Source organism: Rhinolophus hipposideros (genome assembly GCF_964194185.1).
Source record: "Rhinolophus hipposideros genome assembly, chromosome: 8".
In the NCBI taxonomy this organism is placed as follows: Eukaryota; Metazoa; Chordata; class Mammalia; order Chiroptera; family Rhinolophidae; genus Rhinolophus; species Rhinolophus hipposideros.
In genome coordinates this window covers 17,333,237-17,405,325 of record NC_138054.1, presented here as the reverse complement: position 1 = coordinate 17,405,325, position 72,089 = coordinate 17,333,237, and the positions used below count along the sequence as shown (strand labels likewise).

Here is a 72,089-nt window from a genome sequence, read left to right as displayed (position 1 = left end):
TGACAGAAATTAAATTTCTCACAGTTCTAGAGACTGGAAGTCCTGGATCAAGGTACTGGCTGATTCAACTTGTAGACAGCCACTTTCTCAATATGTCCTCACATGGTAAAGAGGGAGGGAGGGAGAGAGGGAGAGAGAAAGAGAGAGATGAGGGAGGGAGAGAGAGAAGATCTCTTTCTCCACTTATAAGGCCACAATTCTATTGGGTTAGGGCCCCACCTTTGTGACTTTATTTAACCTTAATTATTTCCTAAAAGCTCCATCTCCAAATACAGTCACCTTTGGGGTTAGGGCTTCAACATATTAAATTTAGGAGACACAATTGAGTGCATACCACGCTCACGTAGGACTCTCCTGCTCAGTGCTGGGTCCATGCCAGAGCTCTGTGTTGGTAGCCAAGCACCTGAGAGGATCCAGCTACATGAATATTTGCTGGGCTTCCTGACAGCCCATATGGCTTTGCACTGTCTGCCAAAGCTTGGCTGAATTAATTAGATCAAATCAAAGAAGAGAGCCTAATAGGATATAGTTTTTTTGCTAGTTCTTTCTCTGATAAGATGAAATACTGAATGTAATTAATCAGTCACGGGACATAAATGGGGAAGGGTTTTTTGTTGCTGTTGTTTGTTTTCATTTAGTGTAATTTTGTGAAAGCTTGTGCTGCAAAGGCCATGCCAAAACACTTCACTCACTTGCTTTTAAAAATAAGAATAATGAACAAATCTAAAGAAACAACAGATTCTACTAGGAATACTTTAACATTAGGAGAAGTTGAAAGGCAGGGAGGAGCAAGAAAGACAAAAGAAATAAAGAGAAAAAGAACAATAACAAAAGAGAAGGCTCCAGACAAGTCTGGAAGAAGGGGGAGTAAAGTGCAGTCTGGAGAAGGAGGAGGAGAGCTGCGAAAAGGAAGAGTAGACACAATATTGAAAAGGAAGAGTAGACACAATATTCAAGAAGAAAATCAGTAATCTAGAATGAAAAGGAATGGCTCAGGAGTCCCTGAGGTTGGCATTTCTTAAAATAAATAGCACTTGTTTCTCTCTGGGGTTGATTTGGGCTGAGGGCCCAAAGATTAATTCATAATCTTTTCTAATTGTAAGGTTGGTTAAATATCATTCACACACAGTTCTTTAGACTAAATCTTGGGGTAGTCTATTCTCAGTGGAAAAACTAGAAGCCCCAAGTGAATGAAATTAGTTTGGGCATTTTAGAACAATGTCAACATGACTGTAGAATGAAATCAAATCAAGGAGGGGAATGTTTTCATGCCTCAGTGTGTGCTTTTTAATTAGTAGGGTAGAGAGTATTGGTTGCCTCCCAACCCCAAACAGCCATTCTCCCTTCTTCTTTGTGAATGGAACAATGGTTTTCTTTGAATGACAAAGTGCCCCATCCTGGGAATAAGAAGCTGTTGGCTTTAACTAGTTTGGGCAATCCTACTCTCCCTTTGTAGTGACTGAAGTAGGGATGAACAGTGAAGAATAAGGCAAAATCTGCTGGTGCGTTTATGGGAAAGATTTTCTACCTGATAAAGGAGAGAGTTCCTTCTCTGGATGCTGTTGTGTGAGAATGACTAACGCCAGTCTGTGACCAGGAGTAGCTTGTCGTGATTACCACAGAAATGCTGCCCAAGGTCCTGATGTTGTTGAACATTAGAACTGTTAAAGTTCAGCCAAGTAAATTTGAGGATGTATTGGCTTTATTAAGTGATTCATGAATCGAGCAGCATCTCTTCTAGCAACTAGAAGGGTGCTCCAAGGTATTGTACAAAATGGAAGGTTTTTATAAGAAGAAGGGTGGAGCAAAGGAGCTATTAACAAAAGAGAAGAAAGGATTATTTGGGGGACATCTTTCCTCTGGGAGAAGAGAACAGGAAGTGTTTTTATTATGTAGATTGCCTCTTCTTTCTATGGGCGATTGTTTGGAGAGGGCCCACAGATTACTAGTGCTTGACCAGAAAATTCCAGACTGGTTGATTAAAATTATGTTTCTGGGAGACATTGAAACTGCAATTAGATCAGGTATTAAATCTAGGTTTGGTATCATGGGCTTTTCTTTAATGTAACAAAGTCTGAAACTCCCTATTTCAAGACTTCTTGTAATGGGAGACAAGTAAATGTCTTATTGCTCAAATCCCCACTAGCCTGCTGTTCTGTCACTTGCAACCAAGCACACTTAACTGAGAACATTAAGTACAAACAAAGCTAAAGGATATTAGTAGGATTTGGTTTAGCTATGAGGTACAAACCCCAACACAGTGGTGGTTTAAAGGAGATAAAAATGTATTTCTCTTCCACATAGGCCTTTGGCAGCAAGCAGTCCATTTGGTATAGTACCCTATGACAGCAGAAGCTCAGCGGCATTCTGGCATCATGGTCAGCCATCCATTACCTCATTTTCAGTCACCTATGGTCCTTGTTGGTTGCTCCAACTCCAGCCACTAAGTCCACTTTTCAACGAACAGGAAAGACTAAAGGACACAGATATATGGCTTATGTCTAAGTCCTCAAGACATAAAGGTCTTCAGATAATAAGCCCAAATAGCTGATCTATGAAAAGATATCTGTGTAATGCATGGAAACAGATTCTTCCTACTTCAGAGGTACCAACAATGTGACGCTTTTGGAGGGTGTTGAGCAGAGGCAGTGCCTGGCTGGCAGAGCTGGCGTCAGCCTTGGTAGGCTGCCGAAGCAGGAGGTGTGATCCCTTCACTTCTGCAAGCAGGAGCATCTGAGAGAGTGTGTGAATAAACATGTTGAAATACCCTGAGGTGGAGGCTGGAGATAGGAGAGGGGAGCAGGGGGCCCTGGGAAGAAGAGAACTGCAGAGAACTTGTGAAATATTTTTATTGTTGTTAGCAGGCTGTTGTGTATTGGTTTGATATGATTCCAAATTCACTTGTTTATGACAAAAATGAAGTTGTTTTTAATAGTGGAGCTGTTATAAGATACAAGCTGTGTCAGGATGTCATCATCTCATCTGTTGTCATTGATACGCAGTAGCTCAGCGGGCTGAGGGCCCCCGCTGGGGGCTTATCAAATAAAACACATGAAGAAGCAAGTATGGTGAGAGGACATTTAGACTATAAATACCGAAAGTTTGTGAGGACTATCTGAGAGCATTCGCTCTGGCCAAGGCTACACTTTGCTGATCTAAATAGCTCTTTGAAGACTTCTGGGGCATTAGCTACCACCGAGGTAAAGACAGCTATTTTTACCAGCAGTGGTGAAAGATGCCAGCGACCCCTTGAAAAAAATCTGCTTGCTTGTCAACAGTGGCGCTCTCCTTCCCTAGCAACAGGCTGTAGCCACAGGGGACTTTCACTTTTACACTGGGAGCTGGACATCAGCTCTCGTTGGCGAAGCCATTTCTCCAGAGTACCAACTCATAGACAGGTACCGTTGGAATTAAATTTAGACTTTATTCCTTTTATCTCCTGCTGCCTGGAACAATAGTGTAATTAATCTGTCATTAGTTTGGAGTATGTTATTTTTTTATTGGCTTATTAAGAGACATTATCCTTTATGCTCTGAGCATATGGAATTATTATAATTCCCTCAGTGAACCTGTGTTAAATAAAATACTGGTGAAAGCAAACTCAGTCTCTCAGCACCATGTTGCCCTCTCCCCCCATTCCACCCCAAAACAAACACACACCTTGTTTTCCCTCCAGGCCCGTGTGAACTGGAAAATGCAAGCTACACAAGTGTGTGTCTGAGTTGTACATGACAAAGACTGAGCCTTGCCAACAGGGCACCAACATAAACAGTGACAGACACAAGCAATGGTGACTCTCCAGTTCCTCCGAGCTCACCCACTTCCAGAAGTAACGCTTTATCCTTGAGTGAGTCCTGACAAGGGCATGACAAAGGCTGAGGTGGCTTCCCCAGTCAATAGGACACAGCTAAGGGGTCAGAGGCCCAGCACCAAGCTCTCTGGAGAGTTACAGTTCCACTCTCCTGAGAACGAATGAGGCAGAGCAGATGGAAACAGATCTCAGTTGGAAGCCAGCCCCTTGACTTCGTAGTTCTTGACCATGTTACTTCACCTCACTCAACTTCAGATTCCTCCCCTGTCTGTGGCAAGATGGAGTTTTCTTTTGTCTTTCCTCTCCTTGATCGTCCCCAATCTAGGGGCTGAATGGGTCTGCAGTCAGGAAGGAAGAAGACCAAGGAATTGTGTGGATAACTGCACAGTCTTGAAGTTTTTCTGTGAACAATGATCATGCTGGCAAAGGGAGGGTTTCTCCTGCAGATGTCCCACAAGGAGGATGCTTTCCTTTGGACCCTCTAAAGGTCTTGCAAGCCCTTTCCAGGACAAACAGGACTGACACTCAGAACACTGAGGATCCCGCAGGGCCCATCCCAGAGGCAACCAACCTGTGTGGAAAAACAAGGGTGGAAAATGCCAAAGGGATCCTGAATGAAGGAGACCAGAGGTAGACCAGAAAGAGAAGAACTGCTCAGATGCCTTCTGAATCCATGAGCTGAGAGGTTCTCAATGGGAAAAGAAAGATGTTACAACACATTCTTGCTGTCTTTTTCCTGGTTTGGATAATGGACTGTTCCTAGATATTCTTAAATGTATTATGACTTTCACTGTGTATTTCAGAATTAAAAACTCCAAAGTATCCAAAGCATTGAGCACAGTGCCTGGCACATAAGTATTCAATACACACGTCAGTGTCTACTCGTATGTTAGAATAGAAGAGACTTTGATTCTTGTCTTAATCCCACCATTGGTGAGCTGTGTGACATTAGCATGGATCTGGGCTTCTGTTTCCTGATTGATAAAATGAGGACTTTGAAGATGATCGCTAAGGTCTGTTTTAGGTCTCATGTCTTTGTGGGGTTGGGGTGCAGGCTAGGAAGATGGCAGCAGAATATGTACAGCCAAGATTAAGGAAGCAGTTTGGACGTGATCTTGGCTGATGGGAATGTGAAGTGGGGAGAGGAAGGACTTAGTTCCTGCTCTGAGGTCCTGCTAAAGGCAACCAAATACTGAACCTGGACACCCCGAGGGGTGAGCCTTTCTTTTTCAGGAAAGAAGTGTGTCTTGTCCTCAAACATTTCCCCCATCTAGGAAATTCTCTCAATGAAAGATTTGTTTTTAGAATCCTCTCTAAAAATAGAAATGTTTTGGGCAAATGATAGTATCATCTATTCTGGTGAGAACTGATTCAATCAAACTGAGTTTCTTTGAATCTTTAACTGATAGGAGCCACATTTAGGAAATGGAGCTTTGATATTGGGATGGGGAAGTGGAAAACACAGATAAGATGTGTGAGGTGAGGGAAAAAGGTGTGTAATAGAAGCGAGATCTGGGTGGGTACTTTGGTATTTGACATGGGGAGGGAAGCTTAAAGGACTGTATTAGTGTCCTGTGGCTGCTGTAACAAATTACCGGTGGCTTAATAACTTGTTGGCTTAAAACAATAGACACGGGTCCAGCCCGGTGGCTCAGGCAGTTGGAGCTCCGTGTTTCTAACTCTGAAGGCTGCCGGTTTGATTCCCACATGGTCCAGTGGGCTCTCAACCACAAGGTTGCCAGTTCGATTCTGCGAGTCCCGCAAGTGATGGTGGGCTGCAACCCCTGCAAGTAGCAACGGCAACTGGACCTGGAGCTGAGCTGCACCCTCCACGACTAAGACTGAAAGGACAACAACTTGACTTGGAAAAAAAAAAGTCCTGGAAGTACACACTGTTCCCCAATAAAGTCCTGTTCCCCTTCCCCAATAAAAAAAATCTTTTAAAAAAGAGAAAAACACCAATAGACACTTATTCTTTCACAGTTCTAGAGGCTAGAAGTCCAAATTCAAAGTGTCACCAGGGCCACAGTCCCTCTGAACACCCTAGGGAAGCATCCTTCCTTACCTCTTCCAGCTTCTGGTGGCTCCTGCCATTCCTTGGCTTGTGGGAGCATCACTCTGGTCTCTGTTTCCACCATCACATGGCCTTCTTCCCTGTGTGTGTCTCTGTGTGTTCTCTCTTCTTATAAGGGCACTTGTCATTGGATTAGGGCCCACGCTAAATCCAGGCTGATTTTATCTTAAGATTCTCAACTAATTACATCTGCAAAGGTGCTATTTCCAAACAAAGTCACCTTCTGAGGTTCTGGTTGAATATGAACTTGGGGTGGGACACCCTTCAACCACTATACAGGCATTACAAGATTGGGAGAGAGGGGAAGGGGGCCTTTTAGGTAGTGCTAGATAGGAGATGGGACAAGCTACAAAGTTAAATGTTTTCTCTAGAACTGTCCTTTCTCCTCTTCTCATGCCAAAAACAAGGCTCAGGGGGGCTGGAGATGGTACCTGCAAATGCCCACCTATAGGGTCAAGCTTCTTCTGTCCCTTAGATCTGCCGTGTAATTGGAGAATGTTCTCTCCTCAGCTTGCCTCCTCCATTTCCCTGCCTTCTCCTCCCTATAGGGACCTGATTCTAAGGAGGCTGGGAAGGCTTCAGAGAGACTGAGCTGTAGAGTATTTAGATGTGACAGCATGGTGTTTGAAGTTTCTGTCCAGGAAGAAATTACTAGTGGCATTCACTCATATAAATGTCTAATTGTCTAAGTGTTCTTTTTAATTATGGACATGATTTGAATGTGATTGGATCCTCTCAACCTCTCCAATGAGTACTATTTTCAATTTAGTCTTTATATTCAAAGGCTTGGGTCTCACCGGCTCATCAGTGCAGCTTCTTTTGGGGCAGCGCACAAGCCTAGGGGCGGAGTGTTGGATTCCTATTAGCATTTTCCACCAGCCAGGCTGAGAGCTCCTGTGCAGAGGTGCTGAATGCTTTCCTTTTATGTAAATGTCTGATCCACAACAGGGCTATCCTCTTACTACTTTCATCCTGCTCAGATCTTACAGAGCCCTTTTAAGGTAGGGACCATTTGGCAGCTCTATCAAAGAAGTTGGCCTTTTTATATCAAGATGTTGCAATTCTGATATAGCCCTGAAATTTCTTCAGACAAATACTTCATATATTTTCAGTTTCATCACACATTAGTCAGGAGTTTTTTTTCTTTGAATGTGATAAAAGATCAACTAAAACTAGCTTAAGCACAAAGCAGGATTTAATAGGATACTGGAGTTTCTTATGTAATCAAAGGAAACCAATAGTCAACAGCAAGAAGGCATGGATGCGGCTCCACTTGAGGAAAAACTGTAATGAGAGACCTGGACATCCTAAGGATCTGGGCTTTGTCTAGGCTTTTCTCTACCTGTTGATCTCATTATCACTACAAATTTTGTGTGACTGGCCCAAATTTTGTTTTGCTGTTCCCACAACTAGAACAAGACTCTCTCTCTCTCTCTCTCTCTCTCTCTCTCTCTCTCTCTCTCTCTCTCTCCCTCTCTCTCTCAGTATGTCACTCTTTCTCTGGTCCTAACGTAATAAAATGCTAGGGAAGGGCCATGATTGGTTCAACTTGGGCAAGGACAACACTCCTGGATCCAAGAGCCCTCAGATATCTGCAAAAGTCACTTCCTGTGGATAGTTTATCAAATTATATTGAGATATTTGACTCTAGCTAAGTCATGTCTTTTATGCAATGCAAATCTTGATGATTTTGATGTGTCTCTTTTTGAAGAAATCAATGCTTTGAATATGGTGTTTGTTTCCTTTGACAGACCTTTCTGTAATAAGTGGAAATATCCATCTGCTATCCCTAGTTTATTAAAATGGGTCCGATTCTGTTTAAAATCCTGTATTAAGTGCTATTGTGTAAAGTGCTATTTAGTATTATGGATAATCTATAGATTTAATAAGCACTGTCATATTGCATCTAGCAACAAAATCTCTGTTCTGTTTTAAATATACATTTCATGTATTAAGGAACGAAAGGTGAGATTTCAGGGGGGGGGAAATTTAATAAAAGCAGCTCTGCTATACCCCCATATTTATAAAAATAAGAGTAAGTATTGGTAGTATGTGTCACCATCCTTCAAAAACACAAGTGTTTGTTGCAACAGAAAAGCAGACCAGTTTCTACCATTAGGCTCAGCTTTGTTGCACTTAATCATCACTTAAAAGAGCAAAATTGTTTCCTTATCCTACGAGTTCCCCATTCCTGGTTCTTTGGGGTAGCGAGCACTTCATTTAAGAATACTTCTTTAGCTGCTCTGAAAGACGAGGACAAAGGCTGGAAGAGTAAGCAGCAAACCTAAACCGCTTGCTGGGATATAATGCAGAGGGTGAGACTTGGAGGTAGAGAGGCTTGGATTCAAATGTAGACTGTGTGGTGCTGACTATTCAACATTTTAAAGTTTTGATTTTCACATTGGTAAAATTGGAATGATATCACACAGGATTGTTTTGAGTATGAAAGAAGACTAGCTCTGAAAAATTCTTGGCACATGATTACTTGGCGAGAGTCCTTTTTGGTCCCAACCATGCTCTGACTTCATTCTTGCTTCTGGGTCATTGAAGTTTCTCTTCTGGCTTCGCTCCGCTCCTCCCAGCACAAAGAGCGTAGAAGGGTGCTCAGGAAGAGCCCCACCTACAGCCATGTTAGCCTTACTTGTAGTGACATCCCTTCCTTTCCCAATCTATTATTTTTTGCAGGAACCCCAGGTCATTTCAGGTTGGCTGACCTCACAAAGGGAGGGCACTCATTTGATATGGAGGGTTCACGTATTACATGTTCTGATTCTCCAGTCGGGGTGAGAATTTTGTCTTGAGCAGAATATTGTTCTCTTTTAAAAACTGACTTGGTAGGTGCTCCCGTTGTCCTTTCTCTCACTTTCCGTGTTTACTTGTGTGCTCATTCCAATACCCCACATTCTTCAGAGAACATTTCTTAGAAGGGGGGAGCAATGTTTGTGTAAAAGCACCAAAACAGATTAGGGGACACTGCTTTGTGAAGTGAGGGGACTGGCTAATCCTACCCATGGGCAGCTTGGTCCCTAGAGGGTGACAGGAAAGAGAATTAACTCTTTAGAAATAGTTCCATATAAACACTCAGGCACCACTATCTTCATCCAAGAAATTGCTATGAATGTCAAGTGCATCATATTTTCTGAGTCAGAATCAGAGACCAGCCAAACTGTAGGCCATGTCAACGGAAGGATGAAATATTACTATAGTTTCCCCTGCTCATTAATTTCCAGTTTTCCTGATGTGACATTTCTCGTAGTGCTGGAAGGAAGCAAACACATCTTTGATCTTCTCTGGCTCTTGGTATCAGGCTCAGTTTTACAACAGCAGAGCTCAACCTCATTCCCATAGTCTATCTATATCAATATAGAGGCCAGAAAGAATCTATAAGGCAGGACCTGTGGCTAGATGAGGATGAACCTCAGATACAATGTGGTGTTTGGGCCTCCTGGACAGTCAAGAATCCTGCCCTTTCCAGAGTAGCTGAAGAAATGGCACTGACCAGCTGCCCCTGGAAATTCTAACTGAGCATCCTGAGAATTGAACAAATGCTAGGGGCAGTCATTCCACCCTGAGTGCCATTTCTGAGCCTGTCCTATCATTTGCTGAAAATTGTACAGTGTATTGTTCTACCTGTGGACTCAACCACTGGGCCCATGGCCAGGGATGGTCCTGTTTCTGTTAAAAGTCAGGAATATTTTCCATTTAATCCTGTCTCAGAAAGCATGCAGATGCTTTAACCCATAAAAATAAATCCAATTCTTTGAGATCTAATGTGTGTTTGGACTTTACATATAGATGATAGGAGCTCTATTTCATTATTGGCTTTAATAGAAAAAGAAGACACTAAATGTCTGTAAGATGATGGCTGTGAATCCATCTCAAAGACTATAATTGTTTTGATAACTGAGGGGAAATGCAGTAGAATTCAATAAAATGATAAGGTACATTTTCAAAATTCTAGAGACAATATTTGAATTGATAGCTATAGATACTGTTCAAGCAGGACTAACTTTGTTTCTCAATTAGCAAAAGGTAAGAAAACAATTTTCAGTTGCTCTAGAGCTGGACCATGAATGAATAGTTACTTCTGCCATAGCCTGAACCTGTTTCTCTAAAGGGATATTAACTGTGGCAAATCCTACAGCTTATGAATTTGTCTAGAGCTCCTCCTAGTGAAAAGACAAGTACTGTTGCAGAAACCTGAAAGAGAGATAGTGTATATACCAGAGACACTAAAAAAAAATGTGTACATATGACTTGTATTCATCTTTTGTTATTGGTATATGTCGTGCGGGGTGTTCGGCGGGGCGGCCTGCGGGGTCTCTGCTCCTGCTCCCCACATAAGAACACAGGACCTGGTGAGGCCAAAAAGGAACACCCACGGAGCCATAGGTAGGGAAGTCATACCACTATGGTCTTACTGGAGGCTGGGTTTACACGATGTGCGAACTGCTGTCCGCTTTGCTGCCAACCGACCAACTCTCCTCGACTCTCCTTACTCTCCTTCAGTCTCCTCCTTCACTCTCCTCGGCTCCCCTCCATAGCCGAGGCAGTTATATCAGTGACCAATGGCTTAATGGCTACAGCTGATGGCCAACCAGCCACAGCTGACAGCCATCCACTATCTGAGCCAGCACCTCTCCACATGAGGCCGAGAGCCTGGAAACTGCTTTCTGGGGCTCTGTCCCCACACTCCACCCCTACAGGTTCTCGCTTCATAATCTACACAACAAGTGTCTTCCGCGAGGGTCCCTGTGCCATATTAGACTATTGACACCTATGGACGAAGAGAAACGGTAGTCTTAGGAACCAATAATGGCAAATCCCTTCTATCTGGGAGGATACACGCTAGCTTTTTGTCCTGGGAAAGGAGGGTCGCTGCCACTGGCACCTTTCCCGGTTTATGGTACCAGACTTTTATGGCAGTGCTTGGGATCCCTTGCATAGTTTCAACATGTAACAGTACAGGGGACTCCATAATAGGCCATAGTGAGAGCACATAGGTTCCCTGCAAAATCATCCCGGTATCGGGACCTCCGTATACTACAGTCACTTGCGGTGGCCACTCAGCCACCACCCCTGGCGTCACTTGCAAATCATGAGTCAAACCGGCCCCCCATGTTAAGGTTAAAAATAGCATTTCTCATACCCATTTCATAGATAATTTGCATGAGTTCTGTATATGAATGCCATTGACTCACAGTGCCTGGCAGTTCGCTAGCCTGTCCCCATACTATGCGTACCACAGCAGTGAGCCACTCCATTAGAGAGTGGTTGCCCTGGTCGTGGGTCAACCCATGGCAGTTCTGTAACCTCTGTCGCAGGGATGGATGCACTGTCACAAAGGCTAGCTTTTCCATCTTGCCTGGGGAGCAGAGAATGTTGTCTGCTCCCTCATCCCATAAACGTAGTAGCCAAGCCGAGACTGGCTCTCCAGGGCACTGTCGGCACCGCCCCCCCCAGCTCCTGCAACTCAGTGGGAGTGTAAGGGGTGTAGGTTGTGAACTCAGTCACAGCTGGGTTGCCGGGCAGCAACGCCCCCGGGGCCCAAAGGTTGCTCACGTTTTACCCTTTGCTTCAAGATTGGCCGGGCTTGGGGGTTGGGAGCTACATTGTCTCCACTGTGGGGCCCCTCTTCTAACAGGCAGACCCGGGCTTCCAGCGCCTCCAACCGGGACACCTCGTCCGGCACCTGGGCCATTTCATTAAGCGCATTTTCCGTGTTAAGACTCAAGGCCCTGAGGAACATCCAGCCCACGCGGCCGGCTGTAGCCTTCTCCTCCTCCGGCAACTGCTCAGTCAGAGCTTGCAGAGCCCTCTCCATGCTGGCCGGAAAGCCATCCATGTCCTCCCACCCCTCCTTGGGGGTCCACCTCCTGAGAACAGTGGCCACCGAGCACCACACACACACTGTGCGGGGGCCACAGGTCCTCCTGCCCAGAGTCAGACTCCATTCCTACCTGGTCGGAATCTTGCTCATCTTGCCAGGTGTCTGAGTGGGTGGAGGCCTCTGCGGAAGATGTCCACCAGCCTCGGAGCTTAAGGCCTCAGCAGATCACCAAAATGAAGGCAACACCGTCCATGGCCAAGAAGGTGGTGTGCCAGCTGGAGGCTTGAGTCTCCCAGGCAGACCGCGCCTCCCGTTCCCGGTGTCGCTTCTCATGGGCCTCCCGAAGCTGGGCTTTCACACGCACAAACCACTCCACCATGCTTTGGTAGGTTTTGGCCAGCATTGTACGCTGCTTACAAAACTGAGCTTTTATACGTGTAAACTGCTCCAGTACATTCCTTAGAGTTTTAGCCGACACCATATCCTACTGACTACGCCATGTGTCGTGCGGGGTGTCCGGAGGGGCGGCCTGCGGGGTCTCTGCTCCTGCTCCCCACATAAGAACACAGGACATGGTGAGGCCAAAAAGGAACACCCACGGAGCCATAGGTAGGGAAGTCATACCACTATGGTCTTACTGGAGGCTGGGTTTACACGATGTGCGAACTGCTGTCCGCTTTGCTGCCAACCGACCAACTCTCCTCGACTCTCCTTACTCTGCTTCAGTCTCCTCCTTCACTCTCCTCGGCTCCCCTCCATAGCCGAGGCAGTTATATCAGTGACCAATGGCTTAATGGCTACAGCTGATGGCCAACCAGCCACAGCTGACAGCCATCCACTATCTGAGCCAGCACCTCTCCACATGAGGCCGAGAGCCTGGAAACTGCTTTCTGGGGCTCTGTTCCCACAGTATATATTGAATATTACAATTTTAATAGTTTTTTTCATTTCTTAAAATGTGTATACATTTCTTGGCACCCTCTGTATTTGTTTAAATTTCTTGTAAAGAGAAATAAAGTGAAAACACTTTTTTGTCTCTAGTTTTTAATGATTTTTCTAACTTGTACACGTATATTTTGCCTCAGCAAACATAGCACAGTGAACGTAACCAACCATTTCTTAGGTAAGTCAGAATCTGATAGTGCTTTGTGGTCTTCCTTTTGAAAAATCAGTTCTCTGTGGCGAGACTCAATATTGTAGGTTAGTAGTGACAGGCTTAGAGATTGTCACAAACCCTCTCAATCTTTGTTCTGTGTGTGTTTTTAATGTCTCAGTTTTTATATAATTTATATCTTAATGGCAAAAACAGAGTGTAGAAAAATTCCATTAAGTGGATGCCACTGGTTGATTGTTATAGGTTATAGGTACTATATTTTGTCATGTATAATGTGCACTTTTATGCCGAAATTTGTGAGGGAAAAATAAGGATGTACATTATACATCGGTAGTACTAGTTCTGTATCTATATAAATGTTTTTAATTCTTTTATTTATGCTTATGAGTTAAAAGCATAACTCTAGAAATCAATAACGATATCTGTATGCAAAGTAATACCCTGGAATAGGAACATTGGCTTTGTTGAATTTATGACGAACTTGCAACAACATAGAGTTCTTAGTTTTTTTCCTATGATGCGTAAATATCATAAATTTGTTACCAGTACATAAAATTTCTTATACCTTGTATCTGTTCTTGTGTTTTGTAACAGTTGTTACATAAAATTTCTTATACCATAATATGTTAAAAACTAAATGCTAAAATTCCATTATAATACAAAAAACAAGTACCTAAAAGTAAACAAATAAAAATATGAATTAGAAAATGAAAATGAAATATTTTCTCCATGAAAGTTTGGGCCAAAAATGTAGGTATGCATTATACACGGGAGCACATTACACATGGTAAATTATGGTAATAACGTGGCATATCTATGTATATATGTGTGTGTACATATATATGTGACTATATACATGTATATAGGCCTATCTATACATATATATGAGGTCGGACAATTAAGTTCACAAACTTGTTGCAATAATGTTGTTAACCTTTTCATGATATCAGAGGGATTATTCATGATGAATTTCTACCAACTGGACAAACAGTTAACCAAGTTTACTATTTGGAAGAGCTGAAAAGGCTGTGTGAAAAAATTAGACGACCGGAACTTTTCACCAACAATTCATGGCTCTTGCATCACGACAATGCACCAGCTCACATGGCACTGTCTGTGAGGGAGTGTTTAGCCAGTATACAAATAATTGTATTGGAACACCCTCCCTATCCACCTGGTCTGGCTCCAAATGACTTCTATCTTTACCAGAAGATGAAGGGAATATTGAAAGGAAGACATTTTGATGACATTCAGGACATCGAGGGTAATACGACGACAGCTCTGATGGCGATTTCAGAAAAAGTTCCAAATTGCTTTGATAGCGCTGGCGTCGGTGCATAGCTTCCCAAGGAGAGTACCTCAAAGGTGACCATAGTGATATTCAGCAATGAAGTATTTAGCACTTTTTCTGGGATGAGTTCATGAACTTAATTGTCAGACCTCATAGGTATGTACACATATCACTCCTGTTTAAAACATTCGGAGTATGTTTTCTCCCCCAAACATCCAATAACGAGTTTTTAGAGGGCAGCAACCACTGCATAGAGACCTTTGTGTCCTCAGTGCCTGGCGTAGTGCTCCTGTGACTGTGGATTTTAAACAGTAGTTCTCAATATTGGTTGTACTATGGAACCCTCAGGAGGCTTTCAAAAACACTGATGTCATGTCCCACCCCCCAGAGATTCTGATTTAACTGGTGTGTAGAATGTGCTGGGTATTGGGAATTTTAAAAGTTCCCCAGATGATTCTAATGTGTAGTCAATTTGAAAATCATTGATTTCAGGAATAAATTCTCCAACTGCTGAAATAGTGGTATCATTTTCATGGGTGGTGGAGAACAGCAAGAAGGAAGTGGGTAACACACAGAGGCTCCTGAGGACTTGCTTGGATCCACATGGCAACATGCATGTCCCCATGCCTGGTGTGAGAGTAGAGTATTAGGGGAATTTTTCTGGCCTTTAATCACAGGTAGTTGAGATCAGTGAAAAGAAGGGTTTGAGGGCATTAGAAAGTTCCAAAAGTAAACCTCACTTCAGCCTTTGATTTATGATCTATCTCATAAACAAACAATTTACAAAAATGTTTATATTCTAGTGTTAAATAAATTATTCTATAATGCTGTTGTAAACTATGATTTCAGTTGGAGTTTTAGAAAAGTCACCTGGGAGACGTCCTCAAAATGGCGGCGTGAGGTGAGCCTGTGTAAAGCTCCCCTGGAATTTACAACTAATCGAACAACAATAACTCCACAAAGGACTCCCTGCACAGCAGACAGGCAAGACAAAGAGGCCCACTACTGAATTCACCTAAAGGTGGGCGGATCGCACCAGCAGGGGAGGATGGAAGGGAGAAGTGCAGACACGGAGCTGCGTGGGCGCAGGACGCAGACATAGCTCAGTGTTCCGGGCTTCCTCCATCCTGGAACTGCCGCTGCTGCAAGAAAGGGAAGAACTCAGACTGCTAGGGCTCCGTTTACGGCCCACAGGGCTGAGGGGACAACAAATAACAAGGCTGAATCCAACACTCACAGCAGAGACCTCGGAGAAAAGACTGAGGGAAGAAGACTGAAAACAGTGGTTTAAGCCCTCACTGCCAAGCAGAGAATGGAAGCCTTAGGCACTGAGACTAGCCGCCCCCTCCCTACCCTCCCAGAGCTCGCTCCGCCCTCACCTGCCCTGTGCTAGAAGCGGAACAGTAGCAGTGTCAGATCAAAAGAACAGAATATTTGCTGTTCTGAGAACTGTGGACCACAGTTCGCAGCCCAGTTGCTTCCAGGAGAAGGGAGGGAGCTGTGGAAGCAGGACCGGCTATGGTGGTGGTCGCCACAATTGCGACAAGATACAAAATCCATTTATGATTAAAACACTTAATAAAATAAGTATAGAAGGAAAATACCTTAACATAGTAAAGGCCATATATGACAAACCCTCAGCTAATCTCATAATTAATGGTGAAAAACTGAAGCCCTTTGCTCAACGTTCAGGAACACAACAGGGCTGTCCCCTATTACCTCTGCTTTTCAACATAGTGTTGGAAGTCCTTGCCAGAGCAATCAGGCAAGAGAAAGAAATAAAAGGCATCCAGATTGGGAATGAAGAAATTAAATTATCACTCTTTGCAGATGACATGATGCTATATATAGAAAACCCTAAAGATTCCACCAAAAAGCTGTTAGAAACAATCAACGTATAGAGTAGTTGCTGGCCATAAAATCAATGTACAAAAGTCCATTGCATTCCTACATACTAACAATGAAATCTCAGAAAAAGAAATACAAAAAATAATTCCTTTTGCAATTGCAGCAAAAAAGAAAAAAATACCTAGGAATAAACTTAACCAAGGATGTGAAAGACCTATATGCTGAAAACTATAAGATATTTTTAAAAGAAATTGAAGAAGACACAAAGAAATGGAAAGACATTCCATGCTCATGGATTGGAAGAATCAACATAGTTAAAATAGCCATATTATCCAAAGCAATATACAGGTTTAATGCAATCCCCATCAAAATCCGAATGGCATTTTTTAAAGAAATAGAACAAAAAAGCATCAGATTTGTTTGGAACCACAAAAGACCCCAAATAGCCAAAGCAATCTTCAGAAAAAAGAACAATACTGGAGGTATCACACTCCCTGACTTTAGCTTGTACTACAGGACTATAATAATCAAACAGCATGGTATTGGCAGAGAAAAAGATTCATAGAACAATGGAATAGAATTGAAAACCCAGAAATAAAAACCACATAAATATGGACAGATAATTTTTGACAAAGAAGCAAAAAACATGCGATGGAGAAAAGACAGCTTCTTCAATAAATGGTGCTGGGAGAATTAGATAGCTACGTGCAAAATAATGAAATGGACTGCTATCTGTCACCATGTAACAAAATTAATTCAAAATGGATCAGAGACTTAAGCATAAGACCTGACACAATAAACTGCATAGAAGAAAACATAGGTACTAAACTTATGGACCTTGGGTTCAAAGAGCATTTTATGAATTTGACTCCTAAAGCAAGAGAAGTAAAAGCTAAAATAAACAAATGGGACTGTATGAAACTGAAAAGCTTCTGCACAGCAAAAGAAACCATCAACAAAATAAAGAGGCAACCAAACGAATGGAGATTTTTGCAAACAGTGCCTCCAATAAGGAGCTAATATCCAAAATATAGAAGGAACTCATGAAACTCAATAACAAAAAAACCAACAACCCTATTGAAAAATGGGCAGACGACCTGAAGAGACATTTCTCCAAAGAGGACATACAAATGGCAAATAGACATATGAAAAAATGCTCAAAATCACTAATCATCAGAGAAATGCAAATAAAAACCACAATGAGATATCACCTCAGCCCAGTCAGAATGGCTTTCATCAACAAGACAAATAGTAACAAGTGTTGGAGAGGCTGTGGAGAAAAAGGAACCCTCGTACACTGTTGGTAGGAATGCAGACTGGTGCAGCCGTTATGGAAGGCAGTGTGGAGGTTCCTCAAAAAATTATGAATAGAATTACCATATGACCCAGCAATCCCTCTCCTGGGTATCTACCCCAAAAATCTGAAAACGTTTATCCATAAAGACACGTGTGCTCCAATGTTCGTTGCAGCTTTGTTTACGGTGGCCAAGAGATGGAAACAAACAAAATGTCCTTTGATAGATGAATGGATAAAGAAGTTGTGGTATATATACACAATGGAATACTATTCGGCGTTAAGGAAAGATGATATAGGAACATTTGTGACAACATGGACGGATCTTGAGAGTATAATGCTAAGCGAAATAAGTCAGACAGAAAAAGCAGAGAACCATATGATTTCACTGATATGTGGTATATAAACCAAAAACAACAAAAGAACAAGACAAACAAATGAGAAACAAAAACTCATAGACACAGACAATAGCTTAGTGGTTACCAGAGGGTAAGTGGGGTGGGAGATGAGGGTAAGGGGGATCAAATGTATGGTGATGGAAGGAGAACTGACTCTGGGTGGTGAACACACAATGGGATTTATAGATGATGTAATACAGAATTGTACACCTGAAATCTATGTAATTGTACTAGCAATTGTCACCCCAATAAATAAATATAATAAAAATAAAAAATAAAAAAGTCACCTGGGTCATGTTCAATTCCAAAAAATTCCTCTCCTAGAGGACTGTTATTCTGACACATTTGCTTTCTGTTGATTGGCCTATGAGTCATTTTCATCAGCCGTTACCATGAGTACAGAAACTCTTTTTGTTTTTAAGTATCTTGTACCTCCTTATAAGAGTCAGATCAATGAAAGGAGAAGCAATTAAATCCAATGAAAGTTTTCCCTTTGCACTGCACAGAGGAGAAATAAGAAACCCATTCCATTCATTTTTTAGGTAATGTATTCCTGAGATCCCTGCCCCCCAAATTGAAATTTCTAGATATTTTAAAATTAAAGAGACTTGCTGACCAGCTTGAAAAGCAGTTTGGGTGTCTGGTTCAATACAGGCAGACCAGAACGTCCAGCTTGAGCAATGCTATGATAAAAATAAACAAATAGGAAAGTGGGTGCACAGAAGGGGATTTGCTACAAAATGAATAAGAATTATCTTGCAAATCCATCTGTGAGAATTCCACAACTTATATGGATATTGGAGCTTTGGAGTCAACTTGAAACAGTTTTGCATGAGAAAGCAAAGCTGTTGCTCAACATGGAGGCCACAATTCATTTTTCTGCTAACGAACCCAGACAGCACTCAGATTGTACAGAAAATGTGCAACAGCCAATCCACAACCAATTAATTAAGACGAGCTAAATAAAGATTAAGTTGTGGTTGAGTACTTGTGATCTATTATTAACTTATTATGAAAAGTTATGAACCTATTATTTAAAATATGATTTAGTCCAAGTTATTTTCTACATTGTGGTCTGAAGGATATAATTAAAGTCAGACTGGATCTAATAGGATTCCTTTTTTTTTTTTTTTTTTAAGGAAAAAAGGAGTTTTGTTGTCTCTTCTAACTGAAAACTCTGAAGGTTTATTTTTTCTAGTATAACTTGACCTGGGGGCTCAAATGATGCCACTAAATTTCAGTCTTTCCTCATCTTTTGGCTTTTATCTACTCTTTGTTGAATTAGAATTTCTTTCCATCAGAGAGGATGGAAATCATTTTAACCAGATGAGCAGCAACCCTCAGAGCGAGGTGATAAAAGATGCCAATTTGGACCTAACGACTATTTATTTATTTAATTATTTATTAATTAATAATTGTCATAAAAAAACACATAGCATAAAATTTACCATCTTAACCATTTTAAGTGTACAATAGTATTAAGTATATTCACAGTGTTGTGCAACAGATCTCTAACTTTTTCATTTTGCAAAACTGAAGCTCTGTACCCTTTGAACAACTCCCCACCTCACCTTCCACCCCGGCTCCTGGCAACTACCATTCTACTTTCAGTTTCTACGAGTTTGACTATTTTGGACACCTCATATAAATGGAATCATACCGCATTTTTCTTTTTTGTGACTGGCTTATGTCACTTAGCATGATCTCTTCAAGGGTCACACACATTGCAGCATGTGTCGGAATCTCTTTTTTTAAGACTGACAAGTCTCTGTGATTTTTATTGTTGTCTTTAGCCTACAGATATACTCAGTGACTCCATCTCATAATAAGAAAAATAAAAAAATAATCATAATTTCCTTTATTTTCTCAGATAAACCCTCACACTTATGATTATCCTCTTTTTACCCATTCTCATAATAAAGCGCTACCTACCCCATACTCAGTCCTTTACTTTTGGGGATCTGGTTTCTATCTCACCCCTCTTCTAAAACTTTTTCCTGGAACAATACTAGAATCCTCTTGAATAATTTCTTTTTTTTAAATAAAGTCTTCTGTAGTAGGATGCACTCATGGGAAATCTACTTCAATTTGTTGGTTTATGTTTTTTTCCAGACTGGGTTCTTTGCTCATCTTTTGTTTATTCTCTTCTTTTCACTTTTTAGTTTAGTTTATAGCCATAGAACATGTGGGGAGCAGACAGAAATTATGCATGCTCTAAATACACAGTGTTGCTCAAATGTCTAATTGCTCTTACATGGTATAATGGATTCTGTTTGACATGTTCCCCATCTTATTTCAAAACCAGTTCACTGTGCCTTTCCACTTTTAAGGCTAGGTATTGCTTTTAGTTCAATTTTCTGTAACTGGTGGTATGAAGAGGGTGAAGGTAGAGGTCAGGTGGCGCTGACATCTGAGTCCAGGGGACATGAGTTCTGAAAGTGTTTTTGAGATTCTATCCAACGTAACAAGGCCCAGTCCACCCTGCAAGGGATATACCCAACTCCCATGAGATTTGGCTCATCACCCAAGTCAACACGATGTCTTGGAAGGTGGGAAGCTTTATGATCTTTTTATCATTTTTCAAGGACCCCAAGGGACAAAAATATTTCTAATCTGGAGGATTTTCCTACAGTTTTTCCCGGGGATGCCAATCCATGCCTTTGATCCACTTCCCCGCAAACTGGAAGGCATTAATGAGAAGGTTCAAGATTGTGTTGACTTATTCATCTTCTTTCCTCAGCAGTGCTTTCGGGGAGGAAAAGGTAGTCAGGAGTCACACCAGATTGTACCAGAATCATTTGTTCCCTCCCTGGTTGCCTCTTTTTTAAAGCATATGACATAAAGTTCTTCCTTTTTTCTTGTTTAATTATGCTTGATAAGCTTTTATTGTTTCCTTTTGGCTTTTGTGTTGTTTTTAATATTTGTTTGTTGCTTTAGTTATTGGGAAGAGATTCTAATAGTTGACTTTGTTTCGCCACCTGTGCCCGGAAGTCCCACAGTATTGTTCTCATCATTAAATATAATGACTTTTCTTCAGTATTTACCCCCCTCCAGGTCTTAAGCATTTTAATACACTAGACTATGTCCTTACTCACTAAGGTTACATGATATGTCCCTTCTGGACCCTAGGATCATTCTTTTTCTGACAACTTTTCACTAAAATGAAGGTGAGGGACTACTTTGCAGTTCTTAGTGCTAGTTGCACATTAGAATCACCTAGGGAGCATTTTTAAAAATATTTCACTCCTAAAAATTCTCATTTATTTTGCTTATAGTTGATCTTGAGCTCAAAAAACAAACAAACAAAAAGAACCCAAACAAAAACAAGATATACTCTCCAGGGGATTTAATGAGAGGCCAGAATTGAGAGCCATGGGTCTGTGGGTAGTGACAGCTCCTCTTAGCTCTGATACTATAAGGCTCTTTTCCACTATAAAGAAGGCAGGTGGTACTTACCAGAAATCCTCCAAAAGTGCAAGTAGTTGAACAACCTTAGCAAGAGAGAAGATTCCATGAACAAAACCCACAAAATTCAAAGAAGACATAAGAAGAGCTAAAGAAGAGGATCCCCAAACAGGATGCTGATTATGTTTGATAAGTTGCGAATGGGACCCGGAAATTATGTTTTAAAAACCACTCAGACAGATTTTAGAACTGGTGCTCCAGATATCCTTTGCTTATCTCCTACCAAGCGTGAAGTTTCAGAAAGGTCTCTCTAATGTATCCTGTCCAGCACAAACTCACGCTCTTGGCTTTTTTTTTTTTTTTTTTTTTTTCAGGGATGAGCTATTTGGAACAATCTACAGAGCTTCAGTCTGTCTTTACCCTACTTTATCTTCCATGCTGTTACTAGAACAGAGGTTCTCCAACTTCCATTTACCATTAAAGATCAGCTGGATACCTGGATACAAGACAGATTCCCAACTCCCAGGACCAGAATTTCTGATTCTGAAGTCAGAATTTGGATTTCTATCAGGTTTCCAGATGAGGCTACAGCTGCTACTCCGGAGCCACATTTCAAGAAGCACTGTACGAGAGTGATTGTCCTAAAACAGATTGATGCATTTGTCCATTGGCTAAAACCCTTCCATGTTTACAGGATAAAGCAGGGACCAACCATTGAACAGGGTACACAGGCATGTCAGCTTTTCTAGCTTTTCCCTCCACTTTGGGTCTGGTTCAGACACACAAAACATTTCCCTGTTCTATCATCACACTATGTTCTTTCACACTTTCAGTTTTTGCATAGACAATTCTCACCCAGAGTCTTTTTCTCCTATTTCTATATTTGGGCGGACTCCCACTCTCTAGTTAAGGTTTTGCTTAAAAATGTCACTTTCTCCATGAAACCATCACAGAACCCTTCAGAAATAGAGTTTCTCTCTCCTCTCCTCTGTCCTCTAACTTAAAATGCATTGCATTTTGATGATCTGTTTGCATATCTCTCTAATGCGTCACAAGCTGTTATAAATTATGCTAAATTTTATTCTCTTTATCCCTGAATTCTTTCTATCCTTAAGAACTAGCACAGTGTCCAGCACAAAATCATGCTAAATTAACACTTGTTGCATGAAAGACTAAATAGTCAAGGGCAAGCAATACAAGCAAAGAGTTGGTTGACATTTTCCCTAAAGCATAAAAGTATTTAAAGTGAAAAGACAGAATCACTCTTTAGATGGGAGTTGGGCATATTAGTTAGTTGGATGTGGAAACTGTTTTCAGGGCTTGACATTAAAAAATATGCAGATTTCTAAAAAGAATTTCCTTAGTCTACCTTTTCCATACCTTTCTCCACCCTCTCCCAAAAAGCCTTAGCATTTTAAATCTAATTGGTACAAAAGAGAGTTTGGGTGTGGTCTCATTCTTCTGAGCAAATAAACTGTAATTATTTTACCTGACAAAAAGCGAGAGAAATGACTTAATAATACCCTTTACATTTGAAATATAGGACATGCTGTAATTGGAAGATGGAGACACAAAGTCTTCTTTTAAAATTAAGATTAATGCAAGTATTTTAAGGCTTACAGACACTTAAGTGACCACAGGAGAAATTTAAAAAATAAATTACAGTCATCCATTCTCAGATTCCTAAAATATTGGCTAGACTGGGAATTGAAGAAGAGAAAAAGAGCTTCCCAGACATGAAAACGTTCATCCAGTATTACAAGAAATGCTAAAGGGACTTCCTTAATAAGAAGAAAAAATAAACAAAGTGTGAATAATAAAATGGCAATAACTACATATCTATCAACAATTACTTTCAATGTAAATGGATTAAATGTTCCAATCAAAAGACATAGGGTGGCTGAATGGATAAGAGAACAGGTTCCCATGTAGATGCTGTCTACAAGAGATTCACTTCAGATCTTAAAGGGATGGGAAAAGATAGTTCATGAAAATGGAAACAAACAAACAAAGCTGGGATAGCAATATTTGTACCAGACAAAATAGACATTAAAACAAAAGCTATAACAAGAGACAAAGAAGGACCCAGTAATTTCACTTCTGGTATTTATCCAAAGAAACCCGAAACACTAATTTGAAAAGACATATGCATCCATATGTTGAATGCAGCATTATTTACAACAGTCAAGATATCAAACCAACCTAAGTGTCTATCAATAGATGAATGGGTAAAGAAGAAGTGGTACTATATATACTATGGACTATTACTCGGTCATAAAAAAGAGTGAAATCTTGCCATCTGCCACAACATGAATGGACCTAAAGGGTATTAAAATAAGTCTGGCAGAGAAAGACAAATACTTCTATGATTTTACTTCTATGTCGAATCTAAAAAACAAAATAAATGAACAAACAAAAACAAACTCATAGATACAAAGAACATTTTAATGGTTACCAGGGGTTTGGGGGATGGGTAAAAAAGGGCAAAGGATTCAGAAGTACACATTAGTAATTACGACATGGTTAGGGAGATGTAGAGTATAGCATAGGGGATGCAGTAAATAATATTGTAATAACTATGTATAGTGTCAGATGGGTACTAGATTTATTGCGGTGATCACTTCATAAGTGATATCAATATCTAATTACTATGTTGTACACCTGAAGCTAAAATAATATTGTATGTCAACTGTAATTGAGAAATAAAAAAATTATTAAAAGCCTGAAAAAAAAAAAAGAAACACCTCTTGACCAAGGACTTATAAATCTGCCCGTGTTTGTACTTCAGAAGGGCAAAGTACTACACATCATGAGTGTTTGGTGGTATTTGTGGGCCGAGAAATATTCTGGGATTCAACCACTAATTTAACGCAGAAAAATCATTCATTTATTCACTCATCCAACAAGTTTTTATTGAGGACCATTCCTATGCCAGGCATTCTTTTAGCCTTGGGGACGTAGTAGTGAAAAAAACAGACACAATTCTCTGCCTGCATGGATCTTGGGGGAAGACAGACAATAAACCAAATATGGACACTCATGTGTATGTGTGTGCGTGTGTGTATGTGTGTGTCAAACACTATGGAAAAGAATAAAGCTAGAATCAGGCTAGAGAGTTATGGGAGTGGTGAGACTATGCTTTTAAACCAGGAGTTCAGGGAAGAGCTCATTGTTCTGGAGGAGGTGGAAGAGTGACAGTGTAGCTATTTGGGGGAGAAGCCTCTTAGGTAGAAGGAACAAAAAGCACAAAGACTCGGAGGTGGGAACACACCTGACATGACTGACGAACAGCAAAGAACTAGTGTGGCTGGAGCAGAGCAAGTGACGGGAGTGTATTAGGAGATGAGGTGCAACAGAACACAGGGTGGGGTGGGGGTTGGTCATGTATTACCTGGTAAGCCATTGTGACTATTTGGCTTTTACTTGGTGTGAGATGAGAAGTCTTTGTAATGTTGATTAGAAAAGTGACAAGATCTCTGCTTTTTCTGTCTGACTTATTTCACTTAGCATTATACTCTCAAGATCCATCCATGTTGTCACAAATGCTCCTATATCATCTTTCCTTAACGCCGAATAGTATTCCATTGTGTATATATACCACAACTTCTTTATCCATTCATCTATCGAAGGACATTTTGGTTGTTTCCATGTCTTGGCCACCGTAAACAAAGCTGCAATGAACATTGGAGTACACGTGTCTCTATAGAGAAATGCTTTCAGATTGTTTGGGTAGATACCCAGGAGAGCGATTGCTGGGTCGTATGGTAATTCTATTCGTAATTTCTTGAGGAACCTCCACACTGCCTTCCATAGCGGCTGCACCAATCTGCATTCACTGATATGTGGTATATAAACCAAAAACAACAAAAAAACAAGACAAACAAATGAGAAACAAAAACTCATAGACACAGACAGTAATTTAGTGGTTACCAGAGGGTAAGGGGGTGGGGGGTGGGTGATGAGGGTAAGGGGGATCAAATATATGGTGATGGAAGGAGAACTGACTCTGGGTGGTGAACACACAATGGGATTTATAGATGATATAATACAGAATTGTACACCTGAAATCTATGTAAATTTACTAACAATTGTCACCCCAATAAATTTAATTAATTAAAAAAAAAAAGAAAAGTGACAAGATCTCTTTTTATGTTTTCACAGGGTCACTCTGGCTGCTGTCTTCTAAACAGCCTGAAGAGAGGGTAGAACCAGGGAGATTGAATTGGAAGGCTATGACAATAATTCAGGTGAGAAATTGTTGAGGCTTAGACAAGAATTTTAGTGCACTATCGGTGAGAAGTGGTCAGACTTTGTATGTATTTCGAAAGAAGAGCTGACAGCATCTGCTAAAGGACTGGATAGAAAATGTGAAAGAGAGACGTGAAGGATGACGTCACCGTTTGGGACCTGAGCCACGGAGAGGTGGAGTTGCCCTTCACTGAGATGGGAAAGGCTTCGAGAGAAGCCGAGAGCTCTCTACTTGGAAGAGGTTAAGTTGAGATGCCGATGAGACATCCAAGTGGAGCCTGGATTTAGGGAAAATGTCTGCACTGGAGGTATAAATTTGGCAGTTATTCGCATATAGATGGTATTTGAAGCCATTAGACTGGATGAAACTATCAAAGGTGAGTATGTAGATAGAAAAGAGAAATCAGAAGAAAAGCATTCTGGGTTCTCCAATGGGAAGAGATCAGGATATGAGGAAGTCTAGAAACTGAGAAATAAGGGTGTGGGAAGGATATTGAAATTACCAAGAATTAAGACAAGAGGAATGTTGAAGAGTGAAATAGTGATCAAGGAACTAAAATATTCAAGGGATAGGACATACCAATTTTTTATTATTATGCAATCAAGTAGAATGACTCAAATGTTATAAAATCCAACAGATTTTTATTCTACAATGGAGGCGTATGTTAACCTCTGTTAACTATCCTCTAGCGCCACCTACTGGACACAGACCAAAGGCAATAACTGTAGAAGGATGAAGCCTAAAAGGAAAACTGTGATTTTCATAAATTTCATGGAGGGTGGAAAAAAATAGAAAAGTTCATAGTGTACAATGCTTAATTAGATAATCACTGGAATTTCACCAGGGGTAGTCAATTTCAAAAAAAAGCTTGGTTTCTGAAATATCTAGGGGAAAAAAGATAAAAGAAGGGTGTATAAGAAGAAGGAAGCCGAGTCTGGGGAAGACTAAAAATAGGTCATAAAGGGATAACAGAGAAAGAAGCAGGAATGAGACAGAATAATTATCCAATTATTCTATAATTTGTCTTTTGGGGAATATATTATTTATTTTGTTATTTTTTTCATGTGTACATGTATTTCCCCTCCCCCAATAAGTTAAAGTTTTCTGTAATCAGGTATCGCATCTTAAATATTGTTTGTGACATGCCCACCCTACCTGTTCCTAGTACAGGGTCAGGCAAAGAGTAGATGGTTAATATTTTACCAAGGATTGAAGTACAAAGAAGTAATCAAGACTAAAGATAATTGTACAGCAATGTGAACATCCTTAACATTACAGGTTACAGAACTGTAAAATTAAAAATGTTAAGATGGTAAATTTTATGTTATATGTTTTTTTAACCACAATTAGAAATAAAAATAATTTTTAAAAGGCAACATGAAGGATCCTTGTGGTGATGGAAATATCCTATATTTTGACTGCATCTGTGTCAATATCCTGGTTGTGATATTGTACTGCAATTTTGCAGGATGTTACCCCTGGGGAAAACAAAGTAAAGGGTCCATGAGATCTCGTTGTATTATTGCTTATAACTGGAAAATAACATGTTTAATTAAAAAATAATAAGGATATAATAAAATATGATTTTGTATTAAAAATGAACTGACCAAAAACCAGAGCATGAATAAATTAGATATTGGTATAATTGAGAGGGTAGTCTAATACTCATCAAAGTAGCTGTCTCAAATGCAGCAAAGTTGAAAGCAAATTGTTCAAATCCCTTGGTAACGAAGAGTTGGCAGGAGCAATATAAGAAGATAATCAGATCCAAATCCAGCAGGTTAGTAGGAGAATAGGCTGCATACCGTAGGTTCGTGGTAAAATATTCCCAGGTATCTTCCCTATAATAAATAACCATACTGAAGAAAATCACATAGCAATATGAAAAATTCAAAGTAAGATATAAGAAAAATGAATCTAGCATCATATTAAAATAATACCTCATGACTGTGATTTACAAGTACATTGTTGCTAGCCTATCCAGCATCCATATGCTTTACTCTTTTCTGGACGGAATCCAATTTTATTCACGTATCCATCCCTTCCCAACTTGCCTCAGGGAAAGCAATCTTATCCCCAACTCCATGGAAAGATTTGTTTGGTTTAAGATAACTACCATTCCCTTGACAGTGGCTGGCTCAGGAACTGGTATGGACACAATCCAGGTGTATGAAATACAAGGAGACATTTGTACCATAATATGTTCATTCCATGAACACATCAAAATTACAACTAAATTATAGAACAACCAACCTGGAGAACCATCTGAAGTCTAGCTGAACAGAAGTTTTATAACTAAGAATATAAAAAAGAAGCCACATTGAGACTGGTAGGAGGGGTGGAGATGCAAAACAGGTCCCACACCCATGTGTGGCAGTTGAAAATTGGGAGATTTCTTGGCCACAGAGGTTTCCCATGAAGGAGTGAGGGACCCCAGCTCCCCACACCAGGTTCCATAGCCCAGAGTACTGGTGCCAAGAAGAGGAACCCCCATAACTTCTGGCTGTAGAAAACAGAGGGGATTCTGATTGTGTGGGATGGAAGGCTTCAGAAAATGCAAACATCCCCTTAAAGGGCCCACGCAGGCACTCACCCTGGGCTCCGGTAGAGGGATGGTGAAACTGGGGGCATCAGAGACAAGGGGAGAGACTGGGTGGGTTGTGTAACTTCTGGGTAAGGACTGGAGGGACAGTCCCCATTTGCCCTGAGTGGCATGTTTCTCTCATGCAGCTGGCAGGTGGACACCATCTTTCCTGGGTTGAGCCCTCCCCCTCAGGCCAAATCTGAATCTGATTGGCCTGGTGAGCTCTGCTGCTTCTGCTGACTCGCTGAGACCCTGCCTCATCTAACTTGCTTACCACAGGAGGCTTTATCAGTGACTGAACCTTACGGAAGCTGACAGGTGGCAATAGGCCTCGGAGTGTCCTGGTTTTTTGAGGAGCTACCGCAGACCTAGTACTGGTGGTAGCGTCCTCAAAACATTAAAAGTCGTGAAAAACAAAGACCTACAACCAAGGGTACTCTACCCAGCAAAGCTATCGAAAATCAAAAGAGCTTCCCAGACAAGAAAAAGCTAAAGGAGTTCATCACCACCAAACCAGTATTACAAAGAATGTTAAAGGAACATCTTTAAGATGGGGGAAAAAATTAAAAATATGAATAATAAAATGGCAATAGCTACATATCTATAAACAAATCTATCAACAATTGCTTTCAATGTAAGTAGTTTAGATGCTCCATTCAAAACGTATAGGAGGGCTGAATGGATAAGAAAACAAAACCCTTATGCTGCCTACAAGTGACTCACTTCAGATTGAAAGACACACAGAGATGGAAAGTAAAAGGGATGGAAACATTTATTTCATGAAAATGGAAAAAGAAAAAAATGCTGAAGTAGCAATACTTATACCAGACAAAATAGACTTTAAAACAAAGGCTATAACAAGAGACAAAGAGGAACCCAGTAATCCCACTTCAGGGTATTTATCCCAAGAAACCCAAACGCTACTTCGAGGGGACATGAGCATCCATATGTTCACTGCAATATTGTTTACAACAGCCAAGATATAGGGTCAGCCTCGGTGTCTGTTGATGGAAGAGAGGATACAGAGGATATATACAATGGAATATACAATGGAATATTGCTCTGCCAGGGAAGGGAATGGGTTGTTGCCATCTGTAGCAGCATGGATGGACCTGGAGTGGAGTAAGTCAGACAGAGAAAGACAGATGCAATATGATTTCACTTATATGTGGAATCTAAAGAACAAAGTAAACAAACAAAACAGAAACAGAATCATAGATACAGATAATATTTTGATGGTTGTCAGATGGGAGGGGGATTAAGCAGGGTGGGTGAAAAAGGCAAAGGGATTACAAAGCACAAATTGGTAGTTAAAAAATAGTCATGGGGATGTAAAGTAAAGCATAGAAAATATAGTCAATAATATGGTAATAACTATGTATAGTGCCAGGTGGTTACTAGACTAGTCAGGGGGATCACTTCTTAAATTATATAAATGTCTAACCATATGCTATACACCTGAAATTAATATAAAATAATATTGAATGTCAACTGTAACTGAAAAATTAAAAAGGAGGGGAAGATAAAGGGGAATAAGAGGTTCAAAGTTCCAGATATAAAACAAATAAGTCTTGGGGATGTAACATACAGCATAGGAAATATAATCAATATTGTGATAGCGTGGTACAGTGTCAGATGGTTGCTGGACTTACCATGGTGATCACTTGTTTAGGTAACTAAACAACTAATATAACATTGTATGCTAACTATATTTTTAATAAAAGTCTTTCAAAAATAAAATAAAGTTATTCTAAAACTTTTAAGACCAGGTGAAGGAGAAAGAAACATACTGAAAAATATTCACCGATTATATGCAGGCATGTGGGATATAGGGGAGAAAGAATTAATTAGCAGCCACTTCCGGGAGGGCTCAAGCTGGCTGGTTGTTGGGATGTTCCAGGGAGCACTATCTTGGTGACTCCGAGAACCCAGGCTTTCCCTCCTCCCCTCATTGTCTTTACTTTTCTGGGGATGTGCTGTCTGTACAGGCCCTGAAATGCTCCTTGATCATATAAAAGAGCAGGTTGAGTGACGTGAAATTGCCAATGATTGGACCATATTTGTCCTACAATCTTTATATTATAGTGAAATGTAATACTTTAGCCAAGCCAATATCCCAGGCCATCTGCCACAAACATCACGTTTTTCCTTTGCTGTAGTATATGTTACATGGGAGATGTTAGTCTTTCTAGCAAACGATTCGCAGACCAGCAATTGTTCACCTTGGGCTGAGGACTAAACTCCAAAAGAATTCCTCCACCACAGCTGCTGCAGCTGGTGAGTACTTGTTTCTTTGCAGATTTTCAGCATTCAAGCCGCACAGATTTCAACAAGTTTAGAAGGACAAAGGAATAAGCAGTCCCTCCTTGGGGAATTAAACAAATGGTTCCAAGTCGGCAAGCAGTCACTCATTGTCACAATATTTCTGTAAAAATGGCAATTCCCTGCACCGTCAAATTCTCACAACGGTAGACACAGGATCCAAAATGAAATTTTCCTCTTTATAAAATTTATGAAATCAAATTTAAGACTCATTTGATAAATTGCCATTTGTATGTTGACTATAGAATTATTTACCGTAACTTATAATATTGATAAATTGAAAATAAACAAAACCTCCAACAACAGGGATTGGTTAGATAAATAATAGCATCTTCCAACTTTTTTAGAATTGCAAATCCCCTTAAGTGTTTTTAAAGTATTTCCAACAATTTTGAATGGCATGTGAGAAAGAACTGATTTTAAATTAAAAAACAAAAGGTTTTAAATATTTCATCAACATATTGAAGATTATGTTATAAAATTTCTTTAAATACAATATATGCAATCAGGTCTGGGATATTATTAGTTAATTAAAAATAGTCAAGTAGATAGGGAGTCTTAAGAAACAATGCATATATACCCTAAATATTTTATTTTAACATAAAACATTTACATATAACTTCATCTGAAAATATTTTCATGTAATACCAAGGCACTATTGAAATTCTTACATAAATCACATCCATGATGCATTAGCTACAACTGCACTTTTAGTTTCCTTAAATTGGAGGATGAAATTTGTATATTTTATGAGTGGAATCCCGAAAGATTTTTTTTTAATAATCTTGTCTATTCCTTTCTAGACCACTGATATAAACCAAGCCCACAAATTAGTAAATGAAGTTCGGTTAAGTGACAATCCTCTGTACATTCTTTCTCTCATTTAACTAATGATCCCTGCTGTTTATATTAAATTAAGCAGGAAAAGCATAAATTGTTGTCGTACACATTTTTAAAAGATATGTTGTGTTTGGTTTAGGGATTGAATTGCAGAACATAGAGAGGAAATGTATGTATTAATTACTAGGAATTAAAACAGCTAATCAGATCATTTTATTTTTCTGACTATAATTTCTTGTGTTTTTTTGTTTTGTTTTTTTAATTTCTTGTTTCAAAATAACAAGAGAAAATGTTTCAGACTCTCAACTGCAAACACTTTTTTGTCAATAACACTTTGCAAATGTGGTTAGCCTTTATTTCTGATCAATGAGAAACCAACTCCAACATACTCATAACTGTCACTCTTTGTTTTTCTTTATCCCATGGACTTTCAAAGCACGCTTGAGATCTCAGTGTAATGAATAGAAACTGTGATGAGACGAATTCAACTTTCTGAACAGAAGAATCTGGAGGTGGATTTGCAAAACTGGTTGCATCTGACCTTCAGGATTCATTTGCCCTCTCGGTCCCTCACGGAAGGCCAGTGATCAGGAATACAGACAATAGGAAGCAGTGTGCCAGGAAAGTGAGCATGGCAGCTTCTGCCCTGCAAGGGGTTCAGACTGTTCTGCTTTAATGGGGGAATGTTTAAGCTATTTTACTAGTCAAGGTTATGGAAACAGAAATGGAAACATGTGATCCGGCTGTCCCTAACTATTGGAACCCCCTAGAAACATAATAGCGGAACTAAACAATGTTACATCATTATGAATGGTACTGTGGAAGTAGATTTATTTACATGGAAAGATATATTGTTGAGTGAAAAAAGCAAGTTATAAAACAGCTTGTGTGGTATGAGTCCATTTTTGCAAGAAAGAAGTGTTGAGGTACACATGGCAAAATGTTCCCAGCAGTTACTTTGGTGGGAGGGGAAAAAATGTTGAATTCCTGGTGTTTTTTGTTTCTTATGAGTTTTGAGTAGTCCCTATCACATATTACTTATGTAATTTTAAAAGAGGCAGCTATTATTTTTTAAAACCAAATACAAGTGACACAGACAGACCATCACTGTCATCTCCCACAATTTATTTTAAAATAATGGGGGGCGGCTGGTGACCACAGGATGGCCTCAGGGTTTTTTGAGAATTACTTTGGGGAACTTATTCAATAGTGTTTGGGGATTTTGTTGGGTGTCCGATGGACATGTGTCCTGTTTGGGAGACCACCTCAGGGATGCTGTGGATGCCTGGTCATGGCATTGTACACCAGAGACTGGACATTAATGAATGCCAACTATAATTTTATGTGTATAATGTGATGGCTCGGTGTGAGGTCGGGGTGGTGGTGGATGGGGGGAGGGGGGTTCACGGTGTGAGGGATGTAAAAATAAAATAAAATAAAATAAAACTAAAAAAAAAAAACTAAAAAAAAAGAAAAAGAAAAAGAAAAAGAAAATAAATAAAATAAAATAATGCCCTTTGTTGACTTCCTGAGACATAAATTCCATGGTCCTGAAGAAGAGGCGGCATATAAACGGTTACATGGGTGCTAAAGCCATCTATCTGCCAACACACTGTAACATTACACATGTTTAGAATGCAGTATTTATTGTATAATTACTCCTTCAAATACTAGCTATTTGCTGATAATGGAATAACAAACAGAAATAGGCACTGGTAGTCACTTTAGCATAAATGACTATAAATTATCGGTAGTCACTATAGCAACACTCTTTGATAAATTCTATTTTTGTCCCTCTGGTTATAAAACTACTTTTGCTAACATAAGCATCTTACAGTGTATATTAACATGTGTGAAATATTTTTTAAATACATCTTTGAAATATTATTGTAAATATAAGTTATCCGTAAGGTACACCAACAATCCCCTTCCCGAAAAAAAGAAAACTGGAGGATTTACTAGATATCAAATTATCTTCTATTCGACACAGCAAGACCATCTTTCACAAGGAAATACATACAGGCATTTTTCAGTTGTCTCCAATTAAAATGATTATAGAGGTATTTACCTAATTTTGTCTTCCTGACTCACAACTTCCTGAAGTTTGTGGTTTCATTTCAGTCGAAACACCCTGGTGGTTGTTTGAAACTCTATGTTTTAAGGATGAGAAAACCAATTATGTTATTTCAACACATAAAATCAGCATGATCCCAGAGGCTGTATTTTAGAAATCTCAGTCTTTTCCATTACACGCAATATAAATCATCCTCAAAAAAAGAAGAAAAGAAAGAAAAGAAAAGGAAAGGAAGAAAGATGATCATGAAAAAAGTCACATTTACATTTGAAGTTTTTGGGATTCCTTTAATGTTGCAGGGTTGGGGTTGGTAGCTCATTGGAGGCAGAGCTGGTTCAGACACAAGCTTCATCCCCATTAATGCTAGTGCTCTGTGATGGTGGGAAGTGCTTAGCATCTCTGAGCCTCTGTCTCTTGGTCCCCAACCCTCAGATAGATTTGTGAGTAGGAATATACTTAGAGCTTTACAGCAGTTCCCAGTATCCAGGTGCTCTACATGTCTGTCTTTCTTGCCATCCTGTTAAAGTGGAGGGCCTCACTAAGAAAACACACAGCTGTCGTTTAGAGTGTGTTACTCCTTAGCATGTTTAATTCTACACGTACAGAGGTTTTCAAACCAGGGTGTCAGTGATACTGTTCACATCTATGTTTTAAATCAACAAACATGTCAATCAAGACACTATAAGTAATAAATAGGCAAGATGTCAAGAGAAAGTATTATTTGGGTATTTATCTAATTCGGGAATTTAATTTACAATAATTATAAATTTGCATTTAATGTATTTTTTTGTCATTTGAATGTTATTATTTGCAGAAATCTGAATGATACCCAACTCTTTTCCTAAATGTCCTAGTACAATCATTTGACCTGCTCTAATATTTTATGAGATTAGCACATACCACTGTGAGATAATCTCCACATTGAAACCTCGGGACTGATGAAAAACATCATGTTGCTCACATGAGATTTTATATAAATCATATTCTATACACATTATGGCATGGTCTAGTTTTCACAGAACTTTTAAACACACTATTAGGTTTAGTACAACTCCATGAAGGTGGGTATCCCAAATTAACATATCAGGTAATGGAGACACAGAGAGCCTACACGACTTTCCAGGTCACACTGTTAGAAGTCAACTCTGGTTCTTAAAAGGCTTTGGTTCTGGAATGAGTTTTGAAAGAAGTTCCTCCTCCTCCACCACCACCATCCTACCTCACTGGCTGCAGGAGTTGGTCCTACAGGCTATAAGAACCCGAGTCATCCGTTTGCAACAACCCAAAGGGAATGTACAAACAGGAGGTGCCGAAGGGTCCTCACATCAAATAGACACTCCCCCAAGCCATTGGTTGCCAGGAAAACAAACCATCTCCTGGGGCTGTCCTCCTGCTTCCAGAAGATGTATGGGTACATTGATTCATCCATTAAAGAAATGCTTTACATAGCACTTATGTGCCATGCACTTTCCAAGGTACAAAAAATGCATCGTAAACAAGACAGACTCATTTCCTGCTCTGTTAGAACTGAAATATCTCTTGGTAAAGATAACAACATATCAGGAAATTCCACAGGGTGGTTAAGTACAAAGTTGAGCAGCCCAGGGTGCCAATGGGCAACTATAAGAAAGGGGCACAAACCTGGATGTTTGGAAGAAGTGCTCTGAGTGGAGACATAAACAACAAGAAGGCATTAGTCAACTAAAATGGCAAGTAGGGGAGAGGGAACAGAGGGAACAGCATGTGCAAAGACCCAGAGGCTAGGGAGAGTGTGCTGAGTTTGAGGAACTGGAAGTTCAGGATGTGTAACTTGTGAAAGCTGAGATCCTTACCAGTCACAAAAAGGAGTCTGGACTTTATTTTGATGATAAAAGGGGCTGACAAAAGATTTTAAGCAGAGGACTGTTGTATAAATATTAAGGAAACTGCTGGAGTAACCCAGTTGAATAATGGTAGGGTGATGTAGACTCCGTAATGACGGGGGCAAATACGAAATGGATGCGGGAGATCTTTAGAGTATAGATTCATAGAACTGATGACTGATTGGTATGGGCGGTAAGGGAGAGGGAAGAACCAAAGTATAATTCCAATAGGATGAGGGCCACCAAACTCTTTAGTGTGGGGTGCCCTCAGGGAAGCACGGTACTGCCATCAGGGCCTCCTTTCAGTGAACCTCCTCCCTGGGTCTCCTCCCACCCTAGACTCAGTTGAAGTTTTTCTTTTTTTATATGAAGGAAACCATACTCAGTTCTGAGAATTAGATATTGCTTCTTTAAGCTATCTGAATGAAACTGTAATTCAACCAACTTCAAGATATTGCTTTACTCCTTCACAACAGAAAGAAAATTTTTAAAAAATCTAAATATACAGCATATGAAGCATACAGATCATTAAAATAATACAGATCTATGCAATTTGTCTTAGAAGACACTAAGAGGGTAGACATAGCCAAGTGGCAGGAGCAAAAAGGAAGGGTTTCATTTGGCACAAACACATTAATATAAGCTGGGAGGTACTCATAAATTAAAGATATCTTTACAATGTTTGAAGCCACAATGAAAGAGGATTCCAACTTGATAATATCGAAGGTAGTTAAATCTTCCTTTTTTTTAAAGCTAGCATAGCTGTTAAGCATTGAATTTACTCACAAACCTCCAGCCCATGAGGTCAGGCAGTCAAAGAAAAACATGAGACATACGAAGAATGTCACGACTGGGGGGAATGGATGCCTTTTCACGAAATTCACATAAAATGAATTACTAGAATATGTCATCCGCTTGGTTGTAGGACATGTCTGACTCCACGACCCCAATACCTTCATAACTGTAGTTTCTATCATTTGAGGTCACATCACTTTTACTCTTCTTCCTTTTCAATGGCTTTCCTCCCTGCAGGTCAGACAGTTCACACACAGCAGAACTCGCAGGATTAAGTCCTTTGGCAAACGAAACCTCAGCCCCACTCAGTTCAGCTGACTCTGAATGATTGGCTGGGGGTAAAAGTCGGTCACTCCTTAGCCTTTTTCTTATTTCTTCTTCTTTAATCTGAAGAGCAGTATTACAGAATGAAAGACAGCCCAAAAATGTTCTCCAAGTTTTCATTAATACTGCCTGTAATTTACATTTATGGCTTCTCTATTTCATTATTCAGTCGTTTAACAAACATTAAGATGAGGAATCACTGTTGAAGAAGACAGACACACTCCCTACCCTCAAGGAGTTTCTTTCTGTCTAATCCTCGTGCTCTGAAAGGCCGAGCAGTGGAAATAAAGGCAGTCAGACAGAGCAAAGCTGTGAAGGCTGGTTCTGGCAGAACGACTGACAGAGGGTTATGGGGACCACGTGTGCAACTGCTGCAGGAGCTCTCTGGTGGTCTGCATGGCCTCCTCTCCAGCTCCCATCCTCCACCCCCACACATCCTCTCACCCCTAGGCCCACTGAAGTTTTCTTTTCTTTCTTTTTTTTTTTTTTTTTTTATGAAGAAAACTCCGTACTTTACCCAGTTCTGAGAATTGGATATTACTTCCTTAGGCCATACAGATGAAACTGTAATTCAACCAACTTCAAGAAATTGCTTCATTCCTTCACTGCATACATACAAAAAATTAAGCATACAGCATAAGAAGCATACAGATTGTCATGCAGTGTATTAGGCGGGGTCTCTAGTCCTGCTCCCCACATAAGAACGCAGGACATGGTGAAGCCAAGAAGGAACACCCACAGAGCCATAGATAGGGGAGTCACACCACTATAATCTCACTGGCGGCTGGGTTGGAGACACAGGAAGCAGGAGCCACACGATCCGCAACCCGCCATCCACTTGTCTCTGCCAACCAACCTCACTGGCTAGCTGCAATCCACCGTGCTAACTGCAATCCACTTTTGCTAACTCTGCCACCATTTTTTTGCTAACCCCCATTTTCTGCTAGCGTAGCCGCGGCAGTTATATTAGTGACCAATGGCTCACTGGTTACAGCTGACGGCCAACTAGCCACAGCTGATGGCCATCTGATCACAGTTGATGGCCATTTACTACCTGAGCCAGCACCTTTCCACGTGAGGCCAAGAGCCTGGAAACTGCTCTCTGGGACTCTGTCCCCATACAGATTATGAAAATAATTACTACAAATCTATGCGATTTGTCTTAAAGCTGCTGATAGGAAAGGCTGGACGTGAGCTCTTTTCAGCAGGTAGCATCACCCCCCACACACTCAGGTACCTTCCTGCGTTCCTCTACCGCCTGCATCTTCTCCTCTAGGTCCTTCACTGTGAAATCTTTTACTTCTTTTTTGATCTTAAGTTTTTTCAGCCTGGTTGGTGGTTTTCTTAGAGGCTTGTCAGTCGTGTTCACCTGTCAGAAGATACTTTTTAAAATGGAGAAACAAACATATTCCTTGTCAGAGAAGAAAGAGAGGAGGTGGAGTAAACGCAGTTTAAAATGTAAATCCTAAAAATCTCAAGTTTCCAGTGGCAGATTTAAAAAACAACAATGTGAAAGCTGGTAGCAACAGAACTGATTCCTAAATATCTAATTCCTGGTAACGATAGAACTAATTCCTAAAGAAAAAAAAAATCCATTAGATGCCTAGAAAAAGAAAGGCTATTACAGGGAAAAAAAAGAACAACAACAACAACAAAAAACATGACAGAATGCAAAGATGTCCTGAAACTGGAAGAGGATTCGGGAGAAGGGAAAAAATACTTGAGAACAAATACAAGATGGAAAAAGGTAGTAAATGAGCGAGGAATTTGTGATTCAAGGTAAAAGCCTGATGATTTTATAATATTCCACAAGATACAGATGACTTTGATTTGGGATCAAGGTTAGTTTTTAGTACTTCTGGTTTTGTGGAGAGGAGAATTCACTCTGTGCTGGCCTGGGCTGTTTGGTACTTTACAAATATTTACATGATAGCAGAAAAAAAGTCTTCCCATTTCACATGACTGACAACCCTTTGAACAGTTCAAAGCAATAATAATGACTTTCTGATTATAATTTCTAGTTACAAAGTAAAACTGTTATAAAGGATTTATAAAGTTTTATTTTTTCTTTTAAAAATTAGATTTTTAAAATAGTACATTAGTTATGAAAAATTAAAATGATACATAAATCATCTCCACACTCTGTTTAGTCACCTGGCCCCCAATCCCACTCATCAGCGTGAACCATTTTAAGGAGTCTGGTGTGTGTCTTTCCAGATATTCTCTATGCATATGTATTTATATACATATATATGTGCAGTACATGTGCAATGTTAAACCAGACATAATAGGATTATACCGTATACACTACTCTGCAATTTGCTTTCTTCACATAATTTAATATGGACATCTTTCTAGGTCAGCATACATAGATTTATTATGACTGAGTAAGGTCTTAATGAACTCCAAGGCTTCATTATAAAATGAACTGAATATTGTCCTAGATAATTTCTCTGAAGACTTTTAAAGACAAAAGAGCTATTGATATTCATTGTAATATCAAAAAGACTGTCTCTTCAGACTGCAATACGGCAGGTCCTGAGAAAATAAATCAGAGAGACAATGTAGCATAGCAGCAAAAGGCAACAGATCTGGACTCAGACAGACCTGGGTTTGAATCCAGACTCAGCCACAGTGTGGCTTCACATGAGTTCTTAAATTCTGTAAGCTTTGTTTTTCCTATTTGTAAAATAGGTTTAATAATACTTTTTCACAGGATTTTTTTTTTTTTTAAAGGAGGGAGAGTAGGTACAAGGAGCCACTCAGTAAATCGTAATTACTTTCATTTAGTGAAAGCAGTGACTTTTCCAATGATGGCACATCGGAGCATAACTAAGATAGAGCATTTGTCACAAAGAGGAGGAAAGAGCACTGGAATCGCATGGGCCAAGGCAGGGGCCCTGGGCTTTAAGACTGGTCTACCACTAATACTCACTGTGTGACCTGGGATAGCACCTTTTCTCTTTGTTCTCAGTTTTCTCAAATGTGAAAACAGTGAGGAACCTGATGAGGGCTAAAGTTGCTTCCAGCTTTAAGATCTATGATTCTTGCAAAGTCTTTTAAAGGGAAAATATTTGTTGAAGTTTTGGCTCAGTTACAGCCTTGAAGCAGTTTTATGTAAGAAGTTGTTCACCACATAAAAACTGCGGAATGTTTGTCAATGAAACTTACCCCTCTCCCATCATTGTATCATTTCTATGACAATTGGCTCTAGGGCTTCCTACTGGCAAAAGCCATCTGCTGACAAGAGGGACATGTTTGCCATGGAGTCTCAACTAGAGATACTATGAAATCAGTATGGAGACCGTTGTTAAGGGAAGTTCACCCATCGAGGTCTAAAAGAAAATGAATGGTAATCCAAGATCCTATGAACGGAAGGCTCAGTTAGGCTTTACATAGGAGTCAGAACCTTGACTAAAATGAGTACATTAGCAATACTGAGAGAACTTAGGATTTCCTGTTTGGGTGGACTCTTCCTGCGGCTTTATCCCAAAATGATGGCTATGAAATTATGTCCTTCCTCCTCCTTGTGGACGTTAATCCTACCTGTGTGGTCACATCCTTTCCTGAGTTTGACATTTTAAGGAAAAGCACTGAAAAGCCTGAGGAAAGATATATGTACTCTTTATCACTGGATTTTATGAAGTCAGGATTTGTCAACTGTTGGCGCTTAGAAATGAAAACAATGATCACATCCTACTTAGAGAGGTGCCACCCATAAAACTCTTTTTAAAAAATCAACTTCAAAACCTATAGAAGCTACTATACTAGTTCAATTACTTTCTTTAAAAACACCATCAGAGGACTGCCACACCCAAAGATGCTGTGATAAGAGTTGGCTTTTGTTTCTAGCCAACCCAACTGTCTATATTACTTCTTGCAGCCACTATGTGTTCCCCAGGGCTTTCCTGATTAACTATTGACCTAGAGATGAACCTATCTTGGCTATGCTCCCTTTCCAGAGTCTTGCCCATCAAATAGGCCAAAGCTTCTCACAACAGATCTGTCATTCCTGCTGTCACTCTTACTGTGTTTCCCCGAAAGTAAGACCTAGCTGGACAATCAGCTCTAATGTGTCTTTTGGAGCAAAAATTAATATAAGACCTGGTTTTATTTTACTTATAGTACTTATTTTACTATAAGTAAAATAAGACCTGGTATATAATATAATATACTATAATATAATATACTATAATATATAATATAATATGATACTGGGTCTTATATTAATTTTTGCTCCAAAAGACCATTAGAGCTGAATGTCTGGCCTAGGGCTTATTTTCGGGGAAACACGGTAATTAGACCTCCCGAGGAAGGTCAGTCTGAGCTTCAACTGGAATTATTTGATCTTTACCCAATCAACTTCCTCCTTCTTAAAATACTCCCGAGGTTCAAAAAATAATGTTTGAGACTCTGATGTAATGTGAACAAACGCCCTAATTACACTAAAGGTTACCAAGTACAGAAGTCGCTGGAGAAGGGAACAAACTGACCAGAGACAGGCAGAGTCACTAGAGAATTGAAAGTCTTGTGTAAAGAGATCCAGGATGCCCTAAGAAGCAGGGAGAAATAAGTTTGGGATAAAAGACACTTAAAGTGGATGGATAATACCTGTGTGGATGAGAGCCAATCACATCTCTCTAAAGAGCTCTATACCAATCCATACACATATTTACATGTGTATGTAAAACCAATTCACATTTATAATACAGCCACTTCAGCTTCATCAGAATGTTTTAATATACTGATTCACTTAATCTGAGTTTTAGCTGATTAATATCATATTCCTTACATATCATTATAATTCTGAGTGAACATAGCATCTGTTAGTCCGAATATGCCTGAAAGCAGGTTATTTGTTTTTTAGCCAATTTTATCATGTTGGGTTTTTTTCTAAACCATTATTAACTATTAGATAGTTAAAAGTATTAGCTGTGTAATAATATTTCCACTCTTATTATGGTTCTCCTTTCAGTCCTTCAATATTCATTCTCATCTTTTCACACTGGCTTCATAACTTTCCCCGAAATATGCAAGACACCCGGTATCTGATACACATGTTCTCAGCTACGGATGAATGGAAAGAGACTACCTATGACACTGAGCAATTATATCCTTCATTTCCATACACTTCCTGGTTATAATCTTATACCTGAAAATGTTATATTTTTAGGAATACTTTAGAATTCTCTTTCACAATGAGTGGGGGATTTTAATTTCTAAAGCTTTAACCCTTCCCAGCTTTATGATGAATCTGAGGCCTTTGTGTACATGTTTGTTGAAACTTCAGGGCAGTGGTTCTCAGCCTGGACTGCCCAAGAGAATCTTCTGGGAGCTCTGCCATCCACTACAACTGGGGCCCACCCCCCGCCACTAGTCCTGGTGGGGTCTGGGCACTGGGAGTTTTGAAAGCTTCCTAGATGATTTGATTGTGTAGCCAGGTTAAGAACCACTGCACTAAACAATAAAAGGCACAGCTCTGTGTTACTATTGGCCTATTGCAAGACTAGCTTATGCTGGGACATACTGGCCTAATTCCAATGCAAAAACAAAACAAAACTCACAAAAAACACAAAAGAGCTGTGTTATTCTTGCCTACCTCTGCAGTCCTGTCACATTTCAACCCTTTTAATAACACTCCAGCTATGCTGCTGACAGCCATTCCATCTCTATAGAATATGAAAACAGCCTTCATCTTTGGCTCACTTAATGTTATTGAAAGTCAAGCCCCTAGTTTTCATTTTTAAATACATTCCTTTCACGCTGTAGCTCATATTAATTAACCTTCTTGGTGCCCCTGTGAGGACTGAGTCTGAACTCATTCATCTCTGGCATTTGAATCACTGGAAAATGTTTTAATGCTATTCCCACTGGCATTAGCACTAAGGTTCCATAGTATTTGCCTTAAGAAGGCATCACTTAGCTAGTCAATGTTTCCACAATCTATCCTCATCCAGATTGCTCTCCTGTCTTTTTCTTTTGACACAGCTTTTTTTCTAACCCCCCAGAGACTCATCTACATATTGGGGGGGAAAAATCTCTCCTCTCTCTTTCCATATTAAAGATGCATCCTTTTTTCAGTACTTTCAAACAAGGTACTCTAAAAATGCCTTGTATCATGATGCCACTGTACAAATGTAAATTGGCATTATATTGACATTGTCTTTTCTATTACATGGTCCATTTTTACCTTCCTGTTTCCCCCACATCCTCTTATTATTGGCAGCCTGATAATATCATTCATAAGGTTTAGCAATCTCCTCTTTCTTCCCCCAAGTACTTTCTGCAGGACTTATTTTTCTTCTGCAAAAGAAATGCCACTTTAGCTTTTATTCAATAGTTCTTAGCATTTCCAAAACAGCAAAGGAAATTACCTTTATTCAAACACTAAGTGACTTGGTCTAGGTGGCAAACTTGATTTAAATAATGCATCTTTTTATTCCCAATTGACTGTTTTCCCTACGGGGATCAGCAACCACTGAGGAGCCATTGATGTAATTTCTGGTCTCTATTTCCACCATTTCTGTCTCTTTCTTTTCTTTCCATTCATTTTTCCTCAGTTTTATTTTCTTTGTTATTCTTTTTATCTTCTTTCTTCCACCTATGCTTTAGGACTACTGGTGTTGTGTGGATGCATTGGCTTTAAAAACAAAACAAAAAAACAAAGAAAACAAGGAGTTCTATTCAAGATGGTAGAGTAGGTAAATGTTGTGCTTACCTGCTCTCACGATCACATAAAAATTACAACTAAAATACAGAACAGCTATCATTGAGAATTACCTGAAATCTTGCTGAATCAAAGACCTATCACTAACGACATACAGAAGAAGCCACTTCAAGACTGACAGGAGGGGCAGAGACACAGAACGGGCTGGTCTGACACCAGTATGTGACCATTAAAAATTGGGAGGGATATCTCAGCTGTGGTGGTCCCCCCAAAGGAGCAAGGGGTCCCAATGCCACACCAGAATCCCCAGCCCAGGGTTCCAGAACTAGAGAGAGAAGTCCCCATAATTTCTGGTTGTGAAAAACAGTGGAGATTGTGCCTGAGTGAGATGGAGAGCAGCTGAAGTCCCAGGTGCTCCTCTTAAAGGGCCTGTGCATGGACTTACTCACCGAAAGAATCACTGACTCTGAACTCTAGCATTGGGCCAGTAACTGGAGAGGTAACAGGGACATACAGGAGGAACTGAGTTGTCTGGTTGCAAGACGAGGGCTAGAGGGGCAGCTTTCTCCTAGATAGGAACTGGCAGAAGCCATTGTTTCTTTGTTAAGCCCTCCCCCTTCTCAGCATGCAGACTCAGGCAGACGCCATATCTGAGTCTCCATCAAACTGGCTGACACCATTTGTCTGCCATGCCCTGGTGATTCTGAGACCTCATCCCACCTGACTTTCGTGCACACCCAAGCTGCTTGCAGTGGCTTTTTTGTACAAACCCCCTGTCTTGGCTCATGCTGCAGACTTTCCTAGGGTATCTCAAAGGTTTGTGGAACCCAGACAAGCAGTATCTGGCTTGAACAGGTACCATACCTCAGGATGAGAAGCCCTAAGCCCAGCACTAGCAGTAGCCAATCTTGGTTCACATTTTGGCTTTTTGAGACTCTTGCAAGCATTGCACAGGCAATGGCCATCTGCAGATTGCTTTGTGCCTCCTGCTGGTGGCCCTAGGTGGGGCAATGGCTGCAGCCGAACTTGACCTGCAGTGGGTTCCCCTCCCAAGCAGCCCAGGGGCTGGCACATCCCGTGGCCAGCTTTGAAATGAGCTGGAGCATCACCCAGCTGCCTCCAAGCACTACATATCCAAGGGGCAGATTGGGCAGGCACTAGAGCCCAGCTGAAGCAGATCCTGCTCTGTAGGGTCAGGCCCTGTACTATAATTCCTCCACTGTACTCATGGTCAGTCCTCAAAACCAATGAGCCCAAGGGTCAATCGCTCCTATTGGCATGCAAACAGCAACCAAGGCTCAACTACAAGAGGAGGGCATACACAACCTACACAAGGGACACACCTGGAGTGTGCAGCTCAGGTGACTAGGAAGACTGTGCCACTGAACCCCACAGCACACCTACTACATAAGGCCACTCTACTAAGACTGGGAGACATAGCAGACCTACCTAATACATAGAAACAAACACAGGAAAGCAGCCAAAATGGGGAGACAAAGAAACATTTCCCAAATAAAAGAACAGAACAAAGCTCCAGAAAAGAGACCAAACAAAATAGAGACAAGCAATCTACCAGACTCAGAGTTCCAAACACTGGTTATAAGGAAGCTCGATGATCTCGGGGAGAACTTCAACAAAGAGATAGGAAACATAAAAATGGAGATAGAAAATACAAAAAAAGAACCAGTCAGAAATGAAGAATACAGTAATGGAAATAAAGAATGCATTACAGGAAATCAACAGAAGATTAGATGAAGCAGAGGACTGAATCAGTGATTTAGAAGATAAGGTAACAGAAAACACCCAATCAGAACAGCAAAAACAAAAAAAGAAAAACAAAGTCCAAAAAAATGAGGAGAGTTTATGGGGCCTCAGGGCTTCTGGGACAACATCAAGCATACCAACATTTGCATTATAGGGGTACCAGAAGGAGAAGAGAGAAAGCAAGGAAATGAAAACCTATTTGAAGAAATAATTATGGAAAACTTCCCTAATCTGGTGAAGAAAATAGACATACAAGCCCAGGAAGTGCAGAGAGTCCCAAACAAGATGAACCTAAAGAGGCCAACACCAAGATACATCATAATTAAAATGCCAAAGTTTAAAGACAAAGAGAGAATCTTAAAAGCAGCAAGAGAAAAGCAATTAATTCTCTACAAGGAAGCTCCCATAAGACTGTCAGCTGATTTCCCAACAGAAACTTTGCAAGCCAGAAGGGATTGGCATAAAATATTCAAAGTCATGAAAAGCAAGGAGCTACAACCAAGATTGCTCTACCCAGCAAAGTTATCATTTAGAATCAAAGGACAAACAAAGAGCTTTCCGTTCCCAGACAAGAAAAAGCTAAAGGAGCTCACCACCACCAAACTAGTATTACAAGGAATCTTAGAAGGACTTCTTTAAGATGAAAAAAGTGAATAAAAAATATGAATAATAAAATGGCAATAACTACATACCTATCAATAGTTACTTTCAATGTAAATGGATTAAATGATCCAATCAAAAAATAGGATGGTTGAATGGATAAGAAAATAAGATCCTTAAACATGCTGCCTACAAGAGACTTATTTCAGATCAAGTTATCCACAGACTAAAAGTAAAGAAATGGAAAAATATATTTCACAAAAATGAAAACAAACAAAAAAATCTGGAGTAGCAATACATATACCAGACAAAATTGGCTTTAAAACAAAGACTATAACAAAAGACAAAGAAGGACGTAGTAATCCAACTTCTGGGTATTTAGCTGAAGAAACTCAAAACACTACTTGAGGGGACATGCTCATCCATATGTTAATTGAAGAATTATTTACAATAGCCATGCTATGAAGGCAACCTGGGCGTCCCTGAATGGATGCATGGATTAAGAAGAGGTGGTAAAGATATACAACGGAATATTACTTAGCTGTAAAAAATAATGAAACCTTGCCATGTATGACAACATGGATGGACCTAGAGGGTATTGTGCTGAATGTAGTAAGTCAGACAGCGAAAGACAAATGTGTTATGCTTTTACTTATAAATGGAATCTAAAGAACAAAACAAACAAAACAGAAACAAACTGATGCACACAGAGAACATTCTGACAGTTGTTAGATGGGAAGGCGGTTGGAAATGGGTGAAAAAGGTGAAGAGTTTAGGAAGTACAAATTGGTAGTCACAAAATAGTCATGGGGATGTGAAATACATTATGGGGAATACAGTCAATAATGTAAAGACTATGTAGGGTTTCAGATGGGTACTGGACTTATTGGGGAATCACTTCATAGATTATATAATTGCCTAACCACTGTGTTGTACACCTGAAACTAATATAAAAAATATTGAATGTCAAATATACATATATGTGGTCACGGGATGTAAAGTACAGCATACGGAATATAATCAATGATATAGTAACAGCTATGTATGATGTTAGATGGGTAGTAGACGTATCACTTTGTGAGGGGTGTAAATGTTTAATCATTATGTTGTTTTGTATACCTGAAACTAATAAAAAAGAATACCAGAATAAAAAAAGAAACTAAAAAAAACAAAAGAATAATTTCTATAATCGTATTTATTTCTTCATGTTTGACCTTACAGTGTGTATATAAATGTATGAGAATATCTATTTTAGCTTTGGCATCTGGGTCTATTTTCTTATTGGATACGTCAGAGTTCAGTTTTATACCCTGTTTTCCCAAAAATAAGACTGGGTCTTATATTAACTTTTGCTCCAAAAGATGCATTAGGGCTATGTTCAGGGGATGTCATCCTGAAAAATCATGCTAGGGCTTATTTTCAGGTTAGGTCTTATTTTGGGGGGAAACACAGTATTCATAATTCCTAGTATATAGGCAATGCTTAATAAAATTTTTGAAAGAATGAAGGCATGTTATTCAATGGGGCTTATTTCATGTTAAATTTAGTAAAAATGAAGGTTTTTTTGGATTCATTAATCATTAATGTTTAGGGTCATTCCTGAATTCATAGAGAAGGATTATGTGCAGAGGGATGAGGGAATTTATGGGAGAAAAAAACTGGTTTAGATAAATGCTATAATCTGTACTATGACTCTAAAATATGCTAGAAACAGTAACTAATGATAAATCATATTTTATTGCTATTTTAACTATAAACTAATTTTAATTACAAAATTACTTGCCATGATATCATATGATTCTCCATTTCTAGATACTTTGCTGTGGCTTTGTATTATTCCTTGAACAATTAATTCCTCCAGGATGTCTGATGCCTTCTTTCGTTCTCGATTCTCTAGGGGTTGCGGTTTATAGATTAACTCATTGGTCACTAGGTCTTCCAAAGGAAAAGAAAAAAGAAAGTGAAATTTAAGCATGAAGATTTTAAAAATCAATGCTAAATGGATGCCTTATAAATAATGCTACCTAATTAAATCTTACACTTAATACTGTTACCTAGATATCTGTTTCTATTATAAATCTTTGAATCTTTTGAAGTTCAAATTCTTAATGTTCTTACAGAGGATACACATCAACATAATATACTGTTTACTTAGCAGGCCCCACATTAACATAACAAAAAGTCTTCATGTCTGTTATGTACTACTATTTTGTTGTAACAACACTCATACACTTGGGTATGACTACATGGGTTCTCTGCACTAATTATGAAGCTAAACCATAGCTAAGAATGAGATATTCTTTCAGTGACTTTTTTGAGTTGCAGTTGGTTTCTATGGTTTGTATACAAAGGATAAACAGTGTGATGTTGCCAAGAGACTTCTAGTTCTGCAACCTTAAGTTTACAATTACACCATCTGCTAAATCTACATAAGTAAAAGGATGCCTTTTTGAAAAGTGTCTTCGAACCAAAATGGAATTGGAGTTGTGATATCAGCTAAATTTTTATTAGTGATTCTAAAAATGGCACTGTAACAGTTTATAGGGGAGCCTTTATAAGTGGCACTAATGAGAGAGAACCCCCCCATTACAAATCACCCAATTATATAAGCAAATAAGCAAACATCTGTTTTTACAACTTCACATTATAAAGTAAAGGTACAATGGGGAGTCTTCAGAAATAAACTTCTATTTTGCAATCATCAGGAAGTCCTGATAGTAACCAAGTCCATTCTATCTAGTAGATGAAGTCTTTTTATGAAAATTTCTAACATGGGTCTATATTAAGTACTTTACATATTTTATAACATCTAAATCAAACTCTGTAAGAGAGGTATTATTATCCCTATTTTATAAATAAATAAACTGATATGAGAGAGGCTAATTAACTTGCTCAAGGTGACAAGAGTAGTAAGCAAATTAATTAGGATTTAAATCCAAGTCTGTTTGACTTCACCACCTCACTCTTCCCAAATAAGTGCTCTTCCCAAATAAGTCATGTAAATGGCTCCCACTGGTCATGGACCACTTCTTTCTCAGGACGTTTCTGAAAAGAATGTGATTGTGGACTTCTGTCACTAACACAATACAATTATTTTAGCCATTTCAATCCAATCTTTTCTGAGTCCACTTAAGTATTTGGCCTGACATTTACAGTAGCTAACCTATACAGAAATCCCTGGACTATGTCTGTCATTTTGACTAATTTTCGTGATTTCTTGGGACATTGAAGAATATTGGGGAAATGTTTTAAAATAACATTGTTCTTCTTTCTGATTATAAAAGTGATATATCATAAACTTGAAAAATTTAGAAAAGAATCAAAAAAATAAAAATGACCATTCTCTTACCATTCAAAGACCACTATTGTTAATATGCAAAATTTTATTTTTTTAAATATGCCATCACACTACATACAGTTTTGTTTCTTATGTAGTAAAACATTTACATTAGCATTTTCTCATGCCACTAGAAAATCTTCATAAGCATAAGTACAAAAAGTGAAGCCATACAAGAAAACATGAGTGAATTCAGCTGTAATTTTGGTGTAGGGAAAGGCTTTCTAACTGACTCAAAATCCAGATTAACTAAAAAAAAAAAAAAAATTGATAAATTTTAGTACTTTAAAAGAATTTTTGCCAGGCCAAAAAAAACCCACAATAAAAATCAAATATAGATATCCTATACATATTGATTTGATGTACTAAGCAAAATACAATACAATTTTTGGTATTCTTGCTGAAAATGCATAGTGTGGACCTAATCATGAGGAAATATCAGACAAACCCAAACTAAAGAACGTTCTACAAAATAAATGACCTACATTTCCAAATATATCAATGTTATGAAAGACAAAGAAAAACCAAGATATTGTTCCAGGTTAAAGGAGATTAAAAACCACATGACAACTAAATTAAACCTGTGATCCTAGATTAGCTCTTAAACCAGAAATTTATCTATCAAAGCCATTTGTTAGACAATTGACAAATTTGAATATGGTCTATAGATGAGAAAATAGTAGTACATCAAGGTAATTTCCTAATTCTGATTCCTGTACTGGGATTTTGTGAAGAATATCCTTGTTTTAGAATATCCTTGTTTTTAGGAAATACATATTGGTGTATTTCGGAGTAAAGTATCATTATGTCTGTAACTTACTCTCAGAAAAAAATATACTTGCATATGAGAAGGGAAGAGAGAATGGATAGGGGGGTGCTATGAAAATACAAATGTGGTACATTGTTAACATTTGGGGAATTTGGATGAAAGAATATAGGCATTATTTTTTGCAAATTTTTTTCAATCTGATATTATTCAAAATAAGATTTTTTTTTCAAAAAGAAATACTTGGGAAATGTTAGTGCAAAACTTAAAAATTTTAACAAATATACTTTGTAGATGTGAAGAGGAGGGATGCAGAAAGGAGACAGGAGAAACTGGCCAGAGAAAACATACACAGGTCAGGACACTAGATATTACTCATTCTGTGGCAAGATCTTTCTTGAAAACTAATTTCCTCTACATTTTGGAACATCTGCTTTCATGGTTCACTCCCTCCCCAAGCTGGTGTCTTCTAGCACTCTCCTGCTTACCTGTGGCCCTCTCCATACAGCTTTCAACAGTGTAGGGCTGACAGGGCACACGCAGGTCTTGGTCCACCCCAAAAGCTGTAGTCTGTTAACACCACAGGTACAGTATGTTTTGCGGTCTAGGAGGGATTCTCACCAACAGAATTATCAGAGAAAAAATATATATGTGCTGGCCCAATACATGGAGAGAGGGAGGGGCTGCCCCGTGCTTCATCCCCTGCCTCATACCTCATTCTCAGTCATGTCTACACCAGATCAGAAGCATGAGGGCGAATATGAAATTTGTGATAACCTGAGTGTGCACCAAAGTCCAAGGAAAAGAATCTCAAATATAACCTATTTTCTAATTCTAACTTGTACCTAGGGAAGAATCTACAGTGATGAAGAATGAAATGAAAGTCTTTCCCCCAAATGAAACAGAGTACTTTTCCTTAAGGTCTGTTAAGTTCAATTTGTTTCAAAGGCTGATAAAATATAAATAAGAGCTCTTACATCAACCCCAGGGGGTTGCTCAAGTAAAGCAAAATCACACCACAAGAAAAATATTTAGAAACAAATAGTTTCAAAGGGCACACCAGGTCATAATTACTTCTTTTGTGTTTTTTAAAGATTCTTCTATTGTATATTTGCTGATACTTTGGATAGGGAGTGAAAGGGAACACAGTTGAATGCCTATTTTACTTATTTTTTCAAATGCAGAAATTTCCCTTGGAAAAATGTTAACATAGTGAAAGTTTAAAGGAATTTAACCAAAGCTTATGCAACTCCTATTCCCAACGATGAATAAGGCTCTTAGTTAAGGGGACAAAGAAAAGATGGTTTAATTACTTCATCGACAAGATTAATGGTTAGCATTATTTACTCACATAATAAAGCCTAAGGCTCAATTCTAATGTCTTAGAGATAGGGACCTTGCTGTTTATAGTACTCCCTGGCCTACAAAGCGATGATAAGTCACCAAGCACACATTATGAAACATATTTAGAGAAAGAGTATTTTATGGAGATCAACATGGATGGGGGCTTTTACCTGAACTTATTCTTCCGTTTCTTCTGTTAGGAGATGGGGAACTTTCTGGAATGATTCCAGGTAAGCTTTCCAACTGGACTTGTTTTTCCAGGCCTTCAGGGCTCCCCACACTGTTTTTGATCAGGGCAGCTTCAATCTGCCGTCTGCAATCCTCCCCAGAATGAGTCACATCCACATCAGCCTGCGAAGAGGGAAGGACTTCTTCGTGAGAGTCAAGATTTCTTAGAAAATGGTTTCTTGGAAAATTAAAACAATGTTGCAACATCTGCTTTGTGAAGATTTAGCCAACTAGTATCTGTGGTAGGCTGAATAGTACCCAGCGACCTTTAGATGTTACCTTATCTGGCAAGAGAAACTTTGCTGGTGTGATCAAGTTAAAGACCTTGCAATGGCAAGATTATCCTGGATTGTCCAGGTGGGCCGAACATAAATCACAAGTGTCTCTGTAAGAGGGAGGCAGTGGGAGATCTGACCTCAGAGGAGGAGAAGGTGATGTGACAATGGAAGCAGAGACACATTGGAAGATGCTATGTTCTGGCAGTGATGATGTGGAATGGGCCACTAGCCAAGGAATGTGAGGAATGCAGCTCTAGAAGCTGGAAAAGGCCAGGAAAAGGATTCCCTCCTCAAAGCCTCTGAAATGAACCAGCGCTGCTGACATCTTGACTCTAACCAGGGGGAACTGATTTTGTACTTCTGACCTCCAGTACTGCAAGAGAATAAAATTGTATCGTTTTAAGCCACTAAATTTATGTTAATTTGTTATAGCAGCAATAGAAAAACTTATGTAGAGTTGACCTTTGAATAACATGGGTTTGAACTGCATGGATCCACTTATACACAAAGTTGTTGTTTTGTTTGTTTGTTTGTTTGATAAATACCATCTGCTCTCTGTATCCACAGGTTTTACATCCAAGAATTCAACCAATCACAGATTTTCCATCTGCAGTTGGGGAATCTCTTGATGCCAAGGACTGACTCTGTGTATTGTTCTGTACCATTTTACGTAAGGGACTCAAGCATCCTCTGATTCCAGTATCTGCAAGGAGTATGGTATGGGGTGCTAGAACCAATCCCCCGTGGATACTAAGGGATGACTGCAATTAAGTTTGGGGGGAGTCAAAAGTTATATGTGGATTTTTAACTGCGGGGGTGTTGGTTCCCATAACCCTCTGTGCTGTTCAAGGATCAACTGTAATATCTAATATGAATAATCAGATACAAGCTATTATGCTGAGCATTCTGACAGATACCAAAATGAGCAAGTTCATAATCACCAAATGTGAAAAGTAAAGCTACTGCTATGTAAAAAAAATCTTTTAGATGAAACTATCTTCATTGTCTTTGATGATGAGAAAAGTAATCAGACTCATAAAAATAAATATTTAATCACGGAGAGTGGTCATTTATTTGATGATTGCACTGTAGTACCTTATGTAACTAAACCACAATTTATTGAACCAAATGCTACTGAAGGACATCTAGGTTATTTCTAACTTGTCAATAGAATAAACTGCTGGCATAATATCTGTGCATATATGTCAGTCTGAATTCATCCATTCATCCCTTGAGGATGAATTTCTAGATGCAGATATGCTGGATATGCACATTTTATATTAATTTGTATTTCCAGAGGGCTCTCCACAAATCCTGCACTGACTTACAGTCCCACTTCTCCTTTTAAGGATGTCATGCCCTCCACACCACACTTCTACTGCTTGTAAATAGGTCAAAACAGTGTAAAAAAAAAAGGGGGGCTATATGTGATTTAGTAACCACTAACTCCAAAGTGCTGGTCCATGAAAAATGTTTCATAGTTCTATAGCAAAAGAAGAAAAATAAGAAAAAATGTATTGAGTTGTTCATAAAACTAAATTTGAGTTAGAGAACTGGCATTTATTTATAGAAGAAGTATATTTTAAATACTGACATGTTCAGAAAAACTATTCTCCTAGCTCCTCTATCGTGTTCCTCTCTCTCCCAGGGCTGGCTCTTCTTTCATTGTTTGGTTTGCAACTTTCCCACTTCTCAGTCAATGGAAGCTTCTAGTAGATGTTATTAGCCAATCTTTTCTCTATCTAACACACACATACCAAAAGAAGTCTCTTCAGTGTCCCCAGAAGAAATGCAAACATAAGCATCTTCTACAGAGTACTGTATTCTGGCTATTCTTCTTTTGTCTATTGATTTTACATTTTTGGCCTAAGGGGAGCTCTTCTTCTCCTTGCTCTTTGAAGGGCCTCAGGATACTGCCCTCCGACACCCACCCTTTGTAGCACATTCCTCTTATACTGATATAAGACTGTATCTTGTTGGGTGTAGCAAAAGGTGTTAAAGAGGAGAAGATGCTTGAATTGAGTCTTGATGAGTGAGTTTCCAGTGGGCAAGGAGGAAAGGTCATTCTAGACAGAAAAGAAAGCACACACAAGTGAAACAATATTGTGTGTCCATGAACTTGAGTTATTTCAGTGTATTAGAAACAGACTGAGGTAGAAAGTGGTAGGTGGGGAAGGGATGTGACAAGAAAAGGAGTTTGATTTTATTGTGAATACAACAGTAATCCTGTATAGGACTTTCATACATGGGAATAAAATAAAATGATCAGGTGTAAACTTTAGAAAGCTCATTCTTGAGGTAGTGCAATGGCAGGAACTGAAGGAAGGAAGGGACAGAACAGGGCATTTATTATTGTCCAGGTGAGATTCGGTTAAACATGAACTAGGACAGTGGCAGTGAAAATGGGGGTAAGAGGTGGACCCAGAAATATTAGAAAAGTAGGTAGCAGACCTCGCAGAGCTTCAGTTTGAAGGAGAAAGTTCCCTCTGGCTCTAAATTAGGACTCTAGGAACTAGACGGAAAACATTCCCTTTATGAAAACCGGATAAAAATGTAGGAGACTGGCATGAAACTCTTGATTATTTTTACAGTAAAAATCAGACAAATTTTAAAATCCTAAGGTCATTTGACCACGTTCTGGAAGCACTCCAATGTTTGAAGTCCCTCAGAGCCTGAGTAGAAATCACAATAGCTAACTTATGGTGGCCCCCATCACCCTCAGGTTCTCCTAGTTCAATGAGGGATTCTCGCATGATCGCAGGGAGACACATAAATCCTTACCGCTGTGTTTACATAACATGATCACTCCAGCTAAACCAACATCAGTAGTTTATTGTGTTGAGGATTAATTAGTTCTGAGGCACAGGACTACATGGAAAAATAGGAAAAATCAACCAACTGAACAAACAAAGTATGCAAACAGAAACTCAACGGATCTGAAATATGAATCGGCACAAGGAGAAAGCCTGAGAGCAACTATGTGCTTTTCTCTTTCTCTCTCCATCTGTCTTTCTTGATAGACACAGTGACTGCTGAGCAGTCCCTGTAGAGTAAGCCGACAGATAACATATGTTATTATATTATTATTATTATATTATTATGTAATCATTATATCAGACAGGGTCTCCTTTTCCTTTGTTCCATGTAACGTGTATGTTTTGTTTTGTTATTGTTGTTGTTGTTACACATAACAAAGGGAAAAAGGAGAGTCTATTAGATGCTATCTTTCAGGGGCTCACAGTTCATATTGAAGTTAAAAATCATGTTGGGCATTTTTTTCCCTTCTTTCAAAATAAACTAGTGAAAATCAATAGCTACAGTGACAGACAGATATTTTCACAAGTTCATTTTATTTCGCAGATCTATCTTTTTTTGAACCCAGTGAAGCACTAACACACAGGGAATAATTTTGCTGATTTAACAATAAAAACAATAAATGAAATGCCCACATTGGTGCTATGAGCAAATTTGAATATGTTCAGTCTGAAAGGTGTCTTTTCACAAACGTATTCTATCAACTACAAGTCTGAATAGATTTAAATGCCACAGCCCTGAGTGACCTCCCAATTGCTTCATCAAAGTGACTAATCCTCTTCCTTACCACAGAGCTTTACTCATTTGTGCTTAAGTAGATACAATCTGCCTTCAAGCTCTGTTAGTGACCAAAACTTAAATTATAGCAGATGAAACACAATTTTGCAGCATAGAATAACATATAACAGCCTTCGGTTTCCAGAACAGAAATTTAAGGTTTTTCTCTTTGAAAACTAAAAATGTCTTTTAAATATCTTATCTACATGCAACACATTCTGGAAATCGTAACCCAATTGCATAATCTAGACTCAGGAATAAACATAGTTCAAAGACCAGAGATATTTACAAATTAATTAGATCCATGCATCTCAAGGATATGTCAAAACAGTTTCCCGGTTCTGTCTGTGCATATAGAGTTTATATTTTTATACCAATACGAAGTCTATCTGCAATGGTATTGGTGGAGGGGTGGGGAGGTGGGTGGACTTTTGTTTTTCTTCTTGAGATGAAGTTGTAGTAGAAGCACAGATTCAACGTGTTTCTACATTTTGAATCAATTTTATTTTATACTTCATTGTCTTGGTGATAAAATGTTACCAGTTTTAGACAAAACCGAAAAGCTGTGAATTCCAAGCTAACAGCTATGCATAGGAATCATCAGCATTCCCAAAAAAAAGGTATTGATTTTAACTATAGACAGGGTTTTGCTTGGTTGGTTTGGCTTGGTCTGGAAGCATTCTATGTGTTCTAAAGCTTTGGGGAAACAAAATTTCCAAACAGCTTGGAGAGAGTCATTCACCAATGCTCCCTAGAGCTTAAACCTTCTTAAATCAAATTATTGGCAGATATGTTTTATAAATGTATTTGTCCATAGACATATAGGAAGACTTCGTTATTCAAAATTTAATTTTTTTCTAGTTTGCTTCTAATAAATGAAGTAATAAAGAGCGATCCTCCAAGAAAACAGTCAGAAACATGCTCTTCTAAGAAATTGGACTTTAAGAAGTGTTTAGTCCCTTTAATGGACAATAGGGAAGAATTTTTCTTGTCAAATATTAGGGGGGAAGCTGTGGAGGATCCTTGGAGCTTATCTATTCCAATATAACCTGCCCCCTTTTATAACAAGCAAAAAACTTTGAGTTAATCATACAGAAGTTTTCTCCAATGGAAAAAATACTTTCCCATTGTTTCTTTTTATGTATTATTTTATTGCAGTGACTTCTTGCCACTCTTAACTAAGGTAAAGGAAAGAGAAAGTCTGCAGACAGTTGTGCCACCAAGAAACATAATAAATATTTCATACAAGCAAACATGTTCATCTTATTTTAAAGACACTGCTGAGCTACTAAACTCTCAGCCCTATGAATTTATGAAGGTAGAGAAACAGTATTGTTCTGATAGCTAAAGAGTGTTTAATTAATAATCATATCTTTCCCACATTAGTTTCTAAAGTCAAGTGCTTGGGGTGAGGAAAGAGAGGTATATTCGTGAGTTGACTCTTGAGTCTGTTTTCAGGTTATTTTAACGTGGAATTTCCTCCTTGCTGATTGCCATTAGTCTAGTTATGCTATTAGGAGATAGGCAGACACTAAGGAATGGGAGGAACAGAGAGGGACATGCAGTCACTCAAAAAATATTCATTAGTGCCTGGTCTGCATCAGGCACTGTAATAAGCACTAGAGACACAGAGATAAGGTCCTGTCCTCAAGAAGGTAATAGCTCAGGATAGGTGGTAAACATGGAAACAAGCACATACAATAAAATGTTTTGAAATGGGATAGGAGAAAGCATAAGGTCAACTCTGCCTGCATGGTGACAGGGGAAGTAGAGAAGAACAGTCTTGAGTCGACTTGAAAGACAGGTATATTTGTACATGTGGCCCAAGAACATGGAGAAGGAAAAGTTTGAAAGGAGGGGAAATAGTGGGTACAAAGGCACGGAGGCAGAAACAGAATGAGTTTGGGAAAAAATGAGTAGGAAGGTGTGACTAGAATATGGTTGTGGGAGAGATGAAACTGGAGAATTTGACAGAAGTCAGCTTGAGGATGGCTAGGACAGAATGCTAAGGATTTAGGATTTGATCTTACACAAATAACAATAACAACAACAATATTAAGTAATAACTAATATTAAGCACTTATTTTGTGCCAGGCATTGGTATGAGCACTTTACATGAATCGAATTCATTTATTTCTCACAATAACTCTATAAAATCACTATTATTAATTATCCTCACTTTACAGATAAGAAAACTAAGGCACAGAGAGGTTAAATAACTCGACCAAAGTCGTACAACGAACAAGAAGTAGATCCAGAAATCCAACCTAGGTCACATCACATTCTTGATCACTAGTTTCTGTACCAACCTAATTGGCTGGCAACCTTTTTTCAGCAGAAGACAACATAAACAGATTTTATTTTAGAATGATCACTCTGGATGTCATGTGGTCGGCTGGAACTGAAAGGCAGGTGGGTAATGGAAGAAGGATCCAGGAAGACCAGTTTGGAGATTATTCAAAAATCCAAGTGAGAGGCAATTACTCTCTCATCCAGGAAATTCAGGAAAAAAAAAAACAGAAACCCTCCCTGGCCTTGGGGAGGCTTGGCTCAGACAGACCTAATATGTATGACATTCAGAGAGGTTGCTTTTTAGCATGCTCTCCGGCTCTATACAACAAAACTATTTTCAGTAGTACCCATGAAATGGAACAAATGACAATGGCCAGAGAAGAAATACAAATGTGAAAAATTCTCCTATTGAACTCTTATATGTAACCATACCAGTAAAATAAATAAAAAATAAATAAAAGATATTTGTTCAAAAAAGGAAAAGCACAGTGGATTAATACTTTTAATTACATTGATACTTTTTCTCTTTCTTTTTCTTTCTTTTCTTTTTCTTTCTTTCTTTTTTTTTTTTTTGGAAAAAGAGAGAAGAAAGTATTCCCTTATGTAGGATTATATTCCAAGCAATAATGAGTAATAACTAAGATGACCAAATTGTTCCCAAAAAGCCCATGAATCTAAGAGGGAAAGAAGCATTAAGCAAACATTTACCACGTGATAAGGGAGTGTCACAGAGGATAAACAGAGGATAAATGGGAGGGCATCAGGCAAACTGGGAATGGGGCCAGGAAAAGGCATTCCAGGAAGCAGGAATGGCATGGGGAAAGACATGCAGTGTGATGAAGCCTGGGAAAAGTGAGCACTGCAAGTTCTTGGACCTGAGAGTCCATGAGTGAGAGGAATTGGAAAGGAGAGGGTGACATTAGAGGGATTGGTGGAACCAAATGTCAAGGGTTTTGCACACTGCAAGGATTTTTTTCTTAGGCAGATAGGTGGCAGTGAGGAAGACAGACTGGTTAGCTTGCTGACAGGAGAGGCAGAAAGACCCAGGAAGAGGGAATAGGGCCATAAAGAAAGACAGCGCAGTTAGGATGGAAAGCAGATCTTTTCTGCTGGCCTGCCCCCAGGGCAGCAAGTACTAAGACTGAGTCTCAGCTTTTACTAGACCCCGACTTGGTTTTTGACTCCAAGGGCCCAGCAGATGTGCCTCACACAGAGGAGGTATTGTCACTGGCACTAGTGTCTTGCTGAGAGACACTGCCTGCTGAGAGAAAGTGTGTGCTCTTTAAACCGGAGTTCCAAAAATGCACTTTAGAAGGGGTGACCATAATTCCTGGTCCGCGGCAGACAGTATGGGCTTAAATCAGATTGTCTGGGCAAACTGACTAATCTCTTTCACTCTTAAAAGTATGCTGCTTTTGAAGATAAATTACACACTAACATTATCTTTGGCTAATCCTCTGGAAGAGACCCTTGCAGTTTCCTAATTCTATTTGTGGAATCTTGATGGTGATGAGGATGGGAAGAAACCAGGCATCTCATTTCTGCCTGGACCCTCCATGTCCCACCCTGGAAAAAATTCCCTTTCATGCCTCCAAAAGAATTAAGGGGGGTTTAATCTTGAAGGAGGGTGGAAAGCGTATTGGAATGAGACTCTTGACGAGTAGATTCTCTCTCCAGCTCTCCAAACAAGCTGTGCACTCTTGAGCAAGTCGTCCCCCTCTCTGGGCATCAGGGGCCTCATGTGGGAAGAGAGAGGACTCAGCCAGATGGCTTCTAAGCTCTCTTCCAGCTCTAAGTAATTCCCAAAGGGCTCACTTTCCGGGAAGACAATAATACATGGCAGCTCTCAGGTACTCCCACCTGCCCCTGAGAATTACTGCCAACCCCAGCCCTGTCCAGAATGCACCACTCATCCCGTTATTCCTACCTCTGCCCTGGGGTGTGACCACCTTTACTAGCTTTTAAAACAAAAGATTCTCAAGGCAAGTCCTATACGTAGCAACAGGAACCCCGGTTAAGACAGTAAACACTGGCTGAATAAAGTTGCTACCGACCCGCCCACCCCACTGCCCATCCGCTGTGAGCCCCAGCAGACCCTGCTCCAGCCGACTCCACCTTCCAGCCAGCGTGGCAAGGGCATTACGCCTGACTCGCTTGTTTTACCTTGAATCCCTCTTCCCAGCCCTTCCTGCGCGCGCGGACACGTCTCTGCTCGCCATCAGGCTGGGAAGGTCCGCAGCCCATGCTGAGCACCGCGCTCCTCCGGCTGGACTCGGTGTGTGCCCCCTGCGCGCTCCCTGACGCGCCCCTGCGCCCCAGCACTCGGCGCCCTGCACCCGGATCCCTGCGCCCCGGCGCCAACGCCTCTCCCACCTCTCGCAGCTAAAGGCTCGACAGTAAGCGCTTGGCACCTGGGCAGTTGCCGGGAACTGTTGCCATAATAAACTTAATCACGCGAACCTGGGAACCAGGCAGCTCTGCGGCTTTTGCAACGGAAGACTAGGAGCTCCGACGCGTACAAATCACAACTGGGATGTAAAATGCAGCCCTGCGCAGAGCGAAGTGAAGGGACGGGCCGCTGCTGGCCGAGTTCAAGTACCGTAGTCGTAAGCACCCTGCAGGGACCTCTTCTGTTTTGCTTTCTAAAGCACCCTGGAACACGCCCCCACCCCCGCTGCCTGGGCCGCGCACTCCAGTTGCTGGCTGTTGTGCCTCGGACTCTGCGGGAACTGTGCAGGCCACTGTGAGGAAGGCGAGCTCGGAGTCCGGTGGGCGGAAGCCGCTCTCGGGACAGGTGGGCAGTGCAAGCGGCCGGACAGCACCACACAACAGTGGCGCAAGGTTGCCTCGGGAGAGGACAGTCACACAAACAGAAATCCAGACACTTAGGTTTATAAATAGCTCGACAGCAGAGAAATGGGTCATGAAAATCATTTTTATGGAAGATGCATTTTATGAGCTGTTAGGAAAGAGCATGGATGTGCATATTTCTCTCAGAGACTTAAATTAAAACTGTGTAATCCATCAAAAAAGGCAGACCATGCAGACTGCTCAAATGAGTATCAAGTTATTCTTTCCCGGATTTTTTTTTTCTTTTTATTCTATTTTCAATTCATTTTCAGTTTCGAGAATTAAAAAACAAATCTGAAGGGGATTTTATTTTTATTTTATTATTATTTTTGAACAGGCTCGATTCGATTTATTTTTCTTGTATAAAATTATGTGGCGACCACAGCTGGAGCGTGGGTCCTCTGTACAGAAACTCTGATGTGGGTCGCTACAAGATGGTCAGTGAATTTCTGATGGGGAGACTTAGTGAACACAGTCTGTCCACTAACCCCTTATTTGACTGGCTACAAACAGGCTCAGAGAGACTGAGTGACTTAAATGAATCAGGGGAGGGGGCGGGGCGAGGAGCCTACTAGTTAATGAGGGACCTGGGATGAGAAACCAGATGGCCTGACTCAATCCCTCCACTTCTCCATACACCAGGAAAATATTAGTAAGGATTCTTGGAAATGTAAAACTGTTGGATCTTTTCAAGGAAATTAATGGTCAGCTCTGCTTATAAGAAGCTGATTGTTTACTTTATAGCATTTAAACTCATTTCATCCTCCCTCCTTACTGCTTGGATGATGTTGCCTGTCAATTTTCCTTTCACTAAAATTGAAGAGGAAAGATGAAAGGAAACTGAAGTCAAAGCATTACAATTGTTGAGACACGAGCATTCAAAATGTGTGAATAAAGATATGTGAATACAAGGCTAAATGGTGTTTGGGGAACATCTCTCAAAGTATTGAATCATGGTGTAATAAGTCACATGAAATGTTCCAACTGGAAATTGGAAAATTCTCAATTAGAGGAATCCAACACAGAGGACACCTATAAAATGTTCTTGGGAACGTTTAACGAAAGTTTGTAGGATAAATTGTACGAGTAAAACACAGCAGACAACTATTTTCCTCCTCTTTTAAGGCAATCTGCCAATGGAAGTTTGCCGGGACATGCGCGTGAATGGATGGGGTGGTCCCCAAAGGTGTCACACAGGCATCTTTTGAAGCATCCTATGCTTATAGTCCAAAGTCGTGAAAAATGCCCTTTTCTAGGAATGGACTAGGGCCTGCTCATAAGGGTCTCATGAAAGCTGATTGTCGGAATATTTGGACCTGGTCATTAAACGGCCATTATTAAAATTTAGATGATATAAACTTGCAATTAAACTAATCCTATTAAAAACAAAGGTAACAAATACAACTCATCAGCTCCTAATTATTTTATTACAATTTGGTATTATTAAGTTTTATAGTTTATTTACATTTGTTGCATCTGTCATATGTTTATCTGTCATATGGTGGAACTGTCATATACTGGAGCACTACTATGCATCTTTTCCCAAGTCCATGTTCTGTGACAATCACATTTTTAGTTCGAAATCAGCCAAGGTGGGAATATATGTACCATGAAAATCAATAAACGCTACAACTCAGGACTTTCAACACCCCCATCCCCACCAGATGGTTATTAAACATCTACCAGCAACCACTGCCGTTTCCCTTATATTCCAGAATGCCAAAGAGTAGCTCTTCTCTGTTCACCCTTCTCCTCTGTAGACGTCTGTCTGCACTGAAGTGGCCTCGGTCACCCTTAGTCCTCACCACACAGTGAATGTGTACCATTTCCACACTTCCCTCCACACCGGAGCTGGAGCGTTATTCTAAGGCTCTGTGTTCTGGGTCCTGAACTAGCATGCCCTGGTCTTGGGTAACTTGTTTTCACCTTGCAGACTGCTAGAGGGGAAAACCCTTGGATTCTCACCAAAGCAGGGCCATCATTGGCTCATTTTAAAATTTGACTGCTATCCTTGATTATTTTCTTCAGTTTGGAATAATCTCGAGAAGCTTAATTGTCTGCTTCCTTCTTGTATGTTTATTTAAGCTTGAGGTTTGTCTTCAGTTTTTTTTCTGTGGTGTGATAAGGGTATTGTAAAGAAAGTTGCCTTCCAAACTGTAGTGTGCATGCCCTGGAGATCTGGTTAAAATGCAGATCCTGATTCAGTAGGTTTGGGGCGGGGCCCCAAATACCGCATTTCTAAAAAACTCTTATTACTGTTGGTAGACTATCATACTTAAAGTAGGAAGGGTACAGAACATGTGTGAATATTAAATCATTACTTAAAAACACCATTTACTTCAAAAATTATTACTTCACGAAAGGAAAAAGGAAATATGGAAGGAGGGAGAAAGAAGTGAGGAGGAAAATGATGGGGAAGAATTAAAATAAAGTCTGTTAGACAATCAAATACAGAGGAAAAGAAACACTATCTTCCTTTTATCTGGGTATTCCCAGTCTAGGAAGCACCTTGATGCATAAAATTACAACTCTGAGCCTGAGTGTCACACCAATTTCTGGTCCCTCTACCCTGGTGGGGAAGGGATCTTTGTGAGTTAGTGGGTCAGGGTGAAGAAGACAAGAAAACCCTTCTTGCCATTACCCAAGCTCTGGAGTCACTTTTCCCTTCTTCTCTCTGTTCTGAGAGAGAGTTACCTTTCCCAGGATGGCAAGTAAACCACACAGCAGAGAGGTCTTCCAGCAGCACTGGCGAAATTAGTAAATCAGGGCCGAGTCAGTACCACGCACCTGAAAGGTTTCAAACTTCACATTGAAACCTTTCCGATTTCATTTCAGACCCTGAGCTTTTCTAGGAAAACGGAAGGCACACAAAGAAATCAGTTCTGAACCCAACACCAAATCCACTGAGTTTACTATTAATAGCAATCTTCCTATGAATAGAAATGTTATATATGTGGACCTTTATTCCCGAACATCTCCCAACTGACTAATTATTATAGTAATAGCTGACATCTTTGATGCTTGCTTATGTTTAGGTAAATGAGGGACGCTGATGGCTGTGTTGTTATTTTTATCAGTCAATTATTGGCTTAAAGCAAGGGTTGGAAAACTATGGCCCACAGGCCAAATCCAGCCCACTGCCTGCCTTTATCTGACACATGAGTTAAAAATGGATTTTACATTTTTAAAAACTGAAAAAGAAAGGAAAAAAAAAAGAGTATATTATGTAGTGATTCATGAAAATGATATGAAATTCAAATTTCAGTGTCCATAAATAAAATTTTATTGGAACAAAGACATTCATTTGTTTACACATTATCCACGGCTGCTTTTGTGCTGCAAGAGACCATATGGCCCGCAGAGACAAAAATATTTATCATGTAGCCTTTTACGAAAAATGTTTGCTGATCTCTGATTTAAAATGATAAAGTAATTCCCACAAGGGTATTAAATAACTACGTGGAATCCTAATGGGCTGAAAGAGTCTGTACTGCTTCCAGGGGGCAAAAAAATCTCCTAGGGAATAGCTGCCACACAGGGGGGAATTTATCTCATTAACTAAGTGAACTCCCAGGCTAGTAAAACATTTTAAGTGGCTTCATTCAGCTGCTGAAAACCTCCCAAGCTTTGCTGGAGTGCCCCGTTGAACAGGAGGGCTGTGGAGTGGGGAACAAACCCCCACTGTGCTGCTGTGCTGTTTTTCATCCTCGGAGGTAGTGCAGGGGCATTGGAGCTTCTGGAGAAAGAAAAGAGAGGGCCAGATTGTAAAAAACAGGTGGCATTTCAAGTGTCATCTTGAATTTAAAGACCTGATTTTAAAAACCCATATTGTTCTGGTTCTTCACGTCCCTTTGTCGGACACTGCAGCTCAAACATTGTATTTCTGGAAAATAGTCCTCTCCTTCATATACACATTGAGTGGCTCAGATGTGAGTGGCCTCTGAAGTTTTTTATTGCTGGAATCCACTGGGGCAGGTTGCCTCAGTAACAGTACCAAGCACATTTAGAAAGCTCACGCAATCTGTCTATAAACAGTTGTGGGGTAAAGAAAACTACTGTTAGTGAAGAAAATTGTCCCAGAATATTGTCATTAAAAAAAAAAAAACAACAAAAAAACCCCCCACACAGCACATTTGCATAATCAAGATTTTTGCAATCCATGTGTGAACATTTACAATAAAACCAGCATGAATTAATGGATTTGCCTCAAAACGCAGAATGCAAGCATATTTTAGGCATCCCTTTAAGGGACTTGATATGACAGATTCTTGCAGAGAAAACCAGAAATAAATAAATAAGCCCACAAACAGGGGAACAATTGTTTGCCAAACTTGGCATTAAGCCAACAATCTTGATGTTTGCTCATTCAACACAAACTGGGTAAATAGAGAATGAAAGCGCCAATCTCAGAGTAATAGCTCAGAGAATGGCAGCTTAACAGTAAAGTTAGCTAAGAATCTCAGAATTATAAGACTTCCATTTACATCAACACTTATGAACCAGTTCTGAACCACGTTTAGGTATTACACGGGTCTAATACTATGCTGAGAGCTTAATGGGAATGTGTAAAAGGAGAAACAATGCTTGCTGAATGGCAGTTGGAAAGGCAAGCTCGCTTTTTAGAAAGCTGTAACAACTTGTAAGGTTACACATGGCAATTTTCACACACTGATATTCTCACAATTAAAGAAAAGTAATATTTAAATGATTTTCACTGCTTCCAATTTTAGCAGTACGTGGGCACAAAACTCTGAGATTTTTCGAATTAGTGGTGTGATTTTTCCATGCTGGCCTCGAACATATTGTTTGACGCTCCAGGGGAGTTTGGCTGCTTGCAGAACTGAAAGACTAGGGGAAGAACAAAGCTCTCTAAGAGACTTGAATTTTTTTCTCTACTGGAATGTTGTGGAAAGAAGGCTGGGCCAGCTGGCTAGATTCTGACCCCAGTCCTGCTCTGGGCTAGTGCACCAGCCTCCAGGAAGTTATTTAACCTCTGGGGCCCAGCCTCTCAGTCTTCCAATGAAGGGGCTGGACCAGGAGATACTGAATATTTAATAGCCCCTGGAGCACCAGTACTTAAAGTGAAGTACTGTAGCACCTGTTTCAGAATAACATCTGCTGCTTGTCATAAATGCAGGTTCCCAGCAACATGAACAAACTTGTTGTATCAGAATCTTTGAGACTGGTGCTTCAGAATCTTTATTTTCAAGAATTGTTTCAAGTTATTCATATGCATAGAAATGCTTGCCACAGTGCAGAGAACAGAGAAAACCTGGGCTTCAGAGGGAGACTGACCTCGTTTCACCTTTGACCTTGGGAAATTATTTCACCTTCCTAAGTCTCAGTTGACTCATCTTTAAAATAGGAGATAGCAATAGTACCTACCTATTTTATACTACCTAGGGTTATTGGAAGGATTAAATCTGAAAACAAAACAAACCAAAAAGCATAGAAAGTAATTCACTCACAATAATTATGCAATACAAGTCAGCTAAGATGATTTTGACTATATTTTGATATTTAAAGTCAACTTGTGTTTGTATTGTAAAGTAGACAAAATTCTAGAATCTGACTTAAAGTCCACAACTTTATAAAATTAACATCATTGTGAGTGAAGAAAATAACTTTTGTTGAGTAATCTGGCTTTTGAACAAGATTTAAGGTTTCTATAAATTTTTTAAATCATGAGCTTGATTACATCTCATTTTTATACCAACATAGTTCAACTGCCCTATCTAGCCTGGTGTATCAGGCCCCAAAGCTCCAGGAAAATAAAAAAAGAGTGCAGTATCATGTGTCATTTACTACCAACTGGACTCAAGCATTGCCCTTTTCACAGTGAATGTTCTTCTGGAGAAGCCCCTTCTGCGCCCAGATGAGCTTCACATAGCCCCAGATTCCCTGCTTTGCCCTCCTTCCCTCTGTCTTCTCTTTCACCAGGCTCTACAATTATAGCAGCTACAGCAGGCTGCTTGTTCTCTTTCAGAAATTATAGCTCTTCTCTCTTAGAAAGTCTGTTGAATTTTGCCAGGAGAATCATTACTGATACCGATTTCTCTCTGTTGTGAAGATTGTGAAACTGAGGTACAAGTGCTGTTGTTGGGGGTTGGGAATGGGGGAGGGAAGGAGGGAAGGAGGGAGATGGGCAGGGAGGAAGGGAGAGAGGGAGACAGAGAGGGAGGGAGGTAAGAAGGAAGGGAGAGGGGGGAGAGAGAGAGATTGTTTATAAAAGGTAATTTGGGCACAACTTTCCCAAACAGATAAGGGTGTGTGAATATGCTCTGGAGCAGCCTCCATGGGAAAGAGGAACTCAGTTCTTTACTTTCCCTGTTTCATCCACACCCGGGGGGGGGGGGGCAGCATCATTACAGGCAGAAATGGCCCAATTCCATTTAATTCTCCAAACATGTATTGGACACCTACTAAGTGCCAGGTGCTCTGCTGGGCCCGTGATAATGTCTGCTTCTGACTCACCTTTCGGCTGTGCGTCAGCTGGTGTAATTCTCACAGTGACAACCCTTAAGAGTAAAGTAGTCAGGCAGACACTATGGACCCAGATGAGCTCAAAGGGGAATGTATGAATACCAAACTCCAGCTCAGTTTTGTAAATGGTTCAAATTCCTGCTGATGCTTAGTTTTTGTGATCAGGTACCTTGCCACCATGCTTTCAGGTGCTACTATTAAGTAATTGTTTGAGTCAAAACAAAACAAAACAGAATAAAAAAGGCTGTGCTAGTCCACTCCACAAGGAATGTACATCAATACATCAACCTGTGTGGGATGTTTTGCAGGATCTGCGACTGAGGCCCTGTCCTTCCAGTGGCTCTTCTTACTAATTCTTTCTTGGGGGAGTGTCTCAGACCAACCACTCATTTTTCTCATGAATCCTTCTTTATCAACTTCCTAGACTGCTACCCAGGCAACCCAGCTGACCCCATGCCTACAGACACCTAAAGAATCTCCAATTGCCTAACGTATTGAATTTCAAATTATAACCAAACATCATTTGTTACTTTCATCTAATCAAGCCAATTTTCTTGTGATCCACACACATTTACTTTGCCTGCCATTTGTTCTATGTGCTTGCTTATTTATTCACTCAATGAATATTTATTGAGTGCTTACTATGCACCAGCCACCGTCCGTCCCAAGTGCTGGGGGTACAGGAGAGACCAAAACAAAGTTCCTGCTTTCGTGGAGCTAATGGAAGGGCAAAAGAATAAACAAATACATAGACATTTACCATGGGAGATGGTGAAAAGTGCTATGCAGAAAAATAAAGCTTGGAAAGGAGTAGAAAGTGACTGGAAGGATGATGCAATTTTAGATTAGAGGGGGTCAGGAGAGTAGAGAGGAAATGACACTTATGGATATAAGTTGGTGGAGTTTTTCTAAACAGCAAAAATGCCCTGTGCAGAAGCATGCGTGGGACATGCGAGGGAGAGTGTGGAGGCCACTGTGGCTGCACAGGAGTTAGGAGAATGCAGGGGTGAGTTTAGAGAGGTAGCTAATATTAGCATCCTTGCTCTTAGGACTGGACTTCATTGCTTACCACATCGTTGCTCTTAGGGTGGGACCTCAAGACAAGTAGCAGCATTTAGTTTTTGTTCTTGAGGAGGTCATGCATTGTTATACTCATGATAGGAGTTGCCTGAGACTCAGAGAAGGGACAGCGTATCAAGCTATGCGCTCAGGATATGGTTGCACGCAAAGATCCTGAGTCCACCTTGCTACATGATTGGCTCCTACTCGTTCCTATTCCCTTAGGGGAAGTTTTTCTAGCACCCAGCAGAGGATAATACTGTATTTTATTGCAAAAGTTCTCCATTTTTCCCCCCAAACGTGTTTTACTTTACAAACAGGTGGTGTTCGTAGCGATGGGGAGAGCGGATGTTGCTCAGACAGTGATGTGCTCCCACAAGCATTGTAGCTGAAACGTTCTTCTCCCCTGACTAGTTTTACAGCTAACAGCACCATCAGTCGCTTTCAGTGCAGTATCTAAAGAATTAGAAAGATAATTGAAGAACTATCCATAATGGGCCGGCCTAAAACTGTCCTGCTATGTGTATTTTTGTTCCTCTCTAGAGTTAGTCCCAACTGACTATTAATTAGACTATTTACCAGCTCAGTGATAAAAGGGCAACAGTGATAGATACTTGCAATGATATTAGCAGTGATTCTCACCTAACAAGGAAAATCTAACTTTCAAAGGAGACTGAGCAATATAGTAAAATTGTACTTTCAATTGAAAGTACAGATATATCACTTTCAGAGAAGATATATCACTTCAAACGCTAGAGGGAAATAGCCGGCTTATTTTCCTCATACTTTTAGCTTGGATTGAATTAAATTCAGCAACAATTAACAAGTTCTTTTATTTCCTATTCTTTTAGGAAAAAAAGCAAAGAGTGCTTCAAAGTTGCCACAAGAGAAATAAAGAGGCATCACACCTGTCCTCTTTCTTCAATCTGTTACATAAAAAGAAACAGAAGGTAAAACAGAAAAACAACTATGTAATTGTCATAAATCTAGACAGCTTTAAGAAATTCACTAGAATGATGCCTCCAACCTCCTTCCCTTTCCCCTGATGTAACGTGGTCCAGATAGACTTCTGATTCCAGTCAAGATGGAGTAATAAGGACCAGATTTACATCCCACTGGAAACAATTAAAAGCAAACAAAATATGTGAAACAGTGGTTTTCAAGACATTGGACATCAGGAAATGAAGGGCAGTGATCCACCAGTGATGGAAAGCAAATAGAATGAGCCTATGATTACCTCCAGCTAACCACGTTGAGAAAGTTTCCAGATGATGGTGCCGGGAGGGAGAACCCCAAAAGAGCCCAATGGACTCCTTTAATTGAGGAGAAGTTATTGAGAACAAGGTGACTAGAGGTTGCAGGGTAAAGTACCTGTAGTGGAGACAGAAATAGAACTCTGGAGACCTCAGAGGGCCCCTTGAGTATGCAGCAGAGGATTGAGCAGCCCGGGTATATGAGAAAGCTGCCCAAGGCTGGGGAAAGAACCACCCACAAGGATAAGAGGGAGTGGTGCTCAGAGCACTCACAGTTGCCTGTTCTCAACAGCTAGACTAAAGAAAACCTCAAGAAGTGTAGTTTGGAGTAGTCAGAAGATACTAAGAACTTATCCTTAGTTGCGGAGAAAAATTAGTCCTTCACTAAGCAGCACCATGGTTCCAAACAATTCTTAAAAGCAATACCTGAAACTGTGTCTAAGGAATGGAACTGCATTCCAAAACCAAGTTCAGGAATATTTAAAGGAACACAAAACTCTCTAGGGCCCCACAAGGTAAAATTGATAAAGTAGGACATTTAATAAAAAAAAACTTACCAGTCATGCGAAACAACAGGAAAACATCATGCACAATTTGGAGAAAAATGAACAAACCAAAACAGACCCCAAACTAACACAGATGTTTGAATTAGCAGACAAGAGCATTAAACTTATTATTACTGTATTTTATGTGTTCAAAGAACTAGATGAAAGATTGAACATGTTAAGAAGAGACATAAAAGATATTTAAAAAGACCTAAACTGAACTTTTGCAGAAATAATGTTATAGATTTTAAAAAACAACAACACTGAACAGGGCTAATGATAGTCCATTCAAACTGTTATAACAAAGTACCATAGACTAGATGATTTATACACAAGAAGTTCATTTCTTACAGTTCTAGAGTTCGGAGATCAGATGCCAGTATGGTTTAGTTCTGTTGTGACCCCTCTTCTTATTGCGGACTTCTTGCTGTATTCTTACATGTGGAAAGAGGGTGAGAGACTACTACCTGAGGTCCCTTTCATAAAGGCACTAATTCCATTTGTAAAGGCTTAATCTTCATGACCCAATCACTTCCCAAGGCTGTACCTCCTAATACCATCACATTGGGTGTTAGGATTTCAACAGATGAATTTGGGGGTTGGGGACAAAAACGTTCAGTCCATTGCAATGACCAATTAGACATTGCAGAATAAAAGACTAGTGAACTGGAAGACAGAGCAATAGAAACAATCCTAAATGAAACATTCCAAGAAAAAAGACTAAAACCAAAAATGAATAGAGTGTAAGTCAACTGAGGGACAACTTCACATAGCCTAACATATCTGTAATTGGAGTTCCCAAAGGAAAGGAGAGAAAGGGGGCGGGGAGGAGAGAAGAAACATATCTGAAAAAATAATGACAGAAAAAATTCCAAATTTGAAGAAGACTATAAACCCACAGACCTAAGATGCTCAAGGGACCAGTGGCACAAGAAACATAAAGAAAACTACACCACCGCATGTTACAAGCAATTGCTCAAAACCAGTGATAAGGAGAAACCTTAAGACCAGACAGAGAAAGAATATTTGCTAAATGCAGCTGCACTTTAAACTACTGAGCATCTTCAAATACTGAACGAAAAATATGGCAACCTATACTTTTATACTTCATAAAAATACCTTTCAAAAACAAAGGCAAAATTAAGACTTTTTCAGATATACAAAAGTTGAAAGAATTCCTGGCCAGCAGACACATACGCATATCTAGAAACCTTAAAGAAAGTCCTATGGGTAGAAGGAAAATGATGCCAGATGGAAATATTCATCTACACAAAGAAATAAAGAGCACTGGAAATAATAACTACATGCATAAATAAATAAGAGTTTTCTTCATATTTAAATCTCTTTAAAAGATAATTGATTATTTAAACACAATAACAACGCAGTATGGGTTTTTTGACATACTCGGATGTGAAAGTACAATGTACGACACAATAACAGCACAACGGTCGGAGAGGAAAAATGGAAATATAAATATACTGAAAGTATAAAGAAGAAGCTAATAACATCATTTCTAGATAAGACCCCAAATATTTGGAAACTAAAAAATATTCTTCTAAATAACCCATGAATCAAAGAAGAAACCAAATAACTGAAAGAGTCATGACAAATGGTTTCTTTTTCCAATTCTTTTGGAAATTAAAACACCAGTGAGTGTCATGATAGTATTTTGAGGGTGTAATTAGTAAGAGTACTTAGAAACAATAGTAATTGGGGAATGTATTAGTTTTCTATAGCTGAGTAACAAATCTCCACAAATTCAGTGGTTTAAAACGCCTTGATTATCTTCCGGTTTCCATGGATCAGGAACCCAGGCATGGTTTAGCTGAGTCTTCTGTTCAGGATCTAACAAACTGCAGCCAAAGTGTTGGCTGGGGTCTCATCTGGGATTCAGGATTCTTTTCCAGGCTAATGTGGTTATTGGCAGAATTCATTCCCTTGCAGCTGTGGAACTCATCATGGCTTGCTTCTTCAAGGCTAACGCGAGAGACTCTGCGGCTGCTTTTATCTCTGACCTCTAGACCCACCTTTAAAGGGCACCCCTGATTTGGTCAGGCCCACCCAGGACAATCTCCCTTTTGATTAACTCAAAATCAACTAATGTGGATCCTTAATAATATTTGCAAGTGCCTTCACCTTTGCCATATTTGTAACCTAATCATGACTGTGATACCCCATTATAATCACAGGGTCCACCCCCATTTAATAAGAAGGGAATCATAGTGGGGTCATATACCAGGGTCCTGGGATTTTAGAGGTCATCTTAGAATAATGTCTGCCCCAAGAGACAGAAGAAAATGAACATAGGAAGAGGATATTATTTGTCAATTATTTGTATTCATAATCTCTTTTAAGTGACTAAATATTTTACCTGAATGCAAACAGTTAGCTTTGACTGGCTTTATGTTTTCTTCCTCGAGATCATTCATAAGGTTTGGAATAATCTTAATAATTATTATAGTAATGATAACAGCTACTGTTTCTTGAATGCTTAATATGCGTCTATGACTTTGCACAGTATTTTATATAGAATATCACATTTCATCTCCACAAGTGTATGAGGTAGGTATTATTATAGCTATCTTGTAGAGTAAGAGGAGATCTTGCAGTTTAGAAATCTTAAGTAACTTGCCTAAATAACATAGCTAGTAAAGAAGCAAGCAAGTTTCAGACCCAGAGCTGTCTGATTCTAAATCTGGCACTACAGAGAAGAAAATCAGAATGCAGATAGCAGAGAAAATTGTATTTTCACTTCTACGTAGTTGTGCTTTGGGAAAGCTAGTCATTCTTTATTGAATTGTTTCCATTAAGGATAAATGCAGCCAGCTTTTGGGAAATTCTCTCTCTGTTGGAAAGAACACATAGCAAAGACTAATATATATATTTTTCAACTCTGCCAAAGAATTTTCCATCTATC

The 72,089-nt window shown here is 39.7% G+C and overlaps 1 protein-coding gene across 2 annotated transcripts; it reads right to left on the bottom strand.

The window, feature by feature from the left end:
- Positions 1-26,342: 26,342 nt before the first annotated feature.
- STMND1 (stathmin domain containing 1) lies at positions 26,343-59,384 on the bottom strand. Of its 2 annotated transcripts, XR_013993761.1 has the most exons (6): positions 59,146-59,384; positions 50,764-50,944; positions 46,930-47,081; positions 37,353-37,484; positions 33,129-36,178; positions 26,343-27,155 (listed from the first exon to the last, which is right to left on the bottom strand). XR_013993761.1 is itself a non-coding variant. In XM_081055851.1 (5 exons), the coding sequence occupies exons 1-5, from the start codon at positions 59,224-59,226 to the stop codon at positions 35,894-35,896; spliced, it is 831 nt and encodes a 276-aa protein (XP_080911977.1). In that variant the 5' UTR covers positions 59,227-59,384; the 3' UTR covers positions 32,693-35,893. The 2 variants fall into 2 exon arrangements, 1 of the variants encoding a protein (XP_080911977.1); XM_081055851.1 differs by lacking the exon at positions 26,343-27,155 and having other exon boundaries at positions 32,693-36,178.
- Positions 59,385-72,089: the final 12,705 nt, after the last annotated feature.

Excerpts from the sequence above, each read along its gene's own strand:
- STMND1 (XM_081055851.1), bottom strand. The coding sequence starts at position 59,226 with ATGGGCTGCGGACCTTCCCAGCCTGATGGCGAGCAGAGACGTGTCCGC. Across the intron at positions 47,082-50,763 it reads AAACGGAAGAATAAGTTCAG|ACCTAGTGACCAATGAGTTA; the intron begins GTAAAAGCCCCC and ends TTCCTTTGGAAG. Across the intron at positions 37,485-46,929 it reads GAGAATCATATGATATCATG|GTGAACACGACTGACAAGCC; the intron begins GCAAGTAATTTT and ends ATCTTCTGACAG.